Raw genomic sequence first — 72,089 nt, 5'->3', positions numbered from 1 at the left:
GGAAGAGAAGTTCAGATAAATGACCATAAGTTCTGAGTACAACAGGATATTTACTCTTTCCTACAAAAATAAGAAATATGTATAGTAAACAACCACCTTATTGTAGCAGTATCTTGCCTAACAAAAGGAAAAAAAAGAGTCTCTGGCTTAGAAGGAAGAGGAAAACATTAGGAGCTGACCATCTAGCCCTGGTTTTTTCCATTTTCCCTAGTCCTTGAAGTGAAATAAAGATCAATGCAGGAGAGAGAGGCTGGTATTTAGCTGTGTTTGCTGCTGATTAGCTGCTGTGATTAGCATTAGGGGCCACTCCTAAGACTGAACAAAGATATCCTGTTTAATTTTTTTGTTATGAAAGAATGAATTTGCCACTTGAGTTTTTTCAGTGAACTGTACTACTTGTGTACTTTTGTGAAGATTTAAAAGCTCTAAGGTAAATTTAGGACACTAGTTGTCTCCTCTTTCTGCCCTGCAAGCAGACAATGAGTTTTGTTTATTTGAAACTACTGGAAGCTACTACCACTGGAAAGTGATGTCCTTGGTGTATGCCTGATTCTGTGTTTGTCAGAACACTGTGTGGGCAAATACTATGTGCACTTTATATATTAATAATGTAAAATAAATATTAAAGTGTTGAGCTATATTATAGGCATGTTGAGAGATCAGTACTATATTATTTGAATATTTATATACATAATATGTAAATAGTGCATATATGCTTGTGCATATGCATGTTTGTATATCAGACTCGCAGAACTGTTGAGGTCAGAAAAGACCCTGGAGATCATTTAGTCGAACCCCGCTGATCAGCGTAGGGTCAGCTATAGCAAGTTGCTCATGGGCATGTCAACTCAGCTTTGATTATTACCAAGGATAGGGACTCTAAAACCTCTCTGGGCAACCTGTTTCACTGTCTGACCACCCTCACAGGAAAAAGATTTTTTCTCATGCTTAAGTAGAATTTTGTGTATTCCAGTTTGTGCCCACTGCCTTTTGTCCTGTCGCTGGATACCACTGAGAGCCTGGCTCCATCTTCTTAACTTCCCCTTCAGGTATTTATACATGTTGATAAGACCTCCCCTGAGCCTTCCCTTCTCCTGGCTGAACAATCCCAGCTCTATCAGCCTCTCCTCATATGTCGGATGCTTCAGTCCCTTAGTCATCTTCATGGCCCTTTGCTGGACTCACTCCAGTATGTTCGTGTCACTCCTGAACTGGAGGTCCCAGAACTGGACACAGTACTTCACATGCAGCTCACCAGCGCTGAGCAGAGGGGAAGGATCACTTCCCTTGAACTGCTAGCAACACTGCCTAATGCAGCCCAGGATGCTGTTGGCCTTCATGGCTGCAATGGCACATTGCTGGCTTATGGTCATCTTGTCATCCACCAGGACTCCCAGGTTTTTTTTTCCGCAATGCTGCTTTCCAGCATAAGCATTAGGTGAAAACAGTTGTGTATATTTATCAGTCATTATTTAGACTGTTAACATAGCTATATGCACCTTGAGGTGAAGATAGATGAGTTAGTACTGAGCAATCATAACTACATCTGTACTAATACATTAAATATGCTAGTGACCATTTTTTTGATTGTGAAATCCATACAGCTGAACTCTCTTAGCTTGCAAAACAGGGTGTTGGTGTGTTCCCTTCTTATTGGGAAAGGTGTCTTTCATGCGCTAACTAATAAACAAGGGACCCTTCTAACTATTTAATAGCATAGACAATGAAGTTCACTGGCACCGTGTCATTTTTTTATATATATATATAAACTCCCCAATGTTTTATAGCCTTTAATGGGAATATCTTGCCTAATAAATGCTGAGTCACACTTGTAAAGCAGCAGTGTATTAATCATCTGATATGTCCACCTGATACAGTTTTATATAAAGAAGATGTATTAGCTCTGGGCTTAGCAACTGTGTGGCTATGTCACCAAGTGCTTCACATAGGCAAATTGAGTCTGCTGGTAGGGATTATAAGATGCAAGAAGGCAATACTCAGTCCCCCATGAGGTTGTTGCCAGCCCTCTGTGCCTATACATACACATACATTTCCATCTACTGAAGGAAAACTCAGCTCCAGAGTATGTCAGATAGACTGAAAACTTACTGGAATGCAGAATGTGTTTGTGGGTTTAGGATACATGCATTAGTGAAACATACAGATTGAAATGGATATCAGGCATATATGCTGCAGAGACTTTTTTCAAATCTTATTTGTGCTACATGAAAAAGAGAAATAGAGTAGGAGAAAGGAGAGAAGGAAAGGAAGGAAGGAAGGAAGGAAGGAAGGAAGGAAGGAAGGGAGGGAGGGAGGGAGGGAGGGAAGGAGGGAGGAAGAGAAAAAGAAAGAAAAAGAAAGAAAAGATAAAAGAAAGAAAAGAAAGAAAAGAAAGAAAAGAAAGAAAGAAAAGAAAGAAAAGAAAGGAAGAAAGAAAGAGAGAAAGAAAGAGAGAGAGAAAGAGAGAAAGAGAGAAAGAAAAAAGAAAGAAAGAGAAAAAGAAAGAAAGAGAAAGAAAGAAAGAAAAAGAAAGAAAGAAAGAAAGAAAGAAAGAAAGAAAGAAAGAAAGAAAGAAAGAAAGAAAGAAAGAAAGAGAGAAAGAAAGAAAGAAAAGAAAAAAGGGGGAGGAAGGAAGGAAGGAAGGAAGGAAGGAAGGAAGGAAGGAAGGAAGGAAGGAAGGAAGGAAAAAACCCCTGTCATTTTGGAAGAAAGTCCTCATTGCAGTATTCACCAAGCAGTAAAAAACACAGCCACTCCTCAGCAGAAATAACAGATGTGTCAAAAGTCTAGCCTGGAAAATAAATAAATAGAATCATGCAGTAATTTAGTTGAAAGGTTGCTCAGGAAGTCATCTATTCACCCCCCTGCTCAAAGAAAGTGTAATTAGATCTCAAAGAAAGTGTATTTAGATCAGTATGCTCAGCTTTGGTCAAATCTTGGTCACCTTCAAAGATCGTAACTAAATGTGAACTTGCCAGATAGTTATTGGAGAAAAGAGTCAAAAATCTCATCTAATCAAGGACAATCTGTCTACATCAATAAAATCTGAATCACATCCTTACCAGGGATTAGGAAACAACTGTGATAACCTGAGCATACCAGGTTTGTAAGGATTTCTGCTTAGTGGCGATTCAACATTAAAAAAGAAAAAAAAAAAACAAACCAAAACACAAACCCCACTAAGAAAAACAGATAAGACAGGTAATAAATTAAACCCTAATGACTGGAGATAACATAGATGATAAGAAAGATGAAATGTTTTGTGTTGCTGATTTCTGGGCTATTGAGGAACATGCTCGTGCATAGGCTTGATGAGGTTCAACCTGAACTTTGCAGCTGATAAAGCAGGGGAAACAAGATGTTCATGGGTCCCATGGAAAATCATCCACTTATTATGGGATATTTGAGAGGGCTTGTGGAGTTGTGCAAAACTTATTATGGGATGTTTAGTGGAAGGGCAAAGACAAGCAAAGGGAGGAACAAGCTTGAAAGACAAGAGAGAATGGGTAAAGAAGGTGTCAGCTGGGTGTAAGCCAACAGCTGGTCAGCATGCTTGTCTGGCCAAGTCCCACGCCTCATTATTTTACAGTCTGTCTTCTCTTCTTATTAAATCCTAGTCCAAACTATTTGCTATGCAATGCTATTGTCTAATCTGTATGTGAGTGTGTCTGTGTGAGAGTTTCATTGGAAAACTTCAGGCTGGAGTAGCTGATAAGTAGGTTGAACCAGCACCTGAAAAGATCAATTTTCACATACTCAAAATGTACTCAAATTGAGAGGCAAATACAAGGTAGTCAATGAGGTGAATAGAAATAGCTCTTTCCTTGAATGAGAGAGACATCCAGGATGCCAGCTGAGGCTTCAGTGGCTGGGAAGAGTGTAAAGTTTATGTGTCTTGCAGGTGACACACGTGTTTGTCCATCCCAGTGTGACATTTGTTTTTTCACTGCAGTACTCTGCCACTGATTTTAGTGTAGAGTTTGAAGCACAATAGCCCTCAGACTCTTTCTCTTTCTGCTTCCTAGCCAGGTCTTCCCATTCCATATTGGCTAACTACAATATATTCTTGTCAGTGATTAATTTTACCATACTTTTCCCAGGCCATTTTTCCTGTTTGTCAAGATCATTTGAATTCTACCCCTGTCTCGCTCTTAAATTCCAATAACTATACTCACTCTTCCATCATATTGGTCATTAATGACAATATTCAATTATATTCAGTTCAGAAGAGATCTCATCAAAACCGTGAGCTCTACCGGATGTCTCCAATTGTAACAATAAATATTAGCTGGGGTTTGAAGGAGACTGGTAGGGCCAGCTATCTCTGCAAACACTGCAGTAGCAGAAGAAGAGGTATAGTTTATTGACAGTATATCATGAGCTATAGAGTTTTGTATATTATCGATGTTCTGGCTTCTCAAATTACTATGTTTGTGCTCTGTACTTATTCTCACTACTGCAGTACAGTTTTTCAAATCTGGTTATTGCTCATGAATGAAGAAAACCTGTGTGTTTTTTGAATACCAGCCAGTATAATTAAACATTCCAGATTTCAGAGTGGGAGATTGGGACAGTAACACTGTAATGATTTTTCTAAGGAAGTTTAAAAATTTAACCTAGTCATTTTTCCTATCAGTTGCTACTTGGCAGAAAGTTTGCAGGATAAATATATTCTTTGCTGTATGGGTATATGTTCAAAAAACATCTGCTTGATTTTATTAGATTGACAGTTTTCAGGATGAAGAAATATATGGAAAAGGCCTGATATTCAGAAACATTCAGTTTAGATATAAAAGTGCAACACCTTTTTAAAATAGTTGAGCAATTTAGATGCTGAATGAGGATTGTTGTATTCCAGCAACTTTTAAAACTGTGGTGTCTTCTCTTGGGTTTCCCAAAGGGATGCTGCTTTCTTTTGAAAAAGTCATCTTTTGTCATAGGTGTAAGAGACTTAAGTACCATCCCTAGGCAGTTTAGAAAGCCCAGCCCAGGAAGGTGCCTTGCTCAAGGTGACCTGACAGGCATTTTGGCAGGCAAAAGTGGAATACTGCTGCTTAGCTCTTACTAAGCACTGGTGAATTTCTTTTATTGATTCTCTGTCATACAGCCTGCTTTCTATAAGGTTCACTTTGACATCTTACAAACTAGAAATCATGTTGCTTTATTGCTGTACCCAACAAATCCATCTCCCTCCGAAAAGAATTATTTTTTGAACTGTGATTGTAACCACCTTATTACTCCTTATTAACAGAAGTAAATTAAATCTGTATATCACCTGCCCTGTGTCAAAATCTGCTGAAATTATGGGGACGGTCAAGGTCTAACACCCTTTCAGGACACTGTAGACTTTGGACTTCTTGGAGGCAAGGACAGTACCCCTGTGAGGTTCCTTCTATCTCACCTCTCATTTTGTAGTCCTCCTTCCTGACTTTGGGGTTTTCAGTAGTTTCTCCCTTTTTTTATATGGAAAAAAGGGGCTGAACATGCTTGCAATTGCTGCTTTTCCTTTTTGGACTGACTTTGCAGTCAATACTACCCTTTTCTTAGATATAAAAAGGTTAGGAAGATTACAAGATTATTCTAACACCTAAAAGTCAAACACAAAGAGTAGAACAACCCAAATTAATCTGTATTTCTGAAGTCTGAGAGGTTTCCTGCAGCAGTGTGTCAAATAGAATGAATTAAAACTGCACTTCTCCCTCTGGAGAAAAAAATAATTGAGGAGTCAAATAAGGAATTCTTAAGAGCCCCCACATAATACGTTAACATTAGTTTAAAAGAGCTGCAAGGTACTACTGTGTCAGTATCATACATAGTAGAAGGCTAAATAATCTAATGTCCAAATAAACACTCTAAACCAATGTACCGATGGGATGGAAACACAACTGATTAAACATGACACATAAATAACAGTATGGAGGCGGAAATTAAGCTAAGCAGATAAAACACAAAATGTGTTACTGAAAGATAACAAGGCACTAAATAATAAAGAGGAAAAGCTTGAAAATAAATCTAGGTTCTATAATGTGTTCGACCTGGGGATACCAGGAGGAAGAACAATAACATAAGCTTTCAGAGCCAGGCTCAAAGGACTTTAGAATATAAATACAAGGGAGGTCTCCTTCTGTACAGAAACTCACTCCATCAGAAACAAGTGAAAGCAGCTCAAGTGTGTCGAGGGGGAAAAGTTCTGAGTTTGTGCTTAAAGGTATCATGAGACAGACAGGGTTATCCTAAAAATCATGGAAAGGGTTTCTCTCTGAAGGGCAAACCTCTCTCTTCTTCCTAAAAATATGTCCAAAGGCAAGCACTCTGCATTTTGAGGCTCTGGAGGGATCCTGTCGATAAAACAGGACACTCGTCACCTTTCTGCCTGCTTGAGTTGCATAGGCAGACTTTTAGTATTCTGGCAGATAAGCACTAAAAAACCCCAAGCATACGAGATGATAGAATGAATGAGCTGTGAATAAATCAATATTGTGTTGTTAATAAGAAATAGATATGAACTGCAAAGTCAGGACCCAGATCTGCCACGTAATAACTACACATCTTGGGACTGTCCATTAATACTTGCAGGTATTGTTTAAGTTCATGAAATATTTCAGGTCTAGCTGTGAGATTTAGATGAGGCTTGGTTCAAATCTATATTCTTCCCCTAGTTTCTAGATTTTTGGGGTTGTTAGTCAAACTTATGACTGTATAGAAATAAATAAATAAAAATAAAATTAAAAGCCTTAAAACATACAGACTTAAGAAAATGTAAGTAGTTACTTATCATTGATTATTTAGACTGAATACTTTAATTTCATTTTTTCCAGCAATAGTAAAAGATAAATTACATTATATGGATTATTCATAGGAACATATATAGAAATATGTTAGGTTCTTGAAAGGTTAACAGACATATCCATAAAGAGTTCTGTGGTAACTGATAAATAATAATGAATTCTGTAAATTAAGGTCAGTTTTCTCTAACTTTTTCTTTAGGAACAGTTGCTTTAGTTTTGTCTCATAGTAGATAGTCTTCCCTTTTAGCATTATAAAGATTTTTATTGTGTTTTGTTTTTATGAAATATTTGCCAAATATGTTGCCAAATGAGATCATATAACATAGTACTCAAAAACCCCCAAAACTCAACACCCTATTAAAAAAGAGGTTAAGAAAAGTGCTATGAACTAGAATGGTATAAAATTAAGTGAAATCTTTTTTGTGTGTGTTATTACAAATATATCTGGCATGGAGAAGCACTACACTTTTTTGTAGTCTTATTCTATCAGTGGAACACCAGTGGTTTACATATATATAACAAATTTGACTGTAGGTTAAGTTTGCACAGAATTGATTGCATGCTTTGAAAGCTGTTGACAGAATAAAGCACTGAATTTGGTTCCCTGATGTGCAGGTGGTTTTATTTATTTATTTGCTTGTTTTGCAAGCATTTGTATGGTTACTGGGAATTCATTAAAAGTATAGTGAATCAAAACATTTCAGCAAATTTAGCATGAAAAGTCGTCCCTCAGGTGCATTATTTGGCATTTGCTTTTCATCATTCTCCTATTTAAAAATGTTCAGTTAGTCATATACCATCTGACTTAGGTGAACAACCAAACAGCAGAAATTGCAAAGAAGAAAATAAAACAGTCAGAATAAATAATTTACTAATAAGCCATAGTCTGAAAGTTATTAATGTAACCCTTCAGCTAATACTAACAAATTACAAATGAAAAAAAAAAAAAAAAAATCAGGATCTGTTTGTAAATGATTCATTATGCAAAAAACAAGAAAAGCAACAAATATTACTTGTAATTAATTTTCCTATCAGTTATAAAAGTAATAATAAATAGTGTAGGATGAAGAATAATGGTTACAAACCCATAATGTTTAAAGAGAGAAGCTTTGGAAAGGTCAACATTCAAAGTGGGAAGTAATTGGAGAGGGAGACACCAGAAATGTTGTTTATTGTTAATCTTAAATTCAGTTTCCTTGAAGATAATTCTATTTTGCAGTAGTTTCTAAGGCACAGACTTTCTGCTCTCTTCTACAAAAGAAATAGATTTTTTTTTTTTAATGTCTTTAAAAAAATTCTTGATGGTTTGTAATGTGTAGACATATAGCCTGGTGATAAGTAATGTGCATGAGTTAAGTTAAGTCTCGTCTCTTCTGTTTGATTCAGTGTAGCTTTGCTTCAGAGAGTTTTAGCACGGACAAAAAAATTCAACAAAGTCCCCCAGTCATTTAAGAAAAGGCTAAAAGTTTTTGTCTTGCCACTCGCCTTCCATTCCTTCTTGGATCCCTATAAAATTCCCTCAGGAAGAAAACTCTCATGAAATCAGTACATTTTTGTGAAATATTTTAACTCCTGAGTGAAAACGTGCATGACTCCTGCAAACAAAATTTCAGTTAATCAAAAAGTTTTGCCATTCTGAAAGCTGCTGATTGTCAGGTAGGCTGACTTCTTCCATAAGCCCTCAGGAGAGACCCAGTAAAGTGTCTTTGTTATGAGTGCTGCATGGGAATCATGATAATGATGAGAATGAAAAGTTTGGAATGAATGGTGTTATTCACCAACCCATGTGATTCAGGGTCTCACCATAAATTTTCTCTTGTTTTCTGGGGACTCTGGGACCAGCCCAGCTTCAGAACAAAGGACAGATGACAACTGCTAATGGGCCTGAGTTCTAATGATTCTTTTTATTGCCATCTCTTTTTTGAAAGACTAATCTCTAAATTGAGTGCTTGCTGCTTTGGGTTTTATAACTTTGGCATTCCTTCTACCCCAGCTGTTTATTTTTGTTGTTAATATTCTGATGTTCAGTATAATGAAACTGTGTTAGTACATTCTTTAATCTTTGACTCTGTCTATAATCTCAGGCATTATGCATGCACTTGTATAACAGGCTGTTAGAAAGGATATGTTCTGCCTTAATGTAATAACCAGCACAGCATCCTATATAAATTAGCACCCTAGGAAGAACATTCTTGCATTTTACCTTTTCCATGAATATGCATCACTTGTGCTGCAGCAAGAATTATGGATATCAATTATAACTATCAATTCCTTAAACTTTTTTAAAATAAACACATGCCTATGCATTGAGTGGATAGCTGGTTTGTGAACTATTTGCTCCCATCAGTTCACATGGGTTGTGGCCTCCAGCCATTGTATATCACATAGTCTATTTGCATCTTTCTTTAATTGGGCATCAATTCTGAAAACACATACTTACATGTCCATTTAAAGGCTATCACTGTCCTGTGAAACTGTGCCATTCACATGAACAGTTAACCATATGTATATATGTTTTCAGGCTCTTGGCATAACTGCTTAAGGTTTGTAGGGTGATTCTTCCAGACCCTGTTGCACTTGAAGCCATATTATATTATGAAAGGAAAAAAAACAGCCAAAAAACATAACAAGGTAGGTCAAATTCTTTTAATAGTTGTAACCCCTAGTTATGCTGTGAACGGAAAGTTCAAATATTGGTAAGACAATTTAAAAAAAAAAAAGTTTACTAAGTTAAAGTTACTCTCACGTCTGGTTTTCATTGCCACTGACAAATTTCCAATCCCAACATCTTCAGAAGAATATACAAGAAAATTTATACAGACAGTTGCATTTGAAGGAACAATATTATTATAAGTGTCATTACAGGCTGGATTGATGGGCCGAGGCCAACTGGATGAGGTTCAACAAGGCCAAGTGCCGGGTCCTGCACTTCGGCCACAACAACCCCATGCAGCGCTACAGGCTTGGGGAAGAGGGGCTGGAAAGCTGCCTGTCGGAAAAGGACCTGGGGGTGCTGGTCGACAGCCGGCTGAACATGAGCCGGCAGTGTGCCCAGGCAGCCAAGAAGGCCAATGGCATCCTGGCCTGTATCAGAAATAGTGTGGCCAGCAGGAGTAGGGAAGTGGTCGTGCCCCTCTGCTCGGCATTGGTGAGGCCGCACCTCTAATACTGTGTTCAGTTTTGGACCCCTCACTCCAAGAAGGATGTTGAGGTGCTGGAGCGTGTCCAGAGAAGGGCAACGAGGCTGGTGAAGGGTCTGGAGAACAAGTCTTCTGAGGATCGGCTGAGGGAACTGGGACTGTTTAGCCTGGAGAAAAGGAGGCTGAGGGGAGACCTCATCGCTCTCTACAACTACCTGAAAGGAGGCTGTAGTGAGGTGGGTGTGGGTCTCTTCTCCCAAGGAACTAGCGATAGGACGAGAGGAAATGGCCTCAAGTTGCGCCAGGGGAGGTTTAGATTGGACGTGAGGAAAAATTTATTTGCTGAAAGAGTGGTTAAACATTGGACCAGGCTGCCCAGGGAAGTGGTGGAGTCCCCATCCCTGGACATATTTAAAAGACATGTAGATGAGGTGCTTAGGGACATGGTTTAGTGGGCCTGGTGGTGTTGGGTTGACGGTTGGACTCGATGATCTTAGAGGTCTTTTCCAACCTCAATGATTCTATGATTCTATGATTATCATCTTCATCACCATTATTATTACTACAGTTATTGTTGTTACTCTTACAAGTAGCATTGCCTAACCTCATTAAGTGAATATTGGATATTGGAAAGCAAAGGGAGCTTTAAGGAAGTGTTTCCTTTTCTATGCACTGAAGTTTCACATAGTGTGTCTGCATCTTGATCCTTGGAGTAGTATGCCCTCCATTTCATCTTGGAGAGGCCTGGCGTGTGTAATATTCCAATTTTCATTTAGAAACTAAATGGCAACCGAGACATAATACTATATATATTCCCTCATAGTGCAATAAAAGAATAGATAGATAAACTGTTTATAAACTAAAATATAACTGTGACATATTAGCCATGTGTCACTGCATGAAAAGATTGAAGCATAAAACTTTATGACCATTGTCTGTTACTTTAGTAGAGGAGCTGAGGCAGGGCACAGAAGTCATAAGAGACTGTCACTATGTCAGTTTTTATTTAAAAATATACTCCAAAAAATTAAAACCAAACCACTAACTATTCTGATTTCATTTTATGAATAAAATGATCTTTATTAAGTAAACATTTTGAAAAGAATAAGACTTTTTGCTACTCCCAAAGACTACCAATAGTGAAGTCTTTAGACCATAACTTCTCTGTAACATGAATAATCTACACACCAATGAGATTTTAAAATAGTTTTCTGTTTCAGTTCAAAGAGACCCATTTTCACTGTTTTGAGACTTACTGCAGAATGCCATCAACACTGTCTTTATTTTATAACTTGAATAATACAACATAAGGATCTTGCACTCGTTAACCCAGAAATAATTGTATGAATTGGTGTGGGATTTCCCAAGAGGTGATGTGCCTAATCAAGGTGTGATTTTGTATCTTGAATCTGACAAAAACACACAACATTCAAGGCTAGAATAAAGGTTTCTGGGGCACATGCTGACATCCTCTCTAGCTGCCACCTCTCTTTCTTGCAAATGAGAACCTTGAGATCATAAAATGAAGGAGTGTCTGTTATTTCAGTTGCAATGAGATCTGTGAGCTGCTTCTTTTTATGTTGAGCAAGTGTTAACTCTGATGTTCAGTAAAGATAGCTATCATATTGACATTTAAATTATTTAACTTCTCTTCAGAATAAGTGGCCTTTCTTTTTTCCTAACATATTTCAATAAAAATTTAAAATACATCAAGGAGCCACTTTATTAGCATTGCCATGCAATATCTCAGAGATAATAGTACTTAATTCTTACTTTGTTAGACTATAATTAGGACAAAATAAGAATGATTACATTCACAAAGTGATGATGGCAGTCAAATTGGCTTATACAGGTCTTTTTTGTCGGTTATACCACCAGTCATTGATTCAGTGTTGATTTTAAAGTCAGTTGAGGCAAATTGCCAACCAAATGGATAACTCTGAAACAATATTTGGGTTTAGCTGTAGTGCTAATGATTTTTTGTAAATATGTATGGATATCTGCAGATATACTGAAGGTCAAGGCAAGTTTCTGAGGAATACCAGTTCTAGGGAAAACCTTCTGTTTCTTCAGGATCATTCAAGCTCAGTTCTTGGGGTTTCTAATTATGAATTTGTGAGAAACTTGTCAACATTGCTGTCAAAATGGTGAGAAAATAGTAATAAGGACACAGTATTCAATTTTCCCCTTCAAGTCTTCAAATATATTTAATTCTAAAATGAAAACGGTTACATTGAAATATTATATATTAGTATATTAATATAATTTTATCTCTGTCCTTATCAAATTTAACAGCTGCAAATGAATTAACTTGTCTGACTATTAAAGAAATCAACCATTTTATAAATGTTCTAGTTTTGACATAAAAGAAGAGAGAATGCTAACTGGCAGAGTAAATAGTAATCTCTCCCCCCTAGACTTATGCCAGGATTAGTTGTGAGGTCTGATGTCCGAAGTTGTTTAAAGAAAGCAAGTTTCCTTACCCAGCCCTTGTGTTATCAGCTCAGATCTTCAGTGAATGCATTCTTTCAGAAAATATAAGAACTGGAATTCTTAATTTCCAGATTCTTATGTGAAATTTATGGTGAACAGACACTGCAGTGGAGCGTTTACATTCCCTGCTCTTTTTGTATCAAACAGCATGTAAAATTCAGAGTGTTTTAAGTGCACAGGAGCATTTTCTGTTGATTCAGTTAACAGAATTTTTTTGGTGCAAAAGGCTTCTTTTGTCTAAGGGCAAACCTTACATGAAATTTGCTGCCACACATATCTTGCTCTTCAAACAAATCTGAGTAGAAAAGGTATAATGTGGTGGAAAAAGGGCAACGAACCATGGATAACAGAATTTATTATTCATATTTCAAAATAAAAATGTTTAACTGCGGTGTGTTAGTCACATCACACATTGTTCCATGTGCAAAAGTAAAAGTACAGTAAAAGTATCTGTACAAAGCAGTTAAATTTAGCCAGTGCTGAGATATTCTTAGTCATCTCCTCGATTATTTTCATTGCTGTTAAGCAAAAATATGGTCTTATTAATCTCCTTTTGTGATTTTTGAATCACCCTTTTGCGTAGCAAAATGTAGCTGATGCTCTGCCACTACTTTGCGCTCTCAAAATTTGTTTTCAGAGTAGGAGATAGAATGAAACCTATCTAATTTAAGAGACTTATTTTTCCCTAAATTTCAGGGGTCTAGAGAAGCAGTCACCCTAGATTAAGTGTCAAGGTTCCCTGTCTAGTTAGCAAACAGAGGCAAGTGATTTTCAAGTCCTCTAGAGGAAGACCTACTTCTATTGAAATAATGGCTCCTGCTGTTAAGGGATACTAAGTGTGGTGTCTCAATTTAGCATTTCAAGTGGGCAGATTGTTAATCAAGAGACTAACATTCCTCATATCTGTATTCTGCTAAAATGATCAATGCTACACTTGGAGTTGGAATGAAAGCTTCATATGGGGTATCTAAAGAATTACAAAACTATTTCATGCCGTGCAGAGAGCCATCAATTGGCAGATTAAAAACAAAGACTAGAAAGCAAAGTTTGCAAGCACACAAAAAATGAACTATAATCTTTATCAAAGTGAATGCTACTATCTTCCTTGTCAAAAAGCGTCCTTGCTGTTCAAGTTAGGTTGACCGTTTCCTTTTCTTCCCAATCAGATTGTGAAATAAGTGGCATCAACCTATATCCTGTGCATTGGTTAACAATTAACCACCTGTCTATATCCACACTTCCCACCTACAATGGCTAATTAATTTGCATGTAAGGAGACAAGATTATCAATTCACAGGACAGCCTAGAGGGCAGCTTTCTTGAATGCTTAGAGAAGTTTTAAATAGAGACAAAAATAACAGTTTTGTTTCCACCAGTTCACTAGGCAGAACCACAGATAAGATGTACTCACTGGAGAAAGAGTGCAATATGCTGATCTAGAATATTACCTGAAAAGACATAAGGCATTTCAAGGAATTCATATGGCAAGGAAAGTTCCACATGTTGTTTAAATACCACTGTATATAAGGGATTGTCTTTCATGTTTACTTACTTGATGATAACATATTTCATGTGCATATAAAAGCTTGTATTCATAAACTGTCGTGGTTTAACCTCAGTTGGCAACTGAGCACCACGCAGCCGCTCGCTCACTCCCCCCCGATGGGATGGGGGAGAGAATCGGAAGGGTAAAAGTGAGAAAACTCGTGGGTTGAGACAAAGACAGTTTAATAGGGAAAGCAAAAGCCGCGCATGCAAGCAAAGCAAAACCAGGAATTCATTCACCACTTCCCATGGGCAGGCAGGTGTTCAGCCATCTCCAGGAAAGCAGGGCTCCATCACGCGTAACGGTTACTTGGGAAGACAAACGCCATCACTCCAAACATCCCCCCCTTCCTTCTTCTTCCCCCAGCTTTATATGCTGAGCATGATGTCATATGGTATGGAATGTCCCTTTGGCCAGTTGGGGTCAGCTGTCCTGGCTGTGCCCCCTCCCAGCTTCTTGTGCACCCCCAGCCTTCTCAGTCGGTAGAGCATGGGAAGCTGAAAAGTCCTTGACTAGTGTAAGCACTGCTTAGCAACAACTAACATTGGTGTGTTATCAACATTGTTCTCACCCTAAATCCAAAACACAGCACTGTACCAGCTACTAGGAAGGAAATTAACTCTATCCCTGCCGAAACCAGGACATAAACGCTGTTTGAAATGCCAGTATAAGAGGTATTATTGGTTTACAAGAGTAAACCAAGAATATGGTTTACTACTACAGGGGGAACAATTAATTATGCCCATGTATACCCATACCATTAAGTGGACTTTGTTTCGTATAGCTGCATTTTTGCCTGAACTTTTCATTGCTTCACAGAGACTGAAATGTCTAAAACCTTATTGAAGAGGAATATACCACATAGATTTATTATGGCCACACAGATTTTTTTATCGCAGTCTGAATTGATTCCTGCCAGCAGTGCGAGTATGGGACTTTTTCTGAACTGCTTAGTGGTATCAGATGATTTATCCACATCAGGAGAAATAAATGACTTTGGTTTAAACTTTTCTGTTCTGTTTCCACATACACACAGTTCATCTGGTGCTGCTTATTTCTTTTTATGTGACTTCTAAGATGAACTCTGAAAAGTTTAATGCCTATACTGTCCAAGCTTGGTTATGATTGTGACTGATGCCTTGATTGGTAAATATCTGGATGTTATATGAACAGACATATATGGTGGGATTGCCAGCAGTAGAAGGGAACTGGATTCAATGACTTTTGCCTTCCTATATTTCTTCAATATTTATTCCATTCAATCACATCATTGCTTATTGTTAAAGATGAAAACAGCCTGAGAGGAAGAGACCAACCTCAGATCTCTCTATTCCTATTAAGTGATCTAATCAATAATCTTAAGAAACATGGTCTCCTATTTCTTTCATCTACTACTTTTTCTGTTTTTCTAATCAGAAGGAAACAGCTTCAGTAGAAGTGGTGCAGGGAAACCTGTCTCCCCTTTTCCCCTTAGTCTGTAAACTAGGGTTTGAGGCACTTTTGGAAAGTGTAAGATGGGGATTTGAAAATCTCAGGCAGAGCTGGAAAGAAAATTCAGTCTGCCAGCTTCTGGTTCCAACCACCAGACTTGTTTGAAATGGTGCAGCAGCTCCTGTTCGAGTGACTGATGCCATAGGGGTTTAGGTAAATCTTGTTTTGGCAGGCAGAGTTCAGAGTGTTGCCACTCATAAGAGTCCCTTTGAAAACACGTGATTTAAGGATCCAAAATGGTCCTAAGTGTGAGATATCAGCTGAGCAGCCAGCCCACACAGGACTGAAATGCTTCTGGGCATTGGCAGAAACAGAATTTAAGTACTGAGGGAACCTGAACAAAATTTTATTAAGTTCTTGGATTGTGCATGATCTTGCCAAAATCTATGATGTGGACATAGCCCAAGTGATTTGCTCATCATGTCACAAGTATTATTGCATGAAGCTGATGAATTAACTAAGGGGGGGTGTATGTTTCTTTATGGCCATACTTTATGACTGCCTAAAGTAATAGTTTCTCCTTTTGTGCCAGGAAAACCATTTAACCATCCCACCACAAGGATGTGATGGCATCTGTCATCAACCACCAGAGCAGTGATTTCCAGTCAAGTTTGACAGGGGGAAAAAACAAAATTAATTCAAATTATTTGTACTTAAAAAATGCAAAAGCCATTGTTTATCTCTCTGAATTTGGTCATACAAACAAACAAAAAACTATAAAAAGTGAAGTTCATCAACTCTTGGATGTTTTAAGTTGTGAGTGACAGAAGAGTGCAAGAACCTCCCTGATACTCAGGGGGGTTTGCCACTAAGACCAGTTTAATTATTATATTGGAGATGGTGCATGCAGCAGAGGAGGAGAGGCAATGCATGGTACGGCATGGGCCAACAAAGAAGTTCAGTAACCAACATGGCTTTGCCAGTTCTCTGTTCACCGTTTGGTAGGAGCATGAGCCATCCTTGGCAGGGTATCACTACCTTTTTCATCATACCAGACTACCTGTTTGACACATGGGAGCATGGAACTATGTTTAAAAAAGTGACACTGTACTCTGTGTTCTATGGTACTGACAGATCCGTGGTAGCAATTTAACACATGCATTTTCATTTATGTTCAACTTCACATCTACATAGCCTTTGCAGTCTTTGCATCCAAAAAGATAAGGTGTTGTTTTTTTTTTTATTTCTTTAATTTTTATTAAAATACAGATGAAAAAAGAAAACATTTCTAGCCCTATAAGAAAGCAGATTGCCAGGTGTTTAAAGGGGTGCTTTTTAAAAAAGGGAATTTTTCTCTACTTGCTTTCTTGTGCTGGAGACAACAACCAGTTTACTAACATTGACATATAAATCACCCTCAGCAGCAAATTATTGATTTTGCTTTCCAATCAACTCTACATAAATATCAAACCTATTTTTTAACAGAACAACCTTGTGGAGGCATTATTTTCTTTTTAATGCTTATTTAGCCTATGGAAAGAAGATTTATTCTGTTTTACCAAGAGACTTTGATGCTTATATTATTCTTCCTAGAAGACTGATATTTCACTGATGATATAATATTCTCTCTCAGAATGGAATCACTGCTATTCTATCCATGAAATTACTGTAAGAGTCCATGTTTATTCATTTTAACTAGAAATATGCTGGAAGAATTTGCTGAAAGTTCCACACAATGAAGGTAGTTTATTCTGTTCATATGTAGATGTCTAAACAGATGTTAGTATATAAATTAGTTACCTTTTTTCCACATAATTTTCAATTAATATGTAAAGCATTGCATAAAGGGGCAAAGGTTTTATAGTAATTTCATTTTCATCTCAGTCACCAATATTGGCTTGATGCTCCAGATATTGATTTTCAATTTCTCTCATGCTTTCCATAGACATTCACTTTTTGCCTTCAAGTAAACATGGCCATTTTATGAGGTGATCAGTATTTCAACCCATGCGAGAGGAGAACTAAAATAGACACTGGTTGCAAAGGGTACCAGCAAGTTTCTGTATAATGTATGCATCATCCAGCAAATTTTGCCCTGGGATATACTTGTACTATACCATTTGTTTAAAGGACAATTTCCATCCTAATGTTTTTATTTTTTAACTTTTTACAAAAACTTGGTTAAATATAAGCATTTTATGAAGTAATGCCTGGAGGTTCCTGTCAGTCTTTATTGTGTCACTTTTTAAGCCGGAAATAATTTTCTGAGTTAAGAATTCCTATTCTTTTTGATAAGCTTCACCTTCCATTTTTAAACAGTCAGACTGAGAATAAATAGCTGTTTGCACAGCTCATGGATTTTCAGAAGACCTCTCACAACTTTCTATCATGCAAAATAACAAGGAATATTCAAATCGATGCCTCTGTTATTTATTCATTACCTTTTCTACATTGACAAATGGTTTAATTATGAAGTTTTAAAATATTTTCTGGCCTCTACTTATAACAAAACTGATCAGTGATTGCTGAAGTTCTTAATACAGTGTCAAGTACTGTATTTTCTACCTGAAATATTCTGTGACGACATTTGTAAAGCGATCCCTTTACTGTCATGTGTTATAGTAAATAAAGCATATTTACTACTAAATTGCTTTTCATCGTGATTTTTATATGTCTTACAATGATGTGTGACTTCTAAAAGATGATAAACATAGCACAGTTTTACCCAGGGATTTATTGTTGACACAAATGATGGTATGTAAAAGTCTAATTACTTGATCAGCTAGCAGAAAATAGGAGTTTGAATTGTGTTCCTCATATGCAATGCTCAACAAAAGACATAATTTGTACAGCAGATTTCTTGTGTTTAGCTCACATCTTCCCTAATAAGTGTGCTCATGGTCAGCAGATGTTTACAACTTTGCTTAATTGTAACTTTTCTTTCTATTTTAGTCACCCTCCAAATAATTCAATAAAGGACCAATGATGAAAATATGAGACGCTTCTTTTTAGATATACATGAAATGGAATTTTGACCTTTTTACTTCAGGATCCTCAAAATGAAGGTGTCTTTCTGTTACATTGACTATACTGTTTCCAGAGTAACTCTGTTTTGATCCTTGCTGGATCAAAAAAGCACATATGTTATCTATCACTCATGACACTGTCATACTGGTCAGACATTCAGTCTAAGATGGACAAGCAAGGAGCGAAGTGTGAGATGCATATTGTTGTATTTTGATTGTTATAACAAATTATATTTAGAGAATCCTTAAAAACACTTAGTACTCTTTGGAAGTAAGAGCCATACTTTTCCCCAGTCTTTCCCATTTGCTCCAGATTGTCTTTTTATAGAAATGTTGTCTATTTTGCTTCTCCTCTCGATTCTGTTTGTAGAACAAGATTTGGAGATGTACAGAACAGAAAAAAAGAAAACAACACAAATAATGAGAAGCAGAAGCAAATTGGGATGCCAAAAGGCTCAGGCTTAAAAACAGTGTGCCCTTCTGTCCCCAGAATGTAGACTAGAAAAGGTGATTCCGGTCAAAAAAAGGTCATTCTGTCCTCCTCCAGACTACAGATACTTCTCATTGAGTTCAGTCAAAACTACACAAAAGTATTTGGGCTTCAAATGCAACTATTAAGTCTGAAATGTTCATAACCCACAACATCTTGTGAGCTTAGTATAAGGCTGTATGACAGGCTAACCATCCAGAACACTTCAGCCCAGGGTGTGACCTGTGATGCTAGGGAAAGAGTACCACAACACAGGAAGATAAAATGAATCTCTCTCTGTTATATCTTCCTAGTTTCTGGAAATATTGGCTTTGGCTCTGTGTATTTGTCTAACACACAAATAATTGTTTACAGTTTTTCTGGACAGAAGAGTCTACTTGCAGTACTGATAGCAAAGTTGAACTTGTGCTAAAGTCACATTCTTTCCCCTCTGAAAGGAATTGTCTTTTGCAATTCCGTAGCAAGTGCAAAGTTTTAAAATGTATAGCTCCTTCTGGGTTCCTTTCCTGCAGACAGCTTTCTGTAAGCAGCTTCTCTGAATTGTTTCCTCTTAAAATCCTCTAAGAGTTCCTCAGCTCTACTGTCACAGAGATTACTATCTTTATAGATGCATTAAGCATGCAGTAGTTGATTGACAGTGTAATCCACATTTTTATGTGATTGGGTGGCAGCTGCCTCCCAGGAGTAATGTGTTCAGGAGTACGTCTTTTATACAGAGATCAGTGATAAATCTCACATTTTCAATCTTGATATTTAGCCTGGGAAATTGACTCTGCTTTTTCTGTACTCAAGGGTACATTTTTAAACTTGGTTCAAGTTTTGAGGAAATCTTGTTAATCACTTTGGGCTCCTCTGTAAGTATTGTCATAAGAGGATTTTGGATTTCAGGATTTTGTTTGATTTGTTATGATAACTATGATGTATAAAAAGTGAATAGTTATTTGCATTCGAATTGCTATTTAAAAGATATCCTGCTTTACTCATTGCAGTGGGACAAATCTAATCAGATTGTGCACGTATCCTTGCCTGTAACTTGAGCAAGGTGACTCAGTGTCCTTATGTGTTAGTTTCATAGATAAATACACTGTGTCCCCCACAGTTATGTGTGTTAAGATCCTCTTCCTCACACATGAACACCTTGGTGATAATGGATGGTATAGATGGCTTAATACATTAATTAACCCCCCCTATATTATAGTATTAAAAATATATGAAATAAAATAAAGGTTTTCCAACAAGGAAGGTCAAACATTTAAATATTATAGGAAGATATACAAGATACACAGTAACAAATGCCAGATTCTGCGTCTGGGATGGAGTAACGCCAGATACAAGTATAAATTGGGAGAGGTGTGGCTGGGGTGCTGGTCGACAGCAGGCTCCATACGAGTCAGCAGTGTGCCCTGGCAGCCAAGAGGGCAAACCGCATCCTGGGGTGCATCAAACACAGCATAGCCAGCTGGTCAAGAGAGGTGATTATCCCACTGTATTTAGTGTTGGTGTGGCCTCACCTTGAGTACTGTGTGCAGTTCTGGGCCCCACAATTTAAGAAGGATGTGAAGGTACTCAAATGTGTCCAGAAAAGGGCAACAAAGCTGGTGAAAGGGCTGGAAGGAATGTCCTGTGAGGAGCGGCTAAGGACTTTGGGATTGTCTACTTTGGAGAAAAGGAGGCTGAGGGGCCTCATTGCTCTCTCCAGCTTCCTGAGGAGGGGAAGTGGAGAGGGAGGTGCTGATCTCTTCTCCCTGGTATCCAGTGATAGAACGTGTGGGAATAGTTCAAAGCTGTGCCATGGGAAGTTTAGACTGGACATTAGGAAGCATTTCTTTACTGAGAGGGTGGTCAAACACTGCAACAGGCTTCCTAGAGAGGTCGTCAATACCCCAAACCTGTCAGTGTTTAAGAGGCATTTGGACCCTGAAGTGGTCAGGCAGTTGGACTAGCTGATTGTTGTAGGTCCCTTCCAACTGAAATATTCTAGTCTAGTCTAGTCTAGTCTAGTCTGTTCTGTTCTGTTCTGTTTTTTTCTTTAGGGCAGCCACTAGCTCAGGTAGGGAGTAAATGCAGGCTTTACAGTCTGAATTTTAAGTTGGGTGAACTAAGGTTAGGTATGAAAGAAATGGAGAACACCGTGTGTGTACCCAAAGGTGTAGATTTTCCTGCAGTTGAGGAATAGTTAAAAAAAAACCCTAAAAATAAAATAAAAATAAACCTGAAAAAGTAAATATGTGGCTCAAGTAAGTCCAATCCATGCTTGCATTGACCCCTGTGATATCTGTCATCGCTTGCTTTACACAGATGCAAATGTCTTTACAGCATGTTCAGTTATGTCTGATTTGAAAGAAATTAAGTATTTTTGTAGTGTATCTTTTTGATCAGATTTTATCCTCAGCTAAAATCGTGTAAATTGGAAGCCTCATGTAGCCAGTGGTAGAAAATGGGAATGCTTTTTGTGCTGCTGACCTTGCTGCTTCTGTTATACATTCAAGAGTGTCAAAACTTGAGGAGCCTTGTAAGTGTAAATGTCACAACTACTGCAGGCATTTTAAGTGAGTTATTCTTATCCTAATATTCCTAATGGTTTCTGAAGCCATGTTGTTCTTCAGACAGGAGAGAGGCACCAGAGCTGTGTAAATTATAGCAAAGCAGAGGAACATCAGAATCATCAGTCTCTTTCAAGCTTGGTGGGTGATATTACTGATTAGACAACCATTTTGCAATGTCTTTATCCAATTTTTTGAAGCTGCAATGTATCACCGTGGCATTGATTTTCAGGTGGATTTTTTGGTGTTTTAAGTCAGGTATCGCATTTCCAGCTGTGGCCTGTTCCTTATGGTTCAAAGGAAGGTGAACTACCCTTTGTCTACTCAATAATGGATTTAGACAGTTGTGCAATCCCTTTTCTGATAGCTGCAGGCAATGCCAGCAAAGGTAACCATGCTGCTCAAGTAATTTCACTGGCTTTGTAGACAGATTAGTGAGTGTACTTGTCTGTCGACAAATTAAAGGTGGAAAGATAGCATATTGACCCTTTTTACTGCTTAGTTCCTGACAATACATTTCGCATTCTGTACCTTGGCTGATGTTGGCAACCTTCAACTGACCTCTGACAACATATCGAAACCGAAACATTCAGCTCCAGCTTTCCTTGTCCGCCCTTCACTTATGCTTAATTACCCTGTCTTGGTTGCTGTGTCCCAGTGGGCTGAAAGTGGAGGACCTTTTGCACACCAACGCTCAAGACTCATGATTGCTTAAATTGTGTCTCCTTTCCCCAGCCAGCAGGAAGGGGGAGTGACACTGTGCATTGTTAAGGAGACTGAGCAGGAACAACTGCATCAGAAGTAGCAGAAAAAAAGCAGGTGTTTAAAAGCAGTGCAAGCTTTTCAAGGAAAGGGAATACTTTGCTTTGGATGCTGTGATGCTTTCCTGAAGCAGTGCAATGCAATGACAGTAGAATAATATCCAGAAGACAAGTATTTCATTGAAAATTTTCTGATAAAATATAATAAACAAAGAGATTACTTTTTAGAGACAGATTTAGCAGCACATAAGCTTTAGAAGCTTAAGTGGCTGTTAATATAGCTCAGACCAAGTGAAATCTCTAGGCTTCCCATTCTGCAAACACTGTTGCATGCCCTGATAGATACACTTACTTTCTTAAAGAAATTCTTGATGTTCATAACTTCAACCAGCCAATAACTTCTTTCATTTCTTCTTTTTTATACTAAGATATTAATAGAGTAGTATGCTTCCTGGGGCCAGGACATATTGTACAAAACCATGTAAAAAGATGTCACCTCAAATCAGTTTTTAAAATTACCATTGCAGAAACAGACTTGGAGCCTCAAAAGACAAAATTCAATGTTACAAGTTGTACACACATGCTTAATTTTACTCAAAAAATCTCTTTAAATCATGGAGATTTGTACTTGAGTAAAATTTGTATATCTTTTTTGTAAAGCTATGTCTCTACTATGTCGTGTTTTAAACCCCAGTAGGCAGCTCAGCCCCAGACAGCCGCTCGCTCACTCCCCCTCCAGTGGGATGGGGGAGAGAATCAGAAGAGTAAAAGTGAGAAAACTCGTGGGTTGAGATAAAGACAGTTTAATAGGCAAAGCAAAAGCTGCGCACACAAGCAAAGCAAAACAAGGAATTCATTCACCACCTCCCATCGGCAGGCAGGTGTTCAGACATCTCCAGGAAAGCAGGGCTCCATCACGCGTAACAGTTTCTTGGGAAGACAAATGCCATCACTCTGAATGTCCCTCCTTCCTTCTTCTTCCCCCAGCTTTATGTACTGAGCATGACATCATGTGGTGTGGAATATCTCTTTGGTCAGTTGGGGTCAGCTGTCCTGGCTGTGTCCCCTCCCAACTTCTTGTGCACCCCCAGTCTACTTGCTGGTGGGGTGGTGTGAGAAGCAGAAAAGGCCTTGGCTGTGTGTAAGCACTGCTCAGCAGTAACTAAAACATCCCTGTGTTATCAACAGTGTTTTGCTCATAAATCCAAAACAGAGCCCTATACAAGTTACTATGAAGAAAATTAACTCTATCCCAGCCAAAACCAGGACATACTGGTAAATTAAACGGTGCCAGACAATATTGCTGGAGCTAACATGTAGACCAATCCTCTATATTGTTAACGTCTTTCAGTTATCTATACTGTTAATATTACTAGAACTATCTTTAGTATCCTTTTAATGTAAGCCAAATAAACAATTCCTGGGCATCCAAACATTTCCTTGGAGAAACATTTCCTTGGTCCAAAGACCAATTCCCAGCAGACAGTTTGGATATTTTTTTAGCGTCTATGATCACTTAGCGGATGCAAACTGTTCTGCATTGGTTATCCTCCAAGCCAGAGAAAGGACCCAGGAGCCGTTTAGTTCACTAGCACAGAAATAAGCTATGCGGTCTTGTGAATATATGAAATGTAGTCTGCTGATGACCGAGGAAGACTTTAATTTACAGTGTGCCTTGTTTCTTGTGATTTGTGTATTCTGTGTGCTGTCAGTCACCTTCCTGAGGCTAAAGAATTAATCATAGCTGCAGTGCGGATTTCTGAAATGGTTCAGTGTGAACCACCACTTCTGGAACAGGACAAAACATGAAATTTGTATTTAGTGTCAGGAGCCAGGTGATTCTTAGAGAGTATAAAATTGATTGAACTTTTAATATGACTCTGCACTGCTAAAGATGCTTCAAGAAAGAAAGATCACAAATAGCCTGTAAGTTTACATGAAATCAGGCTGAAGCTAGTTAAATGTTCTTGGGTTCTTGCCACCTGAGTTTCTTGAAGGATAGAAGAAGAAGTGCATATGACAATGTTAGGTTTCTGGTTCTTCAAGCAACCTTGACTCACACATCCTTAAATTTTGCACGTGTCCAATGCTAGTATACAATATTTAGTATACTTTTACTAGAGATAGTCAGTTAGTGCATCAGTGTCCTAGGTTATGCTGATAAAAAGCTATTTCCTGTTTTTAGCCTCTAAAAGGTCTTTCTCAAAAAATCTTTGACAGTCATGATTTTTTTGAAGATTACACACAACTTCTCAGATAAAATTAACTAGGACCAACTAACAAAAAGCCAGTATCAAGTGTTTCTTTGATGGCACTGTGTAAAACTAGCATATGCATAACATCTGTCCAACTGAAAACAAAATCACTTTCAGAGAAACTGACCTGCCATAGCTATGTCTCAAGGCTCCATAGAAATTGGACTGGCACTGCATCCTGCACTTGAGGTCAGTGAATGTGTTTTTTCATCGACCACAGGTCTTATTTTGGAGCTACACATCAATCTTGTTAGAGGAGACAAAAAGTGGTATGGAGGATTAGAGCTTTATCTGTTTGTCTGGCTTCTTTAGCTCTCAGGACACCTGAGGATTTAAAAAGTAAATCCATTTTCCCTATGAAATATGTGATGGAAATCTTGTTGATAACTGCTGAAGATACTCCTTTACATACTGCATGTTTTACTATGCAGGGAATTGCTCACAGCGAGGTGGGATCAAAAGAAAGCCTGTTCATGTCTGAGCAGTGGGAAAATAATAGTGATATGAATGAACAAGAGTAACAGTCTCATAAGTAAGTAAACAATTCACGCCCTCAGACTGTTAATATGACTTTACATATAGGTTACACTATCTATGGTCAGGACAGCTGGCTGTAAGGCTTTTCAACCTTAAATTGTAACTTCTGTGGCTGGTGTGATTTTATCACAGCATGCTATTTTAACAAGACCCACTGGATTAATTGGAATGGTGCTTGATTTGAAGGCTGAGCATATCACAATATTTTACAGCATAAGAGTTAGTAAATTACAACACTCATTTAAACGCTGCTATTCTCGTAAAACAGATGAGCATTAGTTCACTCTATGTTCATTCTTTTTCTCAGCTGCACAATCTGCTAAGGGCCTTGGAGAATTATCTATAGTAACTCTCAAAGCTCTTTCTTAGTCAGTATTCAGCAAACCAGTTAGTCCCTATTTAAAGCTCCTCTTTCTTCATTGTTTGGTACAGTACATGATTTCTTAGACTCACTTGTTTGTATTTAATTGCTGATTTCTGCAAATATTCCACAAATAATTTGCCTCACCTCATCCAGAGCTGTTAATTAGACTTACCCTTTCATACATTTTCTAATTTAATTGCAGCACACTTGCTAATTGTCTCTATGTCAATGGTTGCATGTTTAGTTTCAGCAATTACTATGTCTTTCTCAAATACTTCTTAACAATAATTCAAAATACATGAGTCAAAGCGTGTGTTTTCCCAAGCATAGCATTATTATTAACTCAATTCTTCCATGCTGGTGTAACTCTACCTCAAGGATGGCATATTAGCCTAAGGGAGCAGTTCTGGTTCTCAGCTGTTCATCCATGGGAATATTTATGAATCTGAACAGAGCAGAACTGAAACTTTCTAAGGTCAAAATATTTTCACATCTTCCTTCAGTGGTAATGCACTGGGGCACTTCTTCCCTAGTATTATTTCTAAACACCATTTTCATTGCCTCATCACTGTTTAGTAACAATTCCTTTTTGTTTTGCACTTTTTTGTCTGTCCGTTCTTGTGATGTCATTAACAACGGTGCAAGAAACCTGTAAAAGGCCACAATTCCCATACAGAGATCAGAAGGAGAAAACATCTGTTCTTGCCATCTCTACAGGTGCTGAATTTTCCCGGATGGTTGTTTCCAGTATTTATTTTCTGCTGCACTTTGCTTTAAACTCAGATATTTTACCGTGCTTTTATGATTGGCCACATTTTTGTTTCTGGCATTCTGCTATATTCAAAAGACTGTATTTTCTTTCAAAAGATGCACTGAGTGACACTAAATGCCTGTAGCCTCTTTTTTCTCAGTAGCTCTGTGAATAGCTTACATCTTTTAAGCCTGTCATCCTGATTACCACGTTTTTGCCACATAACATCTGAGACAAAGCTGTTCAATAAAATAATGGTTACTGCACTGCAGTCTGTGAGGCGGATTTGCAGCTTGGCCTCCATAAGGTTGTCATCATCAATAGCAAGGGAATGGTTGCAAAGCTGATTTGCAGCAGTTCTCAATGTGTGTTAATTAAATCTGTAATATAGCTGCTAGGCAGCCAGATTTGCAGCCCTCCTGGACAGTGTTCATGTAGCAGTTCAAAATATTGTAATTGAAAATAAGACACAATGACTAACATATACAAAATTAACATGATTCCACATTCTCTTTTTAGGTTAAGCAAGCCATCTGAATGCCAAACTATGATTCCAAAATCCTCCCTTCTTTCCTTATTCTGTGCAGTTCTATCTGGTATTTGGCAATCAGGTTTCAAGGGGCAGATAACAAAAGTCTTTTCCCATATCAGTCATCCTCACAAACAATCACATTGGAGTTACAATTTTCAGGATTGACCTTCAGCAACAGTAACTTATAAAGAAAAAAATTGTAACAAAATTGTTTCACAGAGTTTATTTAAAAAATGCCTATGAAACACCTGATTCAGAAATAGCTATAAATCTAGTTTGGAACAGAATCAGAAGAGGAGATTTCTATAATTACATTTTAACATAAATCTTAAATCCCTTTAGCTATATCTAAACTGTTGTTTGTGAATGTGCTTTGTTATTACTTCTCTGTGAAGGGGAATTTTTATTTGTTCAAATACTGATATTTGGCTAAGTCTGTACCCACGTGTGTTATGACTGCTTGCCAAACCATAAACATGAATCACAAGGAACAGAAAACTTCAGAAACAACTGAACCCAGTAAGTAGCAGTGCTAAGACACAGTGGTTTGATGGGATGTTTGAGACAGAGTTCAGGTTACACAGTAGCCCTTTCTCTGGAAAGCCTTTGCACATACTCTAGTTAGTCAGTGATGTGTGTGTTTGGGTGGAGGAAGTTCCAGTCCCAGAAATCAACTCAGGAATGGTTGAGTCGTGCTAATTGTCCTGTGGTTGGATAGATGTAACCGAGAAAAGTGGTAACATTTGATTTTCCCAGCAGTGATAGCAAAAGTGGGGCACAATACCTTGAAGTTTTGTAATACTGCTCAATCTTTTGCAGACAGGTTTGGTGACAATTGGCCATCTGTGGCTGCTATCCCTGTTTCTTTTCCTAGTCTGCTTATCCTTGAATGAATGGCATTACTAGGGACTAGGATCTCTCACTCTGTAAGTAACATCAATCCACCAGGAAGTGTGAATGAAATGTAGTGATGGGATCCCCTCCTCTTTTTCAGAAGACACCACCACCTGGGAAAGCCCCTTAAGCAACTTGAACACCTTTTGGAAACCCATGCACCACTTCTCTCTCCCTTTGGTACCTTGCTGAGGCAGTAACAGTATTCTTAACCAAGGGCAAGAAGAGGACAAAACAGCCTACCTCAGCCTCTTCCATTGTCCATCACAACACTGGATAGACTTTGAGGACAGTTTTGTCCCTATTATGTGAAAGGACTGAGTGTGGCGGTGTGGTCCCCCTGCCCTGCGTAAGCAATGACCACCAGTGGGGGTCATTGTGGCTGCATCCAGGTTATGCTGGACTTTGGGAATGGACAGCAACATAGTAGCCAAGGGTTGCCTGGAGCAGTGACTCAAACGACTTGCTGACATGCAAATATGACTATAAGTCAATCACCTTACTCTATAAATAGTGGACAGCCCAGGGCCTGCTGAGCTCTCCTGCACGGCAGCAGGCTGCACGCCAGAATCTCCCCTTGAGTAGGGAAGCCTCTCAAGGTTAATCCTCGAGGTTGAGAGATTCCTTGCCACAACAGATCCTTGGTAAGTGACTAATAGCATGCTAAACTTTGAAATCTTAGCTAAGTGACATAAAGGATTGATTGCGCATATATGAACCTTTAGGCATAAACCATTGACCAAGTCTGGGACTAGGATTGGATCCAGCCACACCTAGACTCCTCTCTGAGAAGTTTAGAAAGAAAGGGGGTCCTTTCTGAACCTCATGACTCAACAGGAGGGTCTCCCTGACAGTTTTGTCTGACACTGTCTTCTATGCAGTAAATAATCAAGTGTACCTTGCCATCGGATCTTGTTAAATCACTGTTGCATTTACCATTGAACTTTGTTAATTCACACTTTAGCTCACTGTTTTCTATCAATAAAGTGTATTGTTGCTTCTCTCTTGTGAGTGAAGTGCAGTCTCACTCCATCCGCGACAGCTGAGAAGAAGGGTGTTTGCTAAGGCACAGTACTGATGGGTGGTCTCAGACTGAAATGAGACTGGTCAGCTCTGGGCTCTGCAGTGCAGTAAAGCAAACTATAAAGTTACCATGATCCCTTCTTAGATCCTGATAGCATCAGCACTTGTTACTGATATGGTGGGTTGCTGCCACAGTTTGCTACTGCAAAGTAGCACATTTAATCATGCCGTTACTGCTATTAAGTGCTACCGCCCATCACCAGTCTGCAACCATCATGAGTCTAGGACTACAGGAGGGGAATGTCCTGCCTGCAACCCCTAGGGTAAGTGGCACTGGAACAGAAACCAACAGCACTAATCAGGACAGAAGGAGTACAGATCTCTGTTGTGCAGATGGTATGAAAGAGGGTCTTAGTGTGAACCCCAATGTTGCCTTTAGTAGCACATCATAGATAGAGGTTAAGACTTACTTTAGAGGCAACCTTGAGAGGAAAGCAGAAGAGAGATCATTCCTTCAACTGCAGATGAAGACTGGCAGAAGCAAGCCTGGAAAAGTGAGAATTTTCAATATAAAAGCTTTGCAACAGCTGGTCAAGGATTAGGATGAGCAGAATAGGTGCCTGCCTCACCACTTCTTTACAGAGCTTAGGCCTAAAAAATGTGGCTATCATATCTTACATGCCTGAGTGGAAACTTTGCATACTGCCACTGAGGACCCTCAGATTCCTATTCTCTGTATTCATAAAACATTTCTGTTGCCTCTCTTGAAGAGAGCCAATCAGGAAACAGATATTGCATATATTGCACTGTATAAATAGGTTCACTAATCAGACTTCCTGATTAGAGTTATCTCTATTGAACAGTTAAACTAATGCTGGCAATAATTTATGAGGAAGCAATGACTCTAAATTTGTTTAAAAAGTATTTGTTAGTCAGTTGGAACAATGAACAAACTGCTGGATACCATAAAGAGGCTAAATTTGAGTATAATCTGTTTGTCATTAATAATTTGATTTGCTCTAGTCGTTTAGTTATATGTGCTAAATTATTAAACATATGTACATTGTTATAACATACTTATATCTATGCTTACGATAAAGAAGGTCCTAATTTTTGAGTTAACCATACAAACCAAAAGACAATTAAGCTAGGTATTGTATGGTACTTTAACTTGTATAATTGCAATAGTATTTATAGGACATAAATAACTCCATAATTGCCAGATTTTATCGCTCACATTCTACCTTATAATAATTCATAGAATCATAGAATCATTAAGGTTGGAAAAGACCTCTAAGATCATCTAGTCCAACCATCAACCCAACACCACCATGCCCACTAAACCATGTCATGAGCTGCCAGCTTCTCTAGGAGAATGTTGTGGGAGACAGTGTCAAAGGCCTTGCTGAAGTCCACGTAGACCACATCCACAGCCGTTCCCTCATCCACTAGGCGGGTCACCTGGTCATAGAAGGAGATCAGGTTGGTCAAGCAGGACCTGCCTCTCATGAATCTGTGCTGGCTAGGCCTGATCCCTTGGTTGTCCCGCTCATGCCCTGTGAGCGCCCCCAAGATGCACTGCTCCATAATCTTCCCTGGCACCGAGGTCAGGCTGACAGGCCTGCAGTTCCCCAGATCCTCCTTCCGGCCCTTCTTGTAGATGGGCGTCACATTGGCAAGCCTCCAGTCGTCCAGGACCTCCCCCGTTAACCAGCACTGCTGATAAATGATGGAGAGCGGCTTGGCAAGCTCCTCCGCCAGCTCCCTCAGCACTCTCGCGTGGATCCCATCTGGCCCCATAGACTTGTGAGCATCCAGGTGGCGTAGCAGGTCATTGACTGCTTCCTCTTGGATTATGGGGGGTTCATCCTGCTCACCGTCCCTGTCTTCCAGCTCGGGGGGCTGAATACCCTGAGGATAACTGGTCTGCCTGTTAAAGACTGAGGCAAAGAAGGCATTGAGTACCTCAGCCTTTTCCTCATCCTCGGTGACAATGTTCCCCCCTGCATCCAATAAAGGATGGAGATTCTCCTTGGCTCTCTTCTTGTCATTAATATATTTGTAAAAACAACAATTTTTTGTTGTCTCTAACAGCAGTGGCCAGATTGCGTTCTAGCTGGGCTTTTGCCTTTTCCTCTCTGCATGACCTAACGAGATCCCTGTACTCTTCTTGAGTCGCCTGCCCCTTCTTCCACAAGCGGTAAACTCTCCTTTTTTTCCTGAGTCCCAGCAAGAGCTCCCCGTTCAGCCAGGCCGGTCGTCTTCCCCGCCCGTTCTTCTTACGGCGTACAGGGACAGCCTGCTCCTGCGCCTTTAAGACTTCCTTCTGGAAGAACGTCCAGCCTTCCTGGACCCCTTTGCCCTTCAGGACCGTCTCCCACGGGACTCTCTCAACCAGTGCCCTGAACAGGCCAAAGTCCGCCCTCTGGAAGTCCATGGTTGCGGTTTTGCTGGCCCCACTCCTTACTTCACCAAGAATGGAGAATTCTATCATTTCATGGTCGCTGAGCCCAAGACGGCCTCCGACCACCACATCTCCCACCAGTCCTTCTCTGTTTGTAAACAGCAGGTTGAGCGAGGCACCTCCCCTGGTAGGCTCACTTACCAGCTGTGTCAGGAAGTTGTCTTCCACACACTCCAGGAACCTCCTAGACTGCTTCCTCTCTGCCGTGTTGTATTTCCAGCAGACGTCTGGGAAGTTGAAGTCCCCCACGAGAACAAGGGCTAGCGATTGAGAGACTTCTGCCAGCTGCTTGTAGAATGCTTCATCCACCTCTTCATCCTGGTTGGGTGGTCTATAACAGACTCCCAGCAGGATATCTGCCTCGTTGGCCTTCTCCCTCATCCTTACCCATAAACACTCGACCGTAGCATCATCACAATCGTTGAGCTCTATACAATTGAAACACTCCCTAACATACAGAGCCACCAATTACACTATTACAGAGTAATTACATGAATTAAATTATTTGTGCACCAAAAAACAGACTTTCTTGTACTTTGGGTCTACATAATGTGCAAAATCTAACACAGGCTTTTTACTGTGTTAAACTGTGCTGTTTATTGCAGTGGCTCAGATCTAACACTTACTCATCGCAACAGAAGGATATAAATATAGATATAGACGTAGATATAGATAATCTATAGATATGGATTATATAGAGATTTGGATAAGTATATATATATATATATAAATTCCTAAAATATGTTTGCCTTCTCACCAGTGCATTGCACATGAAGCCTTAACCTCTAGAACTCTGAGCTACACACTCACACAGTGACTGAAATAATTTGAGAACAAAAGGGATTTCTTTTCTCTACTAAGATATAATGACTCTAGTGATTCACGCTCCTTTGAAATAGTTTTGCAAAAACTGTTAAAAAAACAACCAAAAACTCACAGCCCAACAATTAAGAGTTTTTTGCCTTTTTCTCCCCAGATGTTTTGTTTCACTGCTCTCTTCCCTCTGCATTATGCTAGCACCAGTGTTTGTGTAGTTGTTCTATGAAAGGTTGCTGAAAAACAGCTCAACAGAATTAAATTAGTTATTTCTTGGTATTAGTTTGCTTATTTAGTTCCTTGGCACAGCTAGAAAAATACCTGTGCACGTATAACACAGGAATGGGATAGGGAGGATGGGGAAACAGGTGACTGGGGCAGGACAGGAGGAATGGCCATTGCTTAAACCAATTCTAATAGTTGAAGAAATGCATCTGTGGTTCTGAGTAGTCTGATGAAGTCACATACCTCTTGCTTCTCAGATTTCTGTAATTCTATTTCATCTGTAAGGCCTCCCTGCTGGGTTTTGAGCTTTGGGTTAGAATCTCAGGCAAATCATAAATGCACCACACTGCATCCACGGCTCCATCCACACCATCCAGCTCCATACACAGGAAGGTAATTGTGTGCTTGGGCATAGCCCTTCAATGCTGAGGATGTTCTCAATGGATGCCATGAAGACTGTGAGAGTTGGCATTTTGAGGACTGGGGATTTGTACTACAAACTTTTTCCCATCGCTTCATAGTATTGAAATCCTATTTAAGGAATAATTTGCTGTTCCTGAAAAAAGACAAATTTAGGAATTGGAAATCTTAAGGAAAGGAAACGTCTATGCAGTTTTTCACCTCTTGATAATCACTTTGAGACTCACCTAGGAAAGCTAAACCAAAAGTTATTACCGTTTGTGAGTCCCCTGAGGGCCTGTGTGAAATGAAGTAGTGTTCAGCCCTGTTCCGAGTGGACAGCCTTAATCACTACTGCTCTGTGCTTCTATGATTTTCAGCAAGAATGTGAAAATCTAAATAAAAATTTAGGAGATAGTGGAGGAGTGTTTGAACTAAAATCTCATGGTGGAGTCTCATACCTCTTTTGAACAGATTTTTTTTTAAGTAAACCACAAAGGCAGTGAATTTTCTGTTGACTCTTAGGTCATGAAGAGACACTTTTGCCCATTTCTCTCCAGCAGAATGGTTTATCTCTTCAATACTGATCTGAGGCAGCATTTCGAGGACTGAGAGTGTAATTGAGCTTCCAAGTCCATTCAAGCCTCTATCTTTGGGGACAGGAGTATAATTTTCTTTCCTTCTTTCTTCCCCACACCCCAGTTGCCTAGAGAAGCTTATACTCAGTTCTTTCTTCTACTAATGCAGTTTCTAGCCCATTCCGAACATTGCTTTTGCTTTCACAATGCAATTGTCTCTTGAACTCCCTCAGTACTCGTGGTCCTTTCAGCTTCTTAGTTTTCATTTTTATTTTGAGGGAATTTTTGCCTTTCCAATAGCTGATGATACACACTGTCTCTATGTCCTTCAAAATGTTATACAGCTTAATCATCTTATCTTAATTCTTTGTAATGACAATAATCTGAATTTTCTAGCCTCTCTTCAAAGAGTAGTTATAACCTGCAAGATACTTCATCAGCCTTTTCTCACTATTTTGTGTAATTTCCAGGTATTTGATGTGCTTGCTTTAACAAGGTACCCAGATTTATGTACAATACTCCAGGTAAGGTCTCATTAGTTTTGTGTATACAGTGTCAACATCTAAAATGATTTCTTCAGAGCTGTGTTCTCCTCCTCTATCTTTGCTGCAGTCCTTTCTGGTATTCTGTTTATTTTTTTAATTGCTGCCAAATTTGAAGCTGACGGTTTTACAAATTACATCATCAATCCTGCCAACACTGGCAGATCCAAAAATGGTACAACAAGCCAGACACTTCCCGTTCCTGACAGACTTATTTATCAGCGCAGATCAGCTCTGCTTTGCATTGACAAGAGAGTTGCTTTGCATATGCACCGTGACCAGTCCTGTCTAGTGTTTTCAAATGTCCAGTGTCCTGGGCTGACAGATGTATGGAAACACACTAGGCAGTAGCTTAAAATAATATGATAGCAGTCTTCTGGTAAAAATGATCTTCACTACCAGATTTGTTGGCTCTCCATCAAAAGTTCTTTTTTTCTAGTCAAAATGTTAACATTTTTCAATAGCTGTGATTGTTCTTAAGATAGGTGGAAGAGGGAACCTTCTCAAACTTATATGGCCATATAAGAACTACTGAGAATTGGATGTTATCACAGCAATTCTCTATTGTCTGTTGTTTGATTAAATTGGTTGAGAGAACAGCTGAATGATATCACAGAGGATAAATTACACCTCTTAATGAAAATTAAGTATTTTGCTATAAAGTTTTTAGGAGGCAAGGAGCTTTTAACAGCCAATCAACCCTGAGAAGTCAGACTTTCCTATGAAGAAGGCCACCAAAAATCATGAGGACATTTTCAAACACAAGTAGGTTCCTAAGTCACTTAGTGGGGTCTTGTGCTCTAAATCACGTAAGAGGTTACTCAAAATTGATTGTCTTTTGCCAGAAAAATACTTTGATCTCCATTAACTTATTCTGCCTGGGTCATAATGGGTGTGACGTGGTTCCATGCTTTCTGTTTCTGGATGTAGATTTGCAAATGGCATATACCCATGTTATATCACATGTATCTTTCAGCATGGAGCTAGATCCATGAAGAGAGGATCTGTCCCCTTTTTCTTATTGCACTTCACAACATATCCCTCATTTTAAAAAAATCCCTCTTTTTTTTTTTTTTTTTTTTTTTAATCTTCACATGCAGAGTGTACTTTTAGGTTTAGATATTGTATTTGCACATATAAACTTGGGCATTTTACCTTATTAAAAGAAAAAAATTCACCAAAAATTCCTAGTCTAAAAGCTAAATAATTCAAATAATTCCTGATAACCTAAGCTTTCAGGTCTTTTGCTGTTTGTATCCACTGAAAGTATCCCTGGTATCTATCTGCATTTCATGCTACCTGAATGTACCAGCTAATTCTTAAGTGAGTTCTTAAAGTTAACTCAAATAGTAGTCATAAAGAATAGCTTGACATTTAAATTCTTAAAGCGTATTGATTATTAACCACCTTATTTCAGGCTCTCAGATGAGCTGTTATTTATGCCTACAGATGTTTCCTCTGTGAAACTACATCAAAGAAGTTAAAGATAATATATGCAAATATCTGCATTCTTTCCAACTTCAAATACCTCAAAGGTGGTGGTATTATCATTGTACTGAATTGGTATGTTTCTCTGGACAAGATGCAATAAAACTGAAATTCCTTCATTACAATATCTTGGAAATGACTTTTTTTTTTTTTTTTAAGTGACTATTTTAACACAATTTTTAAGTTATTATTTTGAAAGTTTTCTTTATCTTCCAGGTTGGAAAAGTTGACCTATTTTGTTGAATACTAATGTGGACTGTACTGTCCTCAGCAAATTTTCACTTTGATAATGGAATGTCATATTATCCTTAAGGATTTTTTCATCTGATGTACTTTTGTCTGTTTTATACATAATATATGAATCCAATTTTTACTTGAGTGGGATTGATGCAATATTCTGGGCTACAAGTGTTCAAAAACTTCCTTAACGATGCTGTAATAAATACCTTGGCAAACTTTTACTCATTGCAGAAAGGATAAATTTTATCATAATATTTTATAAGTCTAGGGATGAGGTTTGGCTCAACTGATTTACTCAATCGAACTCCAGCCACTCATTTTAAATTGTCTTATGCCAGGAAACAAAAAGTTCTGGAGCTGAAAATTGATTATGAACCAACTTAAAAATTAAAAAGAATAATCTTGAAATTAAAAATCTATAGTTTAACATATATTGGAAATATAAAAGGAATTGCTGATATCTTTGGTAAAGGAATAAATGAAATAAACCAGCACCTGTCACTTAATCAATTTAAGGTGAACATAGGGATGTATAGAGAAAGATGGCTACAGAGACTGTGGAATGACTGAGCCTTAGGAACAAGAGTCTCATAAATCTTTGGGTAATTCAAGATGCAATACCACAACATTATATGTGAATAGCAGTATTGCCAACTGTATGCGTATGCCCACCGCTTTGCTAAATTTAAAAGAAATATAATGGATGTTTTGTGTTTCACATTAAGAAAGAGGAAAAAAACCTATGTATTACACTAACAATAGATTGTAACAGTGCTGAGAGGGATTTGTTTTTCAGTAAACATTTAGTCTATAGTAAACCGAATATTTGCAATATGTACTGTAAAAACTGTGAAATAGAGCCCAAAAGCTGCCAGGTAGCGTGCAGAGATCTGCAAATTTATTTTATTATTTCATTCTGCTGGCAAAACTGGCAGGTACCTCAGACATGTATCATTTTACTCCTTCCTAACTGGTGTTTCTCATTCATCGCATTATACAGCTGTGCATTTGCGTCCCTGCTGACACCGGGAAACTGATTAAACCAGCTGGTTTATGGTTTCTACTGGCTGTAGCTGACTATATTCTGTTCTGTAACATATGGCACTTTAGGGCAGTGTGTTTGCACGGAGCTTGGGAAACAGTTAGGTTCATAGTGTGTTAATTTGCTGAAGTATGTATTTGTCCTGGCTTCTAAACTGACTGGCGGTGAAAGTTTTGTTTAAGGCTCTTATTTACAATGATTTTCTATATTGTTTACTAGAGTTATCTTGCATCCTGGATGGTTTTTTGCTGACATCCTTTGACTTCCGACTCTTCTGTTAAAGTAGGCCAGTACTGGATAACCCTCAGACACTGTCTGTTCTTGCATTTCATATTTCTGCCATGACAAAGGTTAATATAAACTAGATGTCTTTCTGGTCTGTGGTTTCTCCTATTTTCCTAAAGAAATAGGTAAAAAAAGAATAGTTAAGTTTTTTTTTTTCTTAGTCTGGCAGTAAAATTATGCTTATGTCTTAGACTTTCTCCCTCACTTAACTCTTCTTACCTTTTGTTTTAAGTAGGTTTCTACAATGTGATCTTTTCTATCATGACGTATTTATTAGAATACTATTATTTTTGTCATATTTGATTTCCCTTAGTTTATGTGTTAATGAGGACTCTTTATTACTTGATGTCTTATAAGTCTATTGCTATGTTTAGTGCAGACAATTTCCTTATTCATCCAGACTACATTTCTCATCTGCATTTCAAGAATATCCAGGTTGTTTTAGTGATTCTTTGCTTCTACGTCTATGCTCTCAAATTTGGAGTAATCTTTGTTCTCTTTTTTCTCCTATATGTAAAAGAAATTATAACTCATTTTGTTACTAAGAATACAAATAGCAGTATATCACTCATCTTATGTATTTCATTATATATTGAATTATGAGTAGTTGATAAAATTTTTTTTTATCTTTTCTTTTTCTTCTGTAAGATATATTTTACTATACAACCATGCTTCTCCTTTAGGTTATTTTGCCCTACAGCTAATTCCTAGCATGACAGATTCTACAACTTAGATATATATACCTTCACTTATGAATAATCATCAGGGACACTTCACTTGTGGTTTCTCTAGGGGTTCTTGTCTTACTGATTTACCTTCTTTGAACTATAAAGCTATTACCTCATTCCTTTTTCTCCTAAGCAATCCTTTCTATGGGATGATATATCCTTCAGCATTCGTCTGTATTGATTTTCATTTCCCCATTATATTTCAGTTAAACCCTTTTGTGCTCCACTTCTATTCACAACTTTGGTTTTAACAATTACTTAGCATTGTCATGATCACTTTATCAGAGTGGATGGAATTGCTTTTGTCTGAGAGTGCAAACCTAAGTTTCAGCTGCAGGCTTAAATGTCCATCAGCTGGAAAATTCGTACAAGTAACAAAACTCCACTAGATGTTCCTCAGAGAATTCTCTTTGACTTGTTTCAAAATTAAGTTTGCATCATTGATTGAATTTGGACAACTAATTTTTTGGCTCCAAAAATATCCTCAGATAGCAAACACAACTATGCAGTGGCCCAAAACACCTGTGCCATCTTCTACCCCCTGACAGTTACACTGCTGCCCTTCCTCACAGAGAACAGAAAATTGTTCTGTGGAACTGGCAGTAGCTATTGAATTAATTCCTCTTGGAAATCTTAACAGACTGACAAAATACTAAATGTCCTTGCAACTCCCCATACTTACACTTGCAAATGAATTTGCAAAATCTTGTTGGCTTCTGTATCTGAGGAAAGAAATCTATCTTCTGTTATGTATTTTTTAGATTTGACATGTTCTTCTTCCTAAAGTTTTTCCCATTGTATCCAAACATTTATTTGCATTTGCATCTTTGTTTTGGGTAGTTTGGGTGATGTGTGAGTTTTCTTCCCTACCAGAAGTACACATATGTTTTTATAAATACCGTGCTTTCGACACTAGGTCGAAAAAGATCTGAGGAGGTCAGTGAAATTTTGGTTAAACAAGCTTAGTTTTTTAGAATGAATTGGTTCACTGATATTACTGAAAGACAAAGACACTGCTATCTAACAAGACTGAAAAAATTAACCTTAGTGATTCAATAGAAGTTAATATTTGCCCTTTCTTCACAGTTTATATCTTTGTACTGAAAAGAGATATTATGCTGTTCACCAGCAAAGAAGATGAAATGACTTTCCTTGAAGCCAAAAAAGACATCAGAGCTATTATCACATATCCATTAGCTTTTCTACCAGCTCCATTTTTCTTTTCAGCAATAGGATGGGAGTACTTTCTGAGAGAGAACAATAATCGTCAATAACAGATTACAATTCTGCAGGCTGACTGTCCAGTTCTTTGAACAAAATGGTTGAAATTATTTTTACTGATGACTGAGTCACTTTTAGTACCTTGTAGTTAAAACTGTTATTTGATTCATGTAACTAAGAATAGCCAACAGAATTAGCCTTTAGGAGTTGTTCCACTGCTATTACTCATTCAGGTGGTCATGCTGACTTCAAAGGGGCTACAGAGGCCTATGCATTATTCAGTAAGGCCCACAAGACTGAGCCTTTAAACTTTTACTGCAATACACTAAAGAGGTTTTTTTTAAAGATATTTTAATTATAAGGTTGAGCAGAAGTGTCTATGTTAGACATTTTATTCCAAAATAACCCTATGAGGTAGACAATAATTAAGCATAGTGCTGTTATCTCTCTCTCACAAGCAGAAAAATAAAGTGACTTGCCCAAAGCAGGATAGGTGACCAACTTTGGAGGCCAAATTAAAACAAAGGAATTACTGCTTCACATTTCTACATTATATGCAAAAACATATATGTCTGTTTAAATTTTTTTGTTTTGTTTTTTTTTTTACGTATGTCTTATATGAAAATTGATTTAAGTTTTTGCGATTAATTCAGTTAAAAATTTCAATCACTCCATCTCCACTTTCAATTTTCTTTTCAATCATAGCTTTTTCATTCTAAGAGGTGTCCTGGTTTCAGCAGGGATAGAGTTAATTTCCTTCCTAGTAGCTGGTACAGTGCTGTGTTTTGGATTTAGGGTGAGAACAATGTTGATAACACACCCATGTTTTAGTTGTTGCTAGGTAGTGTTTACGCTAGTCAAGGACTTTTCAGCTTCCCATGCTCTACTGACTGAACAGGCTGGAGGTGCACAAGAAGCTGGGAGGGGGCACAGCCAGGACAGCTGACCCAAACTGGCCAAAGGGATATTCCATACCATGTGACGTCATGCTCAGTATATAAAGCTGGGGGAAGAAGAAGGAAGGGGGGGACGTTTGGAGTGATGGCGTTTGTCTTCCCAAGTAACCGTTACGCGTGATGGAGCCCTGCTTTCCTGGAGATGGCTGAACACCTGCCTGCCCATGGGAAGTAGTGAATGAATTCCTTGTTTTGCTTTGCTTGCGTGTGTGGCTTTTGCTTTACCTATTAAACTGTCTTTATCTCAACCCACGAGTTTTTCTCACTTTTACCCTTCCGATTCTCTCCCCTATCCCACCGGGGGGAAGTGAGCGAGCGGCTGCGTGGTGCTTAGTTGCCAACTGAGATTAAACCACGACAGTCCTTTTTGGCGCCCAACGTGGGGCTCGAAGGGTTCGAGATAATGACAGGTTTGATTGGAATGTGCTAGATCGAATTTATACCTGTTATAGCTGTTTAGCTATTAATTGGCAGGCTCCTGTGCTTGCCATGGGGCTGGCTTGCCTTACTGTATATTAGAGTCCAGTGCTCGTTAGTGGCTGTTTTTTGCTTTCACTGCTTGCTGTACTGCTGTACTGCTTATCATCGTATTCTGCTGTGCCTGGGAACATTTTGATAACGCAATGGCGATGTGCCTGGGCTGGCAGATGGCCAGGGCATCGCTGCTGTTTCTGTGCTGCTGTACTGGACAGGCTGGAACTCCAGTGTGAACTCGAGTCAAAGGGACTGTGACCTGTGGATGAGTCCATGCGGGAGCAGGACACCCCAAAGCGTCTGTGGCCGTGGATAAGCCCATGCCAGAGCAGGTACATCTCGAAGCGTCTGTGGCCGCAGTTATGTTTGTGCTACAGCAGGTTTACTTCTGAAGGGACTGTGGCTGCGAGTAAGGCCACGCTGGAGCAGGTATATCTCTGAAGACATTGTGGCCCATGGAGAAGGCCGTGCTGGAACAGGTGCATCTCAGAGTGACTGTGGATAAGTCTATGCCGCAGCAGGTATAATACCCCTGGAGAGACTGTGGCTCATAGATAAGGCTCCACTTGGAGCAGGTACTACCCTAAGGGACTGCAGTCTGTGGATAAGTCCAAGCCAGAGCAGGGGCAAGGGGAGGAGTTTATTGCAATGTTAAACCCTATGGTTTGATCTGAAAGGACCAGGGGTGGAGATTGTAATGGAAACACCTTTAAATTGTTGTAACCCATGATTTGAGTTGCATGTTATAGGAATTACTATAGCAGAAACCCCTTGTTGCTAGCCAGGCTAGGAGCAAGGGGAGGAGTTCATTGCAATGTTAAACCCTATAACCTGGCCCAAAGGGACCAGGGGTGGAGATTGTAATGGAAATACCTTTAAATTGTTGTAATCCATGATTTGAGTTGCGTGTTATAGGAATTACTATAGCAGGAACCACCCGAACAAGTGGAGGACAAGCCTTACAAGAAGCAGTGCAAGTGCAGCAGTGACCTGACCTGAGCTGGCTTTGGTACCCAGTAACTCCACGCAACACACCACCTCTCCTGTCCTGAGTGACCACCATCACAGATGGAGCCCAAAGTCACGGACTAAATGAACTCAATGGATATTTCATGGACATTTCTGGACATTTTACAGACATTCCACAAGGGTGGTCCATAGACTAAGGGAATGATATCTGTGTGTTATATCAAAGGATGGAAAGCGGGGTGGTTGGTTAATGAGGTTGCACTGGAAAATATGGGACTTGAGCATGACGTAGATGGTATAGAATAAGAAAAGGACTGTCGTGGTTTAATCTCAGTTGGCAACTAAGCACCACGCAGCCGCTCGCTCACTTCCCCCCGGTGGGATAGGGGAGAGAATCGGAAGGGTAAAAGTGAGAAAAACTCATGGGTTGAGATAAAGACAGTTTAATAGGTAAAGCAAAAGCCACACACGCAAGCAAAGCAAAACAAGGAATTCATTCACTACTTCCCATGGGCAGGCAGGTGTTCAGCCATCTCCAGGAAAGCAGGGCTCCATCACGCGTAACGGTTACTTGGGAAGACAAACGCCATCACTCCAAACGTCCCCCCCTTCCTTCTTCTTCCCCCAGCTTTATATACTGAGCATGACGTCACATGGTATGGAATATCCCTTTGGCCAGTTTGGGTCAGCTGTCCTGGCTGTGCCCCCTCCCAGCTTCTTGTGCACCTCCAGCCTGTTCAGTCAGTAGAGCATGGGAAGCTGAAAAGTCCTTGACTAGCGTAAACACTACCTAGCAACAACTAAAACATGGGTGTGTTATCAACATTGTTCTCACCCTAAATCCAAAACACAGCACTGTACCAGCTACTAGGAAGGAAATTAACTCTATCCCTGCTGAAACCAGGACAGAGGAAATTAATTTATATTGTGGCTATAAATTAAATTTTTAAACAGTGAAATCCTTAGAATTTTTTTGTGATGAATTTTCCTGAAATTATGCAGAGGAAAATATGCACTCTAATCTGGACTATTTCTCTTTAAAGAATCTGATAGAAAATAGATTTTTGCACCACTATGTTCTGAATAATCCCTTTCATTCTTGTTCTGTATAAAATAGTTTTTGTTCTATTCTACTTACTGAGTGAATATTGATGATCATTAATTATTAGAATAATATTAGTTTATTGTTCTTGTAAACTTTTATTGGCAGCAGTTTATCAATATGTTGAAGGAATTCTGAATTTTAAGCTCATTAAGAAAATGAGCGTGCTAAGTATTGGTTGGTTGGTTTTGGAGATATATAGGTGTAAATACTGCCTTGTCACTTAGCCTTTGATAAAATACCTGAGTGTTTGAAATCTGATGCTCATGTGTGAAACAGCATCCGACTTTTACACTAATCCATTGAGAGTTTTGCTTTCATCTACTTTGGCTGGGACAAAAGAAGCATCTCTGCCAAGTAGAGTCATGACACCATCCTCTGTGATCAAACCAGCTGTGCTCTGTTTCCAGCCAAAGAGCGGATAGCTTTCAGTAAATCCTAGTTCTTTCCAGTTTCTAATTTACTGCACAAATTCACTGTATGAAAGCATCACTAATGACATCGGCAACCAAAGATTTTATGCAGCCACATATTTGCTTCTCCCTAATATTGGTACCTGTGACCTAGCAGTAGTACAAAATGATTTCCTTCTTTCTGGATGTACTTAATAGGCTTTTATGTAATTTAAAGTAATTTTTATGATATGTTCGGTAAATAATATGTATTTTTATTGCATAGAAGGTAAGCACAAGAGTGTTCTTATTTCCACCTGTTTTCTAGCACCTTTAGGTCAAGTTCAGAACTGATGTAAGAGTGTAACACAGCTCTGACAAATATTCTCTTATGCTTATACCAGTGAGTGGCTCTTTTCATAATATATCACAGTCTCATTTTGCACTGCTTGTAGTGACGTTTGGTACCAAACGGATCAAATGCCAGTTCCCCAGTTGAAAGCGGTAAGACTGCACATCTTCTGCATTGGAGAAAATGCTGTTTGCTCTATTCCATCTCTATCTGTTGGAGCATTCAGCAGGAGAGCTGACCGAATGACAGTTCTTTTCAGCTGAAATGGACTCACAAACGTGCAAATTGAAGGTTTGCTTCTAGCAGATAGCCTTTCATTGTTCTCTATTCTCTGCTTTTACGTGCAGGGGAATCCAAAAGCAAAGAATTTCTACTGTCTTTCATCCACCTCTGCATTCTAGGCTTATATGGTTTTGATTTGGTAGAATAAATTCTGAGTTTGAAAAAACAAAAATTTGTATTCTGCCTTAAAGCAGTTCTGAGTTCAGCTTGTGCTTGGTTCTTCTGTTTTCATTCAGCTATCCAAAGATTTGGTGTTTATTCAATGGTGAGGTGTCTCTGTAATGACATAGTTAACAGTTCATTCTGAAGCAATGTTTCTGCATTGTGTGTGCTCTTTGCTTCCCACTGAATAAGTGTATGATTACACCAAGAATACATTAAAAAAGGAAATCCTCTTTCACCTTATGAAGACTGTAAGGAACCATACGTTTTCCTGTGACCTAGAAACTAAGGAGAGTTAGAATAACAGATCATACACTACATCATAGCAAAAATTAGTATGTTACAGACGTATGCTACAGATTTTTGAACTAGATGCTGACAAGGTTTTTAAACAAGTGAAGATAATTCAGACCAAATACTTACATGTTTTCCTGCTTCACCAATATATTTGAACTGCACCAAATACAGCGTGGGCAACATCACAGTAATAAAAATTATAGAAGGATTACTATTGATAATCAAATAATTTATTATTAATAAACCAATTAGACTTGAGGGGATAATAAGAGCTATTAAAAATAAATGAGGTCATTATAGGAATGTGTTTGAAGAGGAAATAAAGTTTTCAAATAAACAGTTTTTCATCTGTCAAATAAGTATCAATTCTTCAAAATAGTTAGCCGATGCTCAGATCTATTACTCAGTCTGAAACCACAGCACACTTCACTATATTTCCTAATAGTGCAATCTGTTTGCTGAGTTTTTCTTCTGTTATATCATGGATAATTCAGTTGATGTCAATAAAGATAATTTAATTTGAATTTGCTTAATTTGAATCATGTTATCAGACTTTTGTGTTTACTGAGAAAATATAAAAATGGGCTATTTATTGAGAAACATTTGTAATGGTCACTCAATTTACTAACAATTAATTTCCAAGTTCATCTTAGAGTGATTGTCTACATAAATGCTTCATTTGCACAAAGGATGCTGTGGAATGGAATAATCATCACCAAGGGTTAGATTCATCTCACCTAATATAAGGTTTCTACAATGTGTATCCATACAATCTGACCCTGTCATCCTAGATTTCCTTTTTAGTCAACGGAGAGAGTCAGGAACTTTTATGGGACGCTGCATGTGACCTGTTTTCAGCATCTTTGGTAAGATGAGATTAATTTCACGTCCTAAGTTCCACTGTCAATATTTACTAAAGTTTCATCATTTATAGAGCAAACTGATTCAGATGTAATCATCTACTCTGTGAATATCCACATTTGATGGGAAGAATTCCACCAAAGAAATGAACAACACTGTCACTGTCTATCTCAGTCAGGGGAGACACTCCCTTTTCTAGAAGAACTCCTAAGATAAAGGAAAGGGTACTCAATTGTTCTTTTTAGAGAATTGAATGTAGCCTACTGATCCTGACAGGCCAACAGGCAAAGATCTGTGAAACTATTAATGTCACCCAGTAAGAAATGGGGAGGTTTTTGGTTCTAAAACAGCTGGAACACTTGAAAAAATATTGTCTGGTCGCACTGTTCTGTGTGATGTGTCGTGGTTTAACCCCAGTCGGCAACTAAGCCCCACATAGCCGCTCGTTCACTCCCCCACAGTGGGATGGGGGAGAGAATCGAAAGAGCAAAAGTAAGAAAACTTGTGGGTTGAGATAAGAACAGTTTAATATTTGGAAAAAAAAAAATATTGTAATGGAAAGTAAAACAACAAAAGGGACAGAGAAAAAAACAAAAAAAAAACAGGGAAAGAAAAAAAAAATGATGCAACCACTCACCACCTGCTGACCGATGCCCAGTCTGTCCCCAAGCAGTGATTGCTGTCCCTCAGCCAACTCCCCCCAGCTTGTATACTGAGCATGACGTCACATGGTATGGAATATCGCTTTGGCCAGTTGGGGTCAGCTGTCCTGGCTGTGCCCCCTCCCAGCTTCTTGTACACCTCCTCGCTGGCAAAGCATGGGAAGCTGAAAAGTCCTTGACTTAGTATAAACACTGCTTAGCAACAACTAAAACATCAGTGTGTTATCACATTATTCTCATGTTAAATCCAAAACACAGCACTATGCCAGCTGCTAGGATGAAAATTAACTCTATACCAGCTGAAACCAGGACAGATGATATTAGCTTCATCACAGATATTAGCTGCTACATACAGAAGTGCCAAACCTAAAAGGAACCTAGTCTTCATCAGCCTCTCCTGCATTATATTCTTCTAAATGGGCAAAGAAAGAGTATCTATCTCATCTACTTCTGTCAGATTCACTAGTCATTGAACTGAGTCATCAGAGAACAAAACAACAGTTCAATATCTTATGATAAAGATTATTAGGATCTGATCCAGTTTAATAACTCTAGCTACCTGAAAGTAAAGAATCAAAGTTACTTACCTAAGCTCTGTCCTTGATCATATTAATCTTAGAAAACGGTCTAAAAGAGAGATGAATCTTCATCTAAACATCCTTCTCTCTTTCTACTGATCAAAGACGGAATATGGACTACATGCTTAACTTTTATGGTGTGAAAGGTAAGTGCAAATATTCCAGCCATGAGTATTCTTCTGGGATTTGTCAGATGTGAGTTGCAAACCGCACATGAATGGTCCATCCTGACACTCAGGAAAACAAGTAAACTTATGAAAAAACTGTTTTAGCTAAATTGGGGGTTAACAGTGGAGTTCCAATACAAAGAAAAAAACATAGAAACAGGAACAGGCTGCAAAGGAGGAATTTAGAAACACTGTCCGGGCATGAGAAAGTGTTGTTGTGAAAGCCAGAGCTCATGTAGAATTGACATTTGCAGTCTGAGTTGCATCAGGGACAAGGTCTTATATTACTTCATTAGTAGCCAAATGCTGAACAAGCAAAACTTGATCCTGTTACTGAATGGGACAGGTGATATAGTGAAGATGGACACTGCTAATACCAGTGGTCTGGAGGAGTGGTGCAGTGTGATCTCATCAAGTTTGCAGCTGACAATAAATTAAGAAGAACAGTCAATATGCTGGAGAGTTGTGCTGTCATTCAATCTAGACAGGCTAGAGAAATGGGCTGACAGAAACCTAATGAAATTCACCAAGGACAATTGTGAAGTCCTGCACCTGGGAAAGAGGAAATCCTTTACAACAGCACAGGCTGGAGACTGACTGGCTGGTAAGCAGCTCCGTGGAAAAGGCCTATGGAATTCTGGTGGGCAGCAAGCAGCAGAAACCAGCAGTGCACCCTCGGCAGGAAGGCAGGGGTTCAGAAGCTCAGACTGCATATAAGAGAATTTTTTTTCCCTATGAGGACAGTCAAGCAGTGGAACAGGTTGACCAGAAAGATTGTGCAGGTTGCATTCTTGGAATAAAGCCCTGAGCAACTTGGTCTGACTTTAGCATTAACCAGGCTTTGAGCAAGAGGGTGGACTTGAGACCCACTGAAATCCCTCCTAACCTGTATGATCTTGTGATCCTATATTTATCTTTTTCATAGGAAGGAAATTCTCATAATCTCTCTTTGGTGAATAGCTCTCTAAACAGTTCAATAAGATGAAAAAAAGACCATCAAAAAAAGGGTAAATATGAATCAAGACTGGACTCTGATATTGCTCCCAGTAGTAAATATCCATGCCTCTGAGGGATAGGACTCTGTCTTTGACTGTCTCTCATTTTAAATGTCTGTCAAAAAAGATCAATTTTGACCCCAGTGTCAATATTTGGTTCAATTCCCACATGGGTTCTTTCTTACTTGTTAGCTTTCCAATATAGTTCAGAAATTCTTTCCATTCACTCAGCTGTTTTGTGCCCCAAGCACAGAGAGCCTTTGTCACTGGTCTGCTCCTCTTATGCAAGTCTTCATATATGTCTAAATAGATAGAGGGATACAGGGGCATTGATGTAGCTTTGGAAGGAAGTTTAGTGACGAACTGATGCATTAGCGAAATCAGAAGCAGATGAAAAAGACAGAAGTCACCTCTGTTATGCTTAGTCATGAGATAACTTTAGAAAACTACTGGCAACAATTAGGAATAGGGCGAAGGGCCTTATCTCACACACACTGTACCAACAGTACAATGTTTATCTTTGAAGCAAGCACCAAGATATAACACGTTCTTGTTTTAATAATGTATCCCATCTGACTGTTTTACTGATTTTAAAAGTAGGGTAAGTCTATTTCATTCCAATTTCCCAAATTGTCAATAAATGATTATCAGTGAGATTATGAGTCTGAAAATTTACATATTTATAGGAAAAGTGATGGTGATTAACATTGAAAGCCTTCTTTTATTGATCACATACTGCTGTCTTTTAACAATGAAAGTAAATAATACAGACAGTATTTTAAAGTGAAAGCTTGGCAAAAGTAAGCAAGGGCTTGACAGGGGGTTGTGTTACAAACCACATCTAACCAGAAGTCAGACAGCAGTTAATAGGAACAGTTTGATTTTCAGAGGTACAGACCTTTAGCTATTGTGTCTGAAGCCAATGAAAACTACCTGCACTTTCCACCTTTCAGAATTAGACAGTATATATTTAACAGATTGGAAAACCTCTAAGTAGTTTAACTTCACCTACATCTTAACATCTATATAAGGGATTAACATGATCCTACTATATTGTCTAAGGACTTCACAACCATTAATTGGATTTATTAATCTCTATAGCACTCCTGAGAAGTATGAAAGTGCTGTTATCCCTACATTAAAGATAGTGAACTGAGGCACATACAGACCAAATTACAACATTACAGTAAAAATCAGTGGTGGAGCAAGGCACTGAACCTATGCTTTACAAACTTGAGAGAAACATTTTCTCCAGTATTACTTCCCCATGTGATCAGCTATTTCCTTCATATTCTTCCAATTATTTAAAACTGCAAATGTGTTCATAAATGAAAACACATCAGAATATTACTGCAACACTTCTTAACTTTCAGATTTACAGGAGAGATCTCAGCTAAATGACCTTCTAGTATGTGTCTTGAGTCTTATATTCTATTATAGTAAGCTTGCTTTATGTCTTGATAAATTTATTTTTTATGTTAGCTAATCCATCTCAGTTTTACTATGGTATTTTGCTTTCTTATTGGTGGTTCATATGCCGCTGATATTTGATAAACTTACACGTGTTTTAATCTTACTACTTCCCAATTTTAATCTGTCCTGTTCAAGGGTAGGCAGAGATAGGCAAAGGTAAGACCTAAGACACAGGTTTGGATTGTAGACTGAGTCTACAATTGTCTCTTAGTCTGGATTGTAGACTAACAGTGCCTTATTAAACTAAAATGAACTAAAACCATCAAGAAGCGCAATTCTTTGCACTTACAGCTTCATTCTATATCTCTCATTTTTTCTGACAGCAATTACAGTGGATGTGGTACATCCTTATAACTAATTTAGACCTGTTTCATATTTTCCATGCTTTTGCTTTTTCTGTGTTATCTCATCCCCCTATTACTGTGTGTCACAGGAAATAGAGTGTATAAGATTTCCTGAAAATTTTAGTGTTTAACTGAGGAGCAAGAGTTAGGGGAGAATAGCTGATACCCAAGATTAGTTCAACACCCTTCTACCTTTTTTTCAGTTCCCTATCTTTAATCATCAGTTTTGATTTTCACATAATTCCACCTACACATTTGAAGAAAACCACTCTCCTTTCTGGCCTTGTTTTTCACTCTGCCTACTTTGTTCTGTTCTTTCATTACTATCTACCCTCCCTTTTTTTATGTTCTTTGAGGTTCAATTCCATTTTTATGAATCCTGCTGCCCCTTCCCCTGAGCCATGTGCTTTATCTACATTATGTGACTCAGTAGGAGCAGTGTAACAATTGATTGGTAGTCAGTCAATAGTTCAGCAATTGGTAGGGAACTGCTGAGCACCAAATCATTGATTTCCTCCCCACTGATGCCTTGACAGCTGGTTACCTTTTAGTGTGCCATTACGGATAAAGGGAGACAGAAAAAGAAAACTAAATATATCTATATGTACATTACATATAGATAAAATATCATATATTTATATGTTTAACAACTTTCCATTCCAAGGAAAAAGCAGATAAAATTTTGTTTTGGCAGCATGATCACAGTCAACAAGGCAGAGCACAAATCACAGGGAGGGAAGTACATCAGATAATGAAATCCATTAACTCTAATATTGAAAAATGTTGTGATTTTTTTGCAAAGCAGTTGTTCAGCAAACTCCAAAGAACTTAAATAATGACTTTGAATCAATTCTATTAATTCTGCTATTTTTAATTTTTTTTGTTTGTTTCAAATAGAAAAAAAACAAACTTTTGCACTTCCATATATATTGTTGATACGATCTGCATGATATAGTCTATCATCATCCTTGATTTAGAATTTTTTTAGAGCCATATTTTTCAAAAGTCTGAAATCTTCAGTTTAGCCCCAGAGTTTCAGAAAAAAAATCAGTAACTAGTCTCCTGAACTACTGAAAAATCTGTCCTTGTCTTGATGCATAAGTGAAAGAGTTAGATCTGAAACTGATTGGAAAATCTCTTGGTAGAGAAAAAAACATCTCCAAGAATGTTATTCCCCATCCCGTTTTCAGTAGACATTAACTTTAGATAGATTTTAGGCATTTAAACCTATGGCTTAAGCTTTGGAAATATTTATGTTTAAATTAGGCTAGATGAGATGAAAAGAATACCTGACTAATCTGGTGACCCTTTGCAATGGAGTGACTGCATTGGTGGATAAGAGAAGAACAAGTGATGTCATCTACCTTTAGTCCTAAAAGGCCTTTGACATGGTCCCACACAACATCCTTGTCTCTGAATTGGAGAGATATGGATTCCATGGATGGACTATTTGATGGATAAGGAACTGGCTGGATGGCTGCATCCAAAGAGTTGTAGTTAATGGCTCAATGTCCAAATGGAGATCAGTATCAAGTGGTGTCCCTCAGGGGTCCGTTTTGGGACCGGTACTGTTCACTATCTTTATTAATGATGTAGACAGTGGGATTGAGCGCACCCTCTGCAAGTTTGCAGATGACACCAAGCTGAGTGGTGCAGCTGATATGCTTGAGGGAAGGGATGCTGTCCAAAGGGACCTTGGCAGGCTGGAGAAGTGGGCCTGTGCAACCCACATGAAGTTCTACAACACCTAGTGCAAGGTCCTGCACCTGGGTTAAGGCAATGACCAGTAGCAGTACAGACTGGGTGATTAATGGATTGAGAGCAACACTGCAGAAACAGACTTGGGGATATTGGTAGATGAAAAATTGGACATGAGCCAGCAATGTGCGCTCGCAGCCCAGAAGGCCACTTGTATTCTGGGCTGCATCAAAAGAAACGTGACCAGCAGGTCGAGGGAGGTGATTCTGGCCCTCTACTCTGCTCTGGTGAGACCCCACCTGGAGTCCTGCGTCCAGCTCTGGGGTTCCCAGTACAAGAAAGACATGGACCTGTTGTCTGCGGGTCCAGAGGAGGGCCATGGAAATGATGACAGGGCTATGAAGAAAAGCTGATAGAAGGGATTGTTCAGCCTGGAGAAGAGAAAGCTCTGGGGAGACCTTATTGCAGCCTTTCAATATATAAAGGGGGCTTATAAAAAAGATGGAGAAAGGCTTTTTACCAGGGCCTGCAGTGACAGGATAAGAGGCAACTGTTTTAAACTGAAAGAGGGTAGATTTAGATTGGATATAAGGAAGAAATTTTTACAATGAGAGCGGTGAGACACTGGAACAGGTTGCCCAGAGAAATTGTGGATGTTCCATCCCTGGAAGTGTTCAAGGTCAGGTTGGATGAGGCTTTGAGCAACCTGATCTAGGGGAAGGTGTCCCTGCCCATGGCGGGGGGGATGGAGCTAGGTGACCTTTAAAGGTCCTTTCCTACACAAACCGTTCTGTGATTCTATGATTCTAAGAATCTTACCCAGTTAGGTTATTCTTACTCTGTGCTTACATTTAGGATCTTTGTAAAAAACCTGTTCTGATATATACTCTGTCCTAAATGAGCTCAGTCTGTTCTCATATTTGAAGTGTTTATTGATATATTCCATATGTGTTAAAAATATGTTGTGGTATAGGATTCTGGAACTTGATGTGAAATCTTACAGTATGACAATATGGAGAAAACACACAGAAGTAAAGTGATAGAAGGAAAATATGTTCTTGAATGAATCAGTTAATTGTCCGAAAATACAATGTTCAGCAATGTATGCATGTATGATAAAAATTCTTTAGCTTAAAACAAATATCTTCATATTTTTCCTCCATTTTAAAAACTGTTATGTATACATAAGACATCCAAAAGTTGAGATGTATGTTTATGTGAAGTAAGAAAGAAAATTCAAACTTAAATTCACAAGAATAGTCTGTCTTTTTTTTTTTTTTTTTTTGCAAAGAACTTTGTACCTCAGTTATAGGACTTAACATCGGGTAACAGAAAAGAAAGTTACACTTCTTAAAATGGACCTTCAGAGCCTGCTACCACTCAGGTGCAATCTCCTTCCTATCTGTGGAACAGCTGCCTGATTCCTGTCTCTGTGGAATAACTTTACCTTTTTGCAAGAAGTAGGTCTTGCATCATGTTGCATGCTGTCATCAGGAGAGCTTTTATGAGATGTACAGCTATTCATTCATGGCCATATTTTTATGCTTTCAAAGAGTAATTGCTTCCGAAGAATAGTTGTTTAATCTGCAAGTAGCCCTACCTATTCAACAGATAATGTTATTAAAATCTGTCTCTAGGTTATGGTACTCAAAATGAGTCACTGCCACTTGAAATTTCCATTGATTCATAAGTGTGTTAACACTTTTGAGTGTTGGTGTCAGTTGTTCTTATTCAAATGTCATCTAAATGGTACTAAATTGTATACAAAACAGCAGGTTGGAAACACTACTAACCAGAAAGATTCAGGTAAGACTGTTGGTCTGAGTCTTGGCATTCACTGAAGGAAAAATGTAAGAGGTCACCAGACTGCCTTGGTTATTGTTATTTCAAAGTTATTACAGGAAACTCTTGTAATCAAATTAAGCATATTATCCTATAACTATGAAGGCTCACACAGTAAGAAGCAAGTTCTGATTTCTAATAACATCTTATTTTTAAACACTATTAAAACACAGAATGTAATGAATGTGTTGGTGACAGAACTAGAGAGACGGAAATTATTTATGCTCCACATATGGACCAGGAGGAAACTGCAATTCAAATTTTTTGGGGTGAAAAATAATGCCTATATGAAACAGAAATGGAAGAAAGGCAGAGACACTGTTCTTTCATAGAACCTATGTTTTCTTTTCCTGTAGGAAGAACCACTATTAATGGTGTGTTTGCCTGCTTCAGGCCATGCAAAACATTGCCATAAAAGTCTTTTCCCTCATACTGTGTTTGAACCTCTCCTACAGACACATCATATATATTTCAATGATGTATTGCATCATGTATGTTATTTATTCATCTATTTAATGAAATTTAAACCAATACGTATCGGCATGTTCTTTCCTTTAGACATCTACAGTTGTCGTGCTTTAACCCCAGGCAGCAACTAAGCCCCACACAGCCGCTCGCTCACTCCCCCCCCGGTGGGATGGGGGAGAGAATCAGAAGAGTAAAAGGGAGAAAACTCGTGGGTTGAGATAAAGACAGTTTAATAGGGAAAGCAAAAGCCACACACGCAAGCAAAACAAAACCAGGAATTCATTCACTGCTTCCCATTGGCAGGCAGGTGTTCAGCCATCTCCAGGAAAGCAGGGCTCCATCACGCGTAACGGTTACTTGGGAAGACAAACGCCATCACTCTGAACATCCCTCCTTCCTTCTTCTTCCCCCAGCTTTATATGCTGAGCATGACGTCACATGGTATGGAATGTCCATTTGGTCAGTTGGTGTCAGCTGTCCTGGCTGTGTCCCCTCCCAACTTCTTGTGCACCCCCAGCCTACTCGCTGGTGGGGTGGTGTGAGAAGCAGAAAAGGCCTTGACTCTGTGTCAGCACTGCTCAGCAGTAACTAAAACAATGGTGTATTATCAACATTGTTTTGGTCACAAACCCAAAACATAGCCTTGTACTAGCTACTATGAAGAAAATTAACTCTACCCCAGCCAAAACCAGCACAACAAGTATAGATGTTAACAGATAAAAGCTCATGTATATTCCTTCTATATTTAACATAAAGAACTTTAGGGTAAGTTTCACGTTGTGTGTTTCCAACATCTATTTTACCATGCAATGAATTGTGTCCTAAAAATTTCAGTTTCTTTGTGGCTCTTCTTGAATTGCCCTGATCTTTGTTGCCTGCTCCCTTTAAACTTCTCTTTCCCTTTGTTCCTTTGCTTCCCTACATTTAAATCACATAATCACCAATCATATTCGTGATTTGGTCCAGACATGGACCTGCTCAAGCAAGTCCAGAGGAGGACCATGAAGATGGTCAGGGGGCTGGAGCACCTCCCCTATGAGGACGGGTTGAGAGAGTTGGGATTGTTTAGTCTGGAGAAGAGAAGGCTCTGGGGACACCTTATTGCGGCCTTCCAGTACTTAAAGGGGGCCTACAGGAAAGATGGGGAGGGACACTTTACCAGGGAATGCAGTGATAGGATGAGGGGTAATGGTTTTAAACTGAAAGAGGATAGATTTAGATTATATATTAGGAATAAATTTTTTACGCTGAGGGTGGTGAAACACTGGAACAGGTTGGCCCAGGGAGGTGGCGGATGCCCCATCCCTGGAAACATTCAAGGTCAGGTTGAATGGAGCTTTGAGCAACCTGGTCTAGTGGAAGGTGTCCCTGCCCATGGCAGAGGGTTTGGAACTGGATGATCTTTAAGGTCCCTTCCAACCCAAACCATTTTATGATTCTGTGATTTTATGATTCTATATTGGACAGCTATGAAAGTCTAAACCATGATTTTTAAATAGCCAAAAATGTGCCATCTTTTACATATAGATTTTTTTTTCTTTTTTTTTTTTTTCTCCCTTCTGCTCTCCCTCCTGCATTTTTTGCTTGGGTAACCATTTAGCCCTATGAAACAGTATTGTCATTGCTAGTAACATGGTGCAGGCTTTTCACCAAGTTTGCAGGGCCTCAAAACAGAGGTTTGTTAGGCTGGGCTTGTCTGAACTGTTTTTGACCTCGCTGCAACTCTGTTTTATTTGGTTTAGCTGTGGCAGCAGTTTTTCAAAGCGACTGAGTGGCTATGGCCACTTGGTTTTAGTTTTATTTCTCTCTGTATGGTGTCACCATAGTGGTACCATGATGACGTAGTATAGAGACATACAGGCTTGGTATGACAACAGAGGCGTTGAGAAATGGAGGTCCAGGAGGTGACTTAGTAGAGTACCGGCATGGAATGGTAAGAGAGAGGACACAGATTTGTCACTGGCAACCCCATGGCTATAAGCTGCTCACTAGTGGTCAATTAAAGAAATGGAGACCTGGAGCTAGACAAAACTAGTTTTGGGGATAAGAAAGAAAACAAAGAAATAATATCTAACTTACAAAACTGGCACCAAATATAATAAATTCTGATGTAACATGGAGCTGCTAAGCAATAAGGAGCAAACAAAGGTGTAAAAGGTTACTAACAAACATTTCAAAATGACCACAAGTGGACCTAAGCATAAAGTGAAGAAATCAACACCAGCATCATATTCCTCCCAGCAACGGACTGCAGATGCTGACACCCTGCTGTGATACCTCCCATCACCATTGCTAGAAAAGAAATTACTTCAGGACCTAGAGGAGCAGTGGAAAGGTGAGCACAACATCAGGAAGAGAGGTAGAAAATAAGTGTGTGTATAAGAATTCTGATTGTATTATTACTGCTATTGAAACTTCTTCTGTGTAGAAATATCCTTTCTTTTCCTGTGATAATTATATCTGAACTAATAAAGATGCTTGGATTTGACTGTTAAGATTTCAGTTATGCTAGCCATAAATTCTTGTCTTAACATATAAGATGTGTTTCCTCTTTGCCCGTAAACAAGATTTTGAGCATAATGTTTTGTTTTATGCTTGTTATCGCCATCAAACAAAGCTCCTTTTTCAGTTTCACTAAAGCAAAACTAAAATGACTGAGGCTATAGTTGCCTTCAAATCTTTGTGCCTGTCCAAAAAAAGTCCATTACATTGTTGGCATGGTAAAAATAGCTAACAAATAGTGATTAAATTTCTATGAACCTGTGGAAAAATATTTTATTGCAGGCTGCCATATTTATCTATATACTCATACAGACCTACTGACCTATATATGTGTGTATATGTATCTTTCATTTCTCTTAGTATGGCTTTAAAATCATTATTAGAGGGAAAATTTAAAAACAAAACCAAAACCTCCTAAATTTAAGTTACATACTACAGTTAATTTCACTGATCCTATTTTCAGTGAAAACAAAAGAGCAACATCTTTGGCCATGAGGTATTTGATTAGTTCATTAAATGATTCTTTAGAACATCTGATTGTGTCTTCTTACTGGTGTCAGAAAACAAAATCTCACCAATGGTTGACCTCAGCAGAACTTTTGTGTGAATCTGAATATATTTTTGGCCAGTGATGTGCTCATCTTTCAAACCTGACTTCCCTACAGGGAGGGGTACAAGTAGGGTTTATATTTATGATTACCACTCAGGGAGTAGGAACTAATATTCACCTGGTTCATGAACATACAGCTGAATGAATGCTCCTGCAAAAGGCAGGGGGTGCTAAACATGACTCTGGGAATGGCTGTAATATCGTAGTGTGCAATTATGAACAGCCATCACATCCCATGGAGATTCATCTAGAGTGTACCAGGAAGACTTCACCGGTGAAGCACTCGATCCCAACACAGATCAAGACTAAAAGTAACATTTCTTGGCAGGTAGTAGAGTCCTATGTGTTTCATAATGCTGAAGATATGCTTTTTTTTCCATAAATCTACCTCTGGCTCTTCAGTCATTGTGTATTCTGTAAAGACTGTGATCTGTCTTTTATGCAGACAGTCCATTTGCATTTGAAAACCACTATTTTTATTGATTTTTACTGATTTATCATCTAGATTACGCTTATGTTCCACTATTCCTCTATTTTTTTGATATCTTACTAAAAAAGAATTGTGATGATTCTGATTTTTTTTTTTTTCATATAACTTCCCCATGAATGCCTATGATTAAAATTATTTGGCAGTTGAAATACTGGTGAAAAATTATTGAAGAATTAGTTTCAAGGATTATTTTGTTCTCAGTACAATAATAGTTCATAAGACTTTGTTCTGTAATATTGCAAAAATAAAATTGTTTGACTTCTGTTTCTTTGTCCTGAATGTGAAAATACTTTTTGGAATCTTTCCTTTGCAATGTTTATATTGCTTTCCCCCCCTCCTCTTTTTCCCCCTTTTTTTTTCTTGAAAAGCAATTAGCATTCTTCTTAATGTGGATGCTTCAATTTTAGTTCTTTGAAGTGAACAGTAAGCAAGATTTAATGATATATTGAAGCTGAGGAAATCCACTGATAAAAGACTGGCAATTTTGTATCTCAGTATTTTTTTAGCTGAATGATGAAAGTCTATTTAGCACTGGTGACTCAAAGTTTAGATAGAAGCTATAAAATTTGTTTTTACTTTTACTTTTATTTTTATTTTTACTTTTTTTTTTTAAATTTTTATCTTCTTTTTTTATTTTTACAGCTTTCCTCAACATCTGCTACTTACTTCTTCCAGGAACAGTATGGACAACTCGATGAACTTTAGTCTTACCTACATTTGCCATTCTTACTTTTTCAAATTACATATTTTCATATTACATGCATACGTATTTGCACATATGTAAACCTCACTCAAGCCTCTGCTGAGATCCTTTGCATTTTGATCTTTTTTTTCATGCAATCTGCTTTTATGCCTGGATGATGCTGTTTTAAAGATCAAGATATGGTCTGTTTCTGATATTCCCCTTCATTGTTACCAATCATGGATGTTTCGAGGAACGTGAAGATAGTAAAGGAGACATCTCAAGACATCTAAATCAATAAGAGTATTTCAGATTACCTATTGTTTTATTTTACTAGCATTTCTACTCTTTTGGGGTGGTTCTATAAATGCCTTATTTCTTTTGAGGTGAACAAATTATATTTCTGTCTGTTGTTTTTATCAGCATAATTACTATAGTTGTATAAGAAGTGTGAGATGGGGTGTTTCACTAGAGACATCATTGGTGAGATCCATGTTAATTTTATCATGTACAGTTTGGGTCACTCATATTCAAGAAAGACTAAATCAACATGGAATTTATAAGTACAGAAAAGAGCTTTGAGGATGGTGTATGTATACAGAAATCTTATCTTAAAAAAGGTGCACTAGATAGATCTGATCTGCCTAACTTAGCCATCTAACTTGCAACTAGACTTTGGATACCTAATAAGATATAAAGTGCCCCAAGACTGTGAGCATATGTATGTGAAGAATAGTTTTGCTCTTCAAACTACGCCACGAGGTCACTTTGGTTTCTATAATTACACTACATTTTGGAGAAGTCTTGGTCAGAAGCTTGGCAAAATTATGCAAATACAGCATAAAAATACCTCAAGATGCAAAATTATTGATCCTAGAAATTCTTCAGAAGACATCATGCTCGTGCCCCTGAACCAAAGCTTGATATGCTTTATAACAGATATTCATTTAGTCTTTTATCAGAAGCTTGTGATTAAATGGTCTAAGTCATGTTTTCCGGTACATCAGTATTCTTCCTATTAGAAAGTTTTTCATACTGAAACTTTCTTGCTCCAAATTAATCCTTTTATTCCTGTCATGTCAGTCATAGATGTCAACACTGGGATTTTTTCTTTCTCTTTGCAACTGCCTTTTCTGAATTTAAGGAGTTATCCTAAAAATGCAGTCTTTACTTGTTTAGACTAAAATACTAGGCTGAAGTTCAACACTTCAAAATATTTTGTTGAAGGGCATGTTTTCCAAACTTTCGATAATTTTGATTGTTTTCTTCTCAACTGTCTTTAAACTGTCTGTATCTTTTTTATGCGGCTATTCAAATTCAGATGCAGGCAGGTAAAGCCTCATTAATACTGAGTAAGTCAGTGTTTATGACTTCAGCTTTGTAGGCTGCATTCTTGTTTAAATATGCACAGTATAGTATTTTCTGGGATGGTAGTGCTGTCTTATACTAAGCTTCAGATCTCTTTTCAGTGACCTTGGGAACTGCAATTCTGGATAACTAAATTTTTTCCCCCTCTGTTCTTATAACAGTTAAGAAGCTTTTCAGTAATAATTAATATTACTTTTTCTCTTACCAGAGTGCTTCCTGGTTGTTGTTTACTGATCTTTTAAAATATTTTAATTTTATTTCTATCATGAAAATATTTTTTTTCTATTTTCCCAAGTCTTTTTTTTTCTACATGAAGAATGTGATTTGTACTTTTGCAATATCTCTGAAATCATTATCTGAACCATTTAACTTTTTCTTTTGCCCAAAGAGTACCTATCAGCAGTTTACCTCTATTCTGAACATCCTGAGGGAGAACTGCCATTAAAGCTAAACCAATGTAAAGCACAATGGAATAATTTTATGATTTCTCTTGCACTTTTAATAGTGTTTAAACACTATTAAAACACATTAATAGTGTTTAATAAAGTATTATAAACTTTTGAAAGAACCTTATATTAACTCATTTTATTTTTATCATGATTAGAATTCCCAGGTTATTCCTATAGGTAGTATTATCCACCAAGATTTTCTCTATGGTTTATTTCTATATATGATTATACTTTACAAACTACTTTTGCCTGTAGTGATGCTTATTTCATTAATTTTTGGCCTATTTCTGTAGTTTAAGAAGGTTTTGCTTAATCTTTTTGCAAAAAATATCTCAGATGCGCCTCAAATTTGTATCTTTCACATTTATGGTTTGATTAGTTGTCTTTTCACTTCAACTTGTAGCTCATAAATGAAAGTGTTGAATAGTATTCAATCTCAAATGGATTCAATCTGAACTATACAGTATCCTTCATTGCATTGTACAATGCACTTGACCAATAAAAAAATTAATTATTGGCCTGTGAATTTAAAATTGTTTGTAGATCCTTCTTAGAATATTTTCTATGAGGGTGTAGTGATTTTGATAATTTCACCAGCATGAAACTAAACTAACACCAACAAACTCAGGGGAGCTATTAGATTTACAGTGCTGTGATTTGTTCGTTACTTAGCATGAACAGCATGTCCTATGACCATGACATCTGTATTCCATAGACATTTTTTAATCCATGATGGAAAGTCTAAGCATGATTTGTTCCTGGTGATTTTCCTTACAAAACTGACATTTTTATTCTGTGTTATTATTTATCAGGTACTTTTGACAGTGTTGGTTTGCAAAGAGAAGGTATTACTATTTGTTTTTATGAAGAATGCTTGTGAAAATCCAATGAGTCATATGACTCTTCCTTTTCATCTAATATTGTTGATAAAGGCAGCTTTTGGTTTCAGGAGCAAAACACTTTTTTTTGTTTGTTTGTTTCTACTGAGACACAGATTCTATTTTATCATTTCCCTGTGTTGATCCTCTAGGACTTCCTCTGTTCTCCAAGCATTAGTAGATGGCCACTGGACTCCATAAACTCCACCAGACTTCTGCAAATTCATTTCACAACCTCCCAGTGAGCACCTTCAGGTTACACTTAATTCTCTTTGTTCCCTTCCCTGCCTTTTCACATCCCCATTTCCTTATTCTGTTTTAATTCATTAAACATTCTTTTACTATTTTATTTTTGGTCAAAATAGAACCAAAGTATCAACTGTCCTGACCTACATCTGTTTTGTAATCTCCTGCTTCTTACATACTTAAAAAAAATTCTTCTCCTTTTCACTCTGCTAATAGTATCTAATTTTGAAGCTTCAGCTTTCTAACTCTGACTCTGGAAATCTGCACTATCCTTTTATACTAGTCACCTGTATTTTTTTTTTTTTCATATCCATGTCCCTTGATGTAATGTCAATTTCTTTTTTTAAATACTTTTTAGCATTGAGATTGTTCTCTGTAATATCTGGACTATTATAAAACTAGAATTTCCCTTCTATTCTGTTTCTCTCCTCAACTTCTCCCATTTCTAGGATATCACAAACTGCTTGAGATGCTCAGTCAGAGCTGCTTTGTTAATAGCTTAATAATAGTTCTTTTTTTGAGTCTGCTAATAGATTTTTTTTCTGGCATACATTAAGTTGCAGAAAGTATTAAAAAAGAAAAAAAAAAGGCAAGTTGCTAATTTACAGAGTAGGGGACTGGCTTTTAGACTTTCACTGTCTTTCAGATTCACAACCCAATTATTGATTAAAGCTCAAAGACTTTTTGGCTGGGTTTTCACTGTAACTGCTGCCAAAAAAGTAGTCCTTGGCGAACAGTAATAAAGACCGATTACTTTGGACTTCATTACTGCATGATGAGATTTCTGTTAGTTTTGATAAGGGATGACCACTTTGCTTACAAATGGACATTTGCTGTCCCAGAACAGCCCTGATGATGTTATATAGAAATAAAACATTCTCAGACTTTTAATATATTATCAAAGCTAACGAATCTTGAACGCTGCATATAGTTGATACCAGTGGTAAAGTAGGGAGAATGAACTCACAAGAAATCGATGAACACTGGACCACAGTCAGGTCCTGTTCTTACATCATTTGTCCATGAATAATCCAGGCAAAAATAAAATGAGATTCAGACAGCTCAATTTAAAGAAGCTTTAAAATGTGCATTTCAGTGTAGGGGGGAAAAAAAGCACAGAGCCTTCTGAGGACATATGTCCTTAAAAATATCCTAGACTGCAATGTTCTTTTGAAGCAAACTTGTGATTATTAATGAGATATATTTTTTAAAGAAATGGGATAATTAAAAGACACCTGAAATGAAATAACAGTTGGATTACTTGATTTTTTTTAATATATATATATATATATAAAAATCACAAAAATGATAAAGTGCGGTGAAAGAAAATAAATAAAGGACATATTCAGCTTAGACCTTGAGGCTCTCTTGGAAGCACCTTTGCAGGACTGAAGAGATGAAAAATATTTCAGTAAAGAATAAGTGAAATGTAAATCTGTTTGGTAGGTAAGGATGTAATAAAAAAGAAAACAATGATTAATTATTACAAATGGGAACATAAGGTAGTTTACAAAATCTTGGGTAATTCTTTTTTGTCAACCAAAATAGTATGTTTTATGGTTTGTTTGTTTTTTTTTTTAATTGAGGAGCAATATCATCTTATGACTCAGTCCGTTAAGCTCTTCCTTGAAAAAAACTGTCTCTTTTATTGATTATTAGAACTCACTGAGAAATTTTTGGAAGAAAAAAAGTTCTGTCCTTGAAGAACACCAGTTTTTAATATTAACCTTGTGGTCTCAATGATTTTTGATCTTTTTTTTATTCCATTTGCAAGTTCTGACTAGAGAAAGAGATAAATCCATCTTAACTTGGTTATTCACTCAGTGCTTAACTCACTTGCTTAAAAACTTTATTTTCCAGAAAATCTGTCATGTCTTATGCAGGTAAAGGATTAAAACATGGTTTTCACATGTCATCGGTAAAAGCCCTCAATAATGAAAAATAAAGTTCCAGAATAACCAAAAGAATGTTACTACCAGAAAGTAGAAGAGATCAAACAGAAATAATGTAACTTGGAGTGTACAGAGCACTGATATGGAGTTTTTCAAGGCCAGAAGCAAATCATTGTGCAAAACTGAACCTTGATTCTGGTTCTTGTGCACCTCAGATGAAAGCTCAAGTGAATGTTCTGGGCCATTCTGGGCATCTGTTGATTTATTTGGGGCATTTTTCATTATTTTTAAAGTGCTAGTTTTAATTTTACAAATAAATAAATTACAGCACTTGAACATGTATCTCGAAACGGAGTTCTCACCTATTCCAGCCTGTTACAAAAAATGTATCATTTAGACAGCATAATCCCCGACTATGCTTCTACATCAGCTAAAAGTAAATCATAAACATCTTGCTAAAAATGGCACAGAGCTTATAGATTAAATCACTGACTGCTCTTTTTGCTAAAAGTCATCCTGGGTGTCAAGATGAAAACAATTACCAGAAGACATAAAGCACTTTTGACCTCCCTAAGTGATAAGTAGACTCTTCCTTCAAGTGTGTCTTATAAAAGGGTTTATTCTCCTTTGCTATAAACCAAAATATTCTCACAGATAGTGATTTTTTGCCATATAGAAAATTAAACTTATCTTTCTTAAAATAAATTTAAAACTAACAGCATATAAGCATTTTCTTCATGTAATCTAGGAAAGCCGTTTCCCCTTTCATTTCTAATGTGCAAAGTTCAGTTTCCATTAGCTTTATACATACAGAAGGAAGAAGTCAGGGCTGTTCCCATATTAATTATACTTTTCAAGACATAAACTGAATAATACAAATTCTAGATGGAAACAGGTATTTTTATTTATTACTCAAGGCCAAAAACTCCAACTGCATGAAAGCTGAACACTTACACTTATTCTCAAAGTTATACAACCATCTGTGTTTCAACTGAACCATAAGAACAGGATCCAGGATATACTGATTTCTATATAAGAAATTTTGAGATTATAAGGAAAAAAAAAACCTACCAAAGTACCCATTGTCTGTGTCTATACTACACTCTTTTTGTTCATGGTATGCAGGTATAACATACCTCTTATCTGTAGATAAGAGGATTGTGTATTCTTTTTATGAAGGTGCCTTAGCCTTGCCCACTGTCACTTATCTGAGGCAGATACTCTATATAAAGTTATATTTACTAAGGAACAACAAAGAATCTGAAGGGAGATGGTTTTTTTCTGAGGTATTTGTCTCTCTCTTTCAGGTTTAGGTTAAAGACAGAACATGACCTCCAAAGTTTTGAATAGAATCATAGAATCATAGAATCATAGAATCATTGAGGTTGGAAAAGACCTCTAAGATCATCGAGTCCAACCGTCAACCCAACACCACCATGACCACTAAACCATGTCCCTAAGTGCCGCGTCTGCACATCTTTTAAATACTTCCAGGGATGGGGACTCAACCACTTCCCTGGGCAGCCTGGTCCAATGTTTAACCACTCTTTCAGTAAAGACATTTTTCCTCACATCCAATCTAAACCTCCCCTGGCGCAACTTGAGGCCATTTCCTCTCGTCCTATTGCTAGTTCCTTGGGAGAAGAGACCCACACCCACCTCGCTACAACCTCCTTTCAGGTAGTTGTAGAGAGCGATGAGGTCTCCCCTCAGCCTCCTTTTCTCCAGGCTAAACAGTCCCAGTTCCCTCAGCCGCTCCTCAGAAGACTTGTTCTCCAGAGCCCTCACCAGCCTCGTTGCCCTTCTCTCGACACGCTCCAGCACCTCAACGTCCTTCTTGGAGTGAGGGGCCCAAAACTGAACACAGTATTCGAGGTGCGGCCTCACCAGTGCCGAGGACAGGGGCACGATCACTTCCCTACTCCTGCTGGCCACACTATTGCTGATACAGGCCACGATGCCATTGGCCTTCTTGGCCGCCTGGGCACACTGCCGGCTCATGTTCAGCCGGCTGTCAACCAGCACCCCCAGGTCCTTTTCCTCCAGGCAGCTTTCCAGCCCCTCTTCCCCAAGCCTGTAGCGCTGCGTGGGGTTGTTGTGGCCGAAGTGCAGGACCCGGCACTTGGCCTTGTTGAACCTCATACAGTTGGCCTGGGCCCATCGATCCAGCCTGTCCAGGTCCCTCTGCAGAGCCTTCCTACCCTCAAGCAGATCAACACTCCCGCCCAACTTGGTGTCGTCTGCAAACTTACTGAGGGTGAATAATTGACTCCTATCTTACCATTACACTATGAGATAAAAATCAAAGTATAAAATGCAACTATTAAAAGCATTTATACAAGAATGAGTTTAGGCATATAAGACTGAAATAATATTTATAACATCTTGCATTAACTTGACAAATAAACCAGAAATAATGGTTATTATAGATGACAGTAAAGTCATTCAGGGATGGTTTTGAAAGTTGCTCTTGTTCCCAAAGCTCTCCTAAAAGTAAACACTTTTTTTTGTAATTCAATATTAAACTTTAGATATACCATGTATCTGAACAAAACAAGCACTCATGTGCAAGGGGATCATTAATCACAGGCCAAGCTTTTCTCAGAAGCTCTGTCAGTCTTTTTATATGCCTCAGAGTTGCTGCCTAATCTCTACATGTCTCTCTTATTTAATAAAAGTAAAAAGTAGTTGTGATGTGCATCTGTTAAAATATAGTGAAACTTATGAAAACAATTTTTAAAGTTCTTTTTTTCAGTAGAAAAAAAAACGTGAAAGAAAGCATAACATAGCATAGCATAGCATAGAGTAAGATTTTTAGAGAAATCCAATTGGATCTGAAACACAGAGGAAATAATTGTTGTACATAATGTAAGATGACCCTGTTAATCAATAATATATCTAGAAAAAAATAAAGTATTTTTAAAAACATATTTATCAGAAAACGATTACTTGTCATGTTTTTGACAGGAACCTCCATGGCAACTTAAAAGGTCTATGCAAAATAGTTGAGATCATCAAAACTTCAGTATTGGTTTTATTCTTTTTGTATATGTAATTATTAGATATGCTTTGGGAAGCTTTTTTTTTTTTTTGATAGAAATGATTACTCTTTTTGCAAAAGACAAATATAAAATTATTGACTGGGAGAATGCCTTATTGCTGCCAGAATGCCTTATGACAGCTGTAGCATCCTATCTGTGTTTTCAATATTTTAGGACTATTCTTTATACATATGTATGTATCTGAAGTGAGACATATGATAGAAAAGGAAAAGTAATTTTTTTTTTAAGCTGAAAGCCAATACTGGCTCAACAACAAGTGGGCAACGTTCAGGAAAACTGATCATTGATATACTTACCTTGGAATTTGGAAAGAGAAGAGGGGTTGTGGAACAACCTTTCAGAAAAATAGTAGCCAAGGAAAAAACTAAAACTAGTGTTATGAGAGTCTTGATAACAGTTAATAACATCACACAACATGCTTCCTTATGCAGAGGGGAAGCTTCTTTCCAGATGTATGTTTTATAAGCCATGACTGATTTGCCTTTTCTCTGATACACCTTGTTTTCCCATCCTTCTCATACCTTTTTGTAAGTGGAAGTGATGTATGGAAGAGATTTGGGCTGTAGTTTTAAATGGAAGTTCAATAGTACACAACTGAACTATAATTCATATGAGTTGGTGTTTTTTTAGCTTTTGTAGGGAAGTTTTGATATCCTTTCATTTTTCTAAGGGTTTCTTACATTTTTCATGGCAAGTAGGAATCTGTAATTTAACAGTTTGTCTAGTAAAAAACTGACTTTTTTGTTGAGCCTTCACCCCTTTAATAACCAGGTCTGATCCGCACATAAAGCCATCTCAGTGCCACAGTTTGAGGACAAGTTTTAAAAGAAATTAAACATAAAATTGTTCAGTGTCATGAAGAAAGTCTGCATAAGAATTAGTTTATGAACATAGCTCTCCCAAATACTATTTTGGTGATTTAAATATATGTATGAAAAAAAACCCAACCCCTCACACAAACATTTTTCTTTTTTCAATAATTTTCAATAATCATGGTTTCTAAGTCTTTGTTCACAACTATTATTCTTTGTAAAGTGAAACTACCCATGCTTAGCACAAAATTTAAGATCAAATTCATGCCAACTTTGTTTTTTAAAAAGAAAGTGAAATGTAAAATTGCTGAACTAAGAAACTCCCACAAAATGAACAGATGAACAAAACTGACAATTTTTTTTTTTTAATTTTTTAAATTACATACTGTGTGCAATGACAAGGAAAACAACAAATGATAAAGATAATAATGACAAAATCTGAAATTGTGTATTTCTTTGGAAAGCATAAATTACAGGTGAGCTCAGGAACCTTGAAATAACAGCTACAAGCACAGCAGAACTTCCAGGTCCCAGGGATGCTCTGTGTCTTGTGCTAATATCTGCTTACACGTGATTTTTGTCCCTGCAAGAAATGTTGAATTATGAGCTTTGTGTCCTAAACAGAACACAAGTGTGATACACTAGTTTTATTATATACATGGATTCTTGTGGTTTATAACGGCGTATTTAGCTTCCTGATAGCACTAAAAGATGGTAGTGAAATAACAACAACCTCACTTCCTGAGGTGATAGAAGGAATGTGCTGGAAACATACAAAATATATGGCTAAAAAGAAGCAAACAAAAGGGAAAATAGTCTTAAAGCTGTAGACCACTGATTGAGGGAAGTAATACCTTTGAGACAAATGCAAAAATATCTGCCCATAAGGCTCAGTGAGAAGTCATGAACAGAAATTATATCTGAGATTAGATCAAACTTTTCAGACTTGCAATCCACATAAGAGGAAGGTTAACAGGGAACTTACTGTTGGAAATGGTCTTGAAGTGAAATAGAAGATCCAAAATTCTTCCATCTATTAAAGGGAGACTTTTATGTTTAACTTCAAAAATTTAGTTTCTTATTGTACTGGAGGGAAAAAAAATACTCGAGATTACTTGTATCCTAAATTCAGGAGTCTAATTATACAGTTCCCTGAGGAAAATAAGACTTAGGTGGCATGAGTCTGGATGTATCGGTTCCTCAAACCCCAACCTATTTGTGAAGCTGCCTAATTCCATAGTTATCTCAATTCTTTTTTTTAAAGATCCCCAGGCACCTGATCTGCAGCATTAACCATTAAATTACAGTGTACAGTATATTTGAGTCAATTACTTGTGCCCATAATTAGACTTAGGTGCTAAATGGCCTAAATCCATGCTATTAAAGTCTCTCAGCCTTTGAAAGAGGGTAACTATTAAAAAAATGGTTATTAGAAACAGGAATTGGCCCAAGCCACAGCTGTATTAGGGACAATTCTAACAACTGAACACTACAGATGATTGAATCACGGCGCTGGGAATGGTCCCTGACACTTTGTAATTTACTAGTATAGATGTAGCCTAAATTTATGCCTCTAGGTAGAATCCTAATGGCACCAACGTGCTCAGTGTCAGAAAGTTGATACTACCTGCGGAGCAGCAGTTCTCAGAGCACAGATATAATTTAAACCTCATCAAAATACAGAAATAGCTCATTGGTGAGAGATTTAACTTAGGTTTGGGGAAATACAGCTTCCAACACCTATTTTAATTCATCTGGGCTGAGATTAGAGCTGGTATTTCCTACCAGTGTGGCTTGATCTGCAGATTACTTTAAGTTTGGGAGCTATCAGCATCTTTTTTTGGAGTATGCAACCCTATGTAATAAAAAAAGTTTATTAATATTTTTTCAATATTAATAAGTTTTCAATCTCAGTCTTCCAAATACATGCTGTATTTATTAGGATTCTTGTTCATTCCAGTTTCTAATGGGCATTTTTTTTTACTCCAGCAGAGACTGGATTACTTTATACATTGTTGGAATACATTAAATCAAAAAGAACTAGGAAAGCTATAATTCTTAATAAATTATAGCTCACTGGTCAAGGGTGATGCAGAGGGTGAAAGACTGCTGTTTATATGAGGGATAGCAGGGAGCAGAATGCAGGTCACCCAGCCGATGCTACTCATAACAGTGGAAGCCCTCCTACATCCCCCCAGCTTTTGACTACTCTGGTTTAAGTATTTTAAAACCAAAACCAGGTTTAAGATTGGAATTTTCAAGTGAAAGAAAACATCTAATGCTCCCCCAGAAAGTGTGATTTACATTTGTTCTCTCACTGGCATCTTCCACTTTCCAGTTTTGGTGGCTTCCCACTTAGTTTGTGAGATACTGAACTTTCATAAAACATCATATAAAGAGCATGTGGTGATTAGGATTTGCAATGCTGATCAGTCTCATTTGGACCTAGGCAGTCTTTTTTAAGCCTGCTGACCTAGAAAAGACTATAACTTTTATTACTGTGGGTATAAAACAAAAAGTAAGTGAATCATCAATCAGGATGTTTATTTCTCTGCAAGAAAGAAAAAAGCTTTTTAAAGTTATGATGCCAATAATGGCAAAAATTAGAAAGCGTCAGTATGAAAAACATTGTTCGAATACTCTATCAATTCCAGAAGCAAACACATTTTATAAGCTTATTAAAGGCAGTCTTTACTTTATACATATATACTTTGTATTTGCACAAAGCTAGTAAAAATGGGCCCTGCTCCATGACTCTGACTCCTCAGTGCGATGATGATACAAAAAAAATGTCATTTCCATTCTTTGATTTCTTACTCTTGCTTTAACAAAGACACAAAAATATTACCATCTCCCAGAGTTTTTAACCACAATAAGATTGCTTATTCTGATGATTTTTTCCTCAAATGCAGAATCTTAATTATTTACCTAATGAGATAACTTTCTTCAGTAAAGCAGATCATGCACAAGGCTGGAATATCTAGGCTATAAAGAAGCTAATTTTTCCTTGATTTTAGTCCAGGGTGGTCCAAGTTATATCATCTGGAGTTCTATGAAAAAGGGCTATAGAATAACTAAAATAGGGTTATACTGTAGAATACTGCATGCAATAAGGTGAGACAGTTTAAATACTTTTATTAATGTATCTTTGTTAGTAAGTTTGGGGCAGGGAAGAGTATTTTGTTCTTTTTTTCAGAAGATGTAAGATCTGCTAACACTCCAAAAAAGATCTGAAGTTATGTTAACTTGGCAGCACTTGCTGTAGCTGTAATGGTCTGTACGAAACAAGCATATAACTGAGTCTGGAGATACAAGGACTGTGGAGAGAGCTTACGACTTTTAACAGACTAGCTCATACAGTTAGAAAAAATAGACAATTTTTCAGGCATACAGACTTCCCTCTTGAAAGAAATAATTATTGAAATGAGAAGAGTTCACTCTTAAAGCCCACAGGTATGCAAATGTAATCTGCAGATTAACAGTCAATATTACTTTAAATCCCCTTTGCTTGTTTTCCAGTCGAATTGTCCATTGTACTGAAAATGTTTGAGCTCTCTAGCCCTACAGATAGTTGTGCGTTTGTTGGTTAAGTACATCTGTGGTCTGAACAAACAAAACATCAGTCAGCCTGATTGATGGACTAAATAAATTCAAAAGAGTTTATAGAGCCTGAGAACAGTGAAGGAGTGGGTGTTTTGATATGCAATTAAAGACAAAGGGGATATCAACTACATTATATGCAACTGAATACAGTAGTTGGTTGTTTTTTTTTTTTTAATTTTATATCAGGGAAGATGTTTTAAATGCTGATGACTTTCATTTTCTGCAAATTAATATTGGACATAAATATATTAAATCATCCTCTGGATCACTGGTATATTTATGTGTGTTTACAATTTGCTGATCAAATTACATATTTTAGTGATTTTGATGGGAGTTTTACTTACCACATTTCGTAGTATGCTGATTCTTTTTTGACATGCTTTACTAAATGAGTGTTAAACTTCATTTTACAACCTGGATATTTAATTAGTTTTGTCTTTCTGTATGCAACAATCAATGACTGAAGACCATACCTTTATGGATTTACTATAAACTAAACTCCCTGTAGGTAGACTTCTGTAGTCTAGACCATTGCAGGATATTTAAAGTTATTCATGTTTTCTAAGAGTTCCTAAGATGCCATCCAGAACCTGATGAAGTACAGACGTGAACTGAAAATAGAAGTATTTTATGAAATTATGTAACCAATAAAAAGCAAACTAAAAAATGTGTTTAGTCTGGGGTAAAGATAAAGAATATACTGAAGCAATCCACAAATTAGCGCAGAGTCCCTACAATATAAATTACTGAAAGTCTGACTGATGTAAGTTTTTATTAGGTCAATTGTTAAGTAAAAGATTAATTTGTCCTTCATAACTAGTATTTCATTGGTCTCAGCAGAAATATCCAGTTGAAAACATTCTCAACAGTTATATTGTTCTGTGAATATATAAGGGTGGAAAATTTCTATATTCTAAGTACTTGAGGCATAAAATTTGCTATTCTGAATCACCTGTGAGTTAAAAGCCTACAGCTGCATAAAATGGATGATGTGAGTAACCCTTTCAGTGAATTGTAAGAGACTTTTAGTTTTTCAGTCAAATACCAATATGGATACTAACTCTAAATAAGCTTGTTAAATATCACACTAATTTTTCAAAGACTTTATGACAATAAAATGTCTTTTCAGAATATCTCCATATAAGAAAAGGACTCATCTTAGAATGGGCCTGATTTTTAGAAAGTGCAACACGTCCAGCCTTTGAAAATAAAGTTCCTCTAAAGTATTAGCAGGATGAGCACCCAGAAAATTAAACTTCTAAAATCATGAATCATTTAAAAAAAAAAAGAAAAGGGGAGGAGTGTTTAATTCCTTGAAAATCAAATCAAATAAGTAAGAAGAATCCATACTATAAAGAATGAAGTAAATGGAAAATAGCATTTACTGTAATAATGGTAATTTCCAGTTCTTCTAAATATTGTTGGGTATTGCAGATTATGGTACTGTATTTCAAGATGATTTGTATTTGAATCATAAACTATTGGTAGAGTAGTTCTTTGCGGAGTTTCTATTTGGAAAAATCTCCAAATGTATTGTGATGTAGGACATCATAAAGGCAAACTGATGTGGAGTCAGTAGCTATGAAAAACAAAGTGAACAAAAAGTTGGGAATATAGATACACCAATTAAATACATATAAAAATACAATCAATTAGCTATTTTATTTTCTTACTGTGTATAAAAGTACACAAACATATATGAAAAACCATGTTTATATATGTATATATATACACACACATCCCATATATGCATAACCTGTTAAATAAAGTGTTTGCCCCTAAGAAGTAGTGTGTTTTCAGGAGATAAAAATTAGCTAGGTTCCTAGTGCATTATCTCAATGTTTGCAGATATTCCCAGTAGAAAGAAGAGGGAGACTTAGATAACAGTGAAAGCTGATAAACTTATCTAATAGAAGACTATTTTAAGGCTGACTGTTTAATGTATCCAGATCCTTCCCAAAGCCATTTTGTCAGTATCATATTTATTATATTTGCAATATTTAAGATTGCGATATTACTCTTAAAATCTGTTGGGTTTGTCCTAGTCAATAGAAAAGCTTGCTTTGCTGTTTCTTTACAGTTTTTTTTTACATTTGTAGCATCAAATTGGGGATCAATGAGCTGAAATTTATTTCCTCTCACATTGCAGCTAAAGACACCTAGAAGGGTACCTACCTTCAGACTAAGTCATCAGGATCTTTTCAGTGATTCACTGTTCTGCCCCTCCCCAGACATCCAAGCAAAGAAAAAGGATGCCTTATTCAACCTGGTCTAAACATCACTAATGAGAGCTGTTTACATAGCCAGACTGAGAGGCATCCCAGAGGAGGAGGTAACAAAGTTTATAACACTCCCTGCAGTGCATTCTGGTTCAATACGTGCACTCCAGGCCAACGGGAATGTGAGATGTTGTTCTTCATGGGCACTGTGGCTGTGGCTGTCCCTGAGACAGAAGTGCTTGTGGAAGCTGAGGGATTTAGTAGCACTTTGTCCCTTTCAGCAGGTGTCATTATACAGAGGTGCTGTAAGTAGCTTGCTGAGACAAATTTTCCTGGTGTGGGCATTAACATTCGCTTCCATTTCATGTGTTTTCTCTGTCCTCTCACAATCAGGCTTTCTGTTCTGCTGATCATTCTGATATTTTTTTTCTCTTCCTCTTCCAGTGCAGATTCATTGGTTTTGATAATAAATGATGAAAAATGTATAGCAATTCAGATGAGTTCTCACCAGCAACTTCTGCAGCTGTATTACTACTTACATACTGTGCCTGGAGAGATCTTTTATAATATGTATGTCATGTGATACATGATTAAGCTTGC

The sequence above is a fragment of the Aptenodytes patagonicus genome, chromosome 3 (genome assembly GCF_965638725.1).
Source record: "Aptenodytes patagonicus chromosome 3, bAptPat1.pri.cur, whole genome shotgun sequence".
Lineage (NCBI taxonomy): Eukaryota > Metazoa > Chordata > Aves > Sphenisciformes > Spheniscidae > Aptenodytes > Aptenodytes patagonicus.
Note: the sequence above shows the minus strand (reverse complement) of the source record.